Here is a 68886-nt window from a genome sequence, read left to right on the forward strand (position 1 = left end):
CCCTTGGAGGATGGGCTCGGCGCTGGGGTGGGGGTGGGACAGGTGACTGAGTGCCACAGCTGTGGAGGTGGAGAGTGGCAGGGCCATATGGGAACAAAGGAGGGCCTAGATGGGGGACAGACAGGCCGCGTTCTTGGCAATTCTGTGTGACACTCCCTTCAGCTCTTATTTAGGGCCTGTGTGCTGGTGTGCGGAGGCTTACAATATATCCACCACAGGATGTCTGGGGCTACGACCGGTCTCTGCGTTAATGTTTGGGTCTGTTTACATGTGGTCAAGTGTGTGGTCTGCACACGTCCATCTGTAGTCTACGGGAGTCTTGTCAGCTCGGCCTGCATGCTTGTGTGTGTGTCTCTGTCTCAGTGTCCTGAGTCATTCATCTGCCCTGGTGTTTGTGTGTACACGTGTGTGTGTCCCTGAGCTGGGTCATCATACAACCTCCAGGGGGCCTCTGAAAGGGCAGGGTTGGAAGGAAACTTGCTAGGAGCCTGGTGGGGATGGGGCAGGCAACGCTGGGGTGGGGTGGGGGGTGGGGGCAGGAGCGCACTAAGGGCCTACCACTGACGTTTTCCTGGGAGGGCAAGTCCCAACAGCAGGCGGACAGGTGAGCTGACCCAACAGGTTCCAGAAGCCAGGGGCAATGGGGCGGAGCGTAGCTCTCTGACATAGAGCGGCAACGGATTGGGGGCCTGCCACACACACACAGGGCAGGCAGGCAGGCAGGAGCCGGGTTTGCTCGTCTCTTCTTCCTGGTGCAGCCAGCCTGGGGTGCAGGCCATGGAGCCTGCCGGAAGGTGACAGCAGCCCGGTGGGCAAGCATGTTTGGGGGCCTGGGAGCCCAGGGCATGGCAGGACCTCTGCGGGGCAGGGTGGAGGAGCTGAAGCAGCCCTGGTGGCGGGAGAGCTCACCGCTGGTGCTGCAGCACAGCGAGGCAGCCCGACTGGCGACTGACGCGCTCCTGGAGCGGGGCGAGGCCGCCTACCTGCAGGTGATCTCAGAGGAGCGGGAACTGCCCTTCCTGAGTGCCCTGGATGTGGACTACATAACCAGCCATGTGCGCGGGGGCCCTGAGCTTGGCGAGGCCCAGGGCCTAGAGGCCGCAGGGCCTGACCACTTCAGCCTGCTCTCTGAAGTCACCTCGGGCACTTACTTTCCCATGGCCTCTGATGTAGACCCCCCGGACCTGGACTTGGGGTGGCCCGAGATCCCACAGGCCACGGGCTTCAGCCCCACCCAGGCTGTGGTCCACTTTCAGAGGGACAAGACCAAGAACATCAAAGACCTCCTGCGGTTCCTCTTCAGCCAGGCCCGCAAGGTAAGTACATCATCTCTTCAGACATTCATTTCACAGGTATGATAACTGAGGTCCCGGCAGGGAAGGGACGAGCCCAAGGACACACCGCAGCTTAGCTGCAGCATTGGGACTAGAACGTGTGCCTTCTGTCAGACCACGAGCTCTTCCTACAGGGCGAGCTGTGTTTTATTTATCTCGGTAACCCCTTGGCACTCCGACATTACGGATAAGCATAGACCAGGGGATGGCCCTCAGGGACTCCACAGACACCCTAAAAATGCATGCAAAGTAGTGCCTATTGCAGAGAGGGATCCTCCTTGCATCTTTCCTGGGAGAGGATGTATGGCCTTCATCAGATTCTCAGAAAGGTTTCTGATCCCCAAACTAAGAACACCGACCTGGCTGAACATCTGAGCCACCCTTGGACTTACAGAGGAGGGAACTGAGGCCAGAGAGGGACTGGGACGCGCTCAGGGAGGTCCAGGCAGTTGGTGAAATAGAGCTCAGGGCCCAGGGCTAGAGGAAGGGTCCTGACTCAGCCACAGCCCTGCCTCCTGGTGAATGTCCGCATCCACCCTTTGCCCCTGCCCTGTTTCTCCAGCTGGGCCTAAGGCAGACGCCCCCAGGCAGGATTTGAGGCAGGTTGGCTTCAGTGTGCTTGTCTGGGGGAGCAGCCCCGAGGGAGGGTGTCTGTTGCATACAGCAGGAGCCAGGATGCTCGGATCCCATTGGTACCTTCAGTCTCCCTGGCAGGCCAGCCTTTGCCCCGGGCATGGGTGGGCCAGGCCTAATTGGCACTGGGAGTAGGGTAATTAGTGAAGTGGTTGCTGTGGTCACCTCTGTGCCTTTGATCTTTCCAGCTTGTCCTTGTTCCTCCTACCCCTGGCCAGGCCTGTGCCATGAACCAGGGCATCCCCCAGCGTTTTGCCTCCTCACTCCCCCATCTAGACCCTCCACCTCTGGGCCAGAAGCCAGGCTTCCGCTCCGGGCTGCCACTGACTTTGAGTGACCTAGGAAAGGCTTCCTTTTCCTGCTGCCCAGTGTCCACTGTCCTCATTTGTTAAGGAGGCAGTAGGAAACAAGCATTTATTGAGCTACTCTGAGATGTACAATAGCTATCATTACCTCCATTTAGTAGATGGAGAAGTAGGGGCTTCCAGAGGTGAAGCAACTTGCCCAAGGCCATACCCCTAGGGAGTAGCAGAGTGCAGGTTTGAACCCAGATCTGCGTGGCTCTACGGAAGGCTTTGATCTGCGCCTCCGGTCCCTCAGTGTGGATTGGGGGAAGAGGTTCTCACAGCAGATATATGAAGTGGGAAGGGTAGGAAAGGACAGTTGAGGGCTTGGTGTGGCCATGAGTTTTTTAGGGCTTCTCTGAGGCAGCCAATTATATGAGGGAGGCCACAAGCCCCGGAGGAGAAAACCTGATCCCAACTGGCGTGGGTGGAAGTGGGGGAGTCCATAGGTGTAAGGGGTCAGGCAGATCTCTGTAGCTTCACAGGGAAACTGAGGCAGGCCTAGCAAAGGACACTGAAGACCCCAGTGCCTGGCGTGCAGCTCTGACCCTTGAGAAGGAAACCTCAGACAGACAGTCCCTGGCCAGAGCCAGGGCTGGAGCTGGTGAGGGGATTGTGAGGACCAGACTGGGAACTCGGGTCTGGATTCTGCCTCTGACTCCTTCCCCAGTCTGGGCCATAGTTTCCTCATATGTAGAGTGAAGCACTAGGCCGGCGCAGTTGATCCACAGACATCTTTGAGACTCTGTTGACAGATACACATTCTGTCCTCAGAAAAAAAATGCACACAGAAACTTTCACGCAACTTCTGGGGGTTTAAGACAGTGAAACCTCCCTGTGTCTAAGGTAAGAGCTGCTGGGCTAGGTCGTGGCTAAAAGCACTCTCGGTTCAGGTTTTCTCGCAGGGTCTGGCCTCCTGCTTTTCGCTCCAGCGCTCTTTTCCTGGGATCCCAGGCATTGCTTCCGACAAGGCTGAGCTTTCTCTCCCTCCCCCAGGTGGTGGCTGTGGTAATGGACTTATTCACCGACATGGAGCTCCTGTGTGACCTCATGGAGGCCTCTAGCCGGCGCGGTGTCCCCGTCTACCTGCTCCTGGCTCAGGAGCACTTGAGGCACTTTCTGGAGATGTGCTACAAGATGGACCTCAATGGGGGGCACCTGCCGGTCAGTGAGGGAGTGGGGCAGTAACCAGGGGGCGGGGTGGGGAGTTAGGGAGGGCAGAAGAGGCCATGGGGTGGTCAGTGAGCAGTGGGGTCAATGGGAGTAGAGGACCGGCTTCCCTTAGCTGATTAAGGTCAGGGACCCCGTGGGATTCAGACATGGCTTAAGTCCCTTTCTCTTAAGGTCACCCCTCTAACCTTTGTCCCTCCTTGGCTCAGAACATGCGTGTACGGAGCACGTGCGGGGACACATACTGCAGCAAGGCAGGCCGCCGCTTCACAGGGCAGGCCCTGGAGAAGTTTGTCATCGTCGACTGTGAACAGGTGGTGGCGGGCAGCTACAGGTGAGCACGTGGGACAGGGCGGGGGGCCTGTGGCTGGGCCCCTCACTGGCTGTCGAGAGCGCCTGGGGCATGGCAGCTTTGGACTTCCTTTACCGCTCATCCACCTCTGCCAACATGGGCTGAACAGCTGCGCGCGCCAGGCTCTGTGCAGGGCCCAGGGGTTAGTGTGGGGAGTGAGACTGCCCCCTGAGGGGTCCTGGAGGTGCTTGCTCTGTGGAAGGATTACTTTTATGCCATTGGCAGAGAAAATAACTATTTTACCTTGCAACTGGAGGGACTTCAGGGAACCTTGCCTCTGGTGCATTTTACAGATGGGGAAGTTGAGGCCCTGAGATGGGAAACCGTGTGCCCAAGTCCACTAAGCGGGGCTAGGACTCGTACAGACTCTGGAGTCAGAGCTCTGCCGCCTCACTTGGGCGCTCGTGGTGATGGAGTTGTCTTGGGATGCTCTTCTGGCTGTGACTCCTGCCTAGGCCCAGGGCCATGCACTTCGCCTCCTGACCCTGACGCTCTGCCCGCAGCTTCACCTGGCTCTGCAGCCAGGCCCACACTAGCATGGTGCTGCAGCTGCGGGGCCGCATCGTGGAAGACTTTGACCGGGAGTTTCGCTGTCTGTATGCTGAGTCACGGCCTGTGGAGGGCTTCTGTGGCGGTGAGGACCCCAGGGTGCCGTGCCCTCCTCCAGTGGCCCTGGCCTTCATGCCCAGCATCCCAAGCCCCATATCCTCACCACCCTCCAGCACCAGCCTCAGCAGCATCAAGCGCTCCCCTCTCATGGGCCGCTCCTCCTACCTTGCTCTACCAGGAGGTGGTGGCTGCAGTGACACGGGTATGGGGTCCACGTCCCCAGGCTCTGCTTGTCGCAAGGCCAGTGGCCAGCCCTCCCTACAGCGCCAGCTGTCAGATCCCAACCGCGGCTCCCCTCCAGGGCCCTCCAGGGCCAATCTGGGTAAGCTGGGGGCTTCCCCCTGGTCCCAGTCCTCCCCTGCCCTCAACCACAATAGCAGCAGCCACTTGACTCCAGCAGTGGGGTCACCTCTGCCTACTCGCCAGCGCTCCTTCCTCCCCTTGTCCCGGGGTGTCCTCGCCCTGGCCCGGCTCCCAGAGAATGGGCTCCCAGGAAGCCAGGAGCCTAGCCCCCCACGAGGTCGCTGGGTACCTGGCACAGGCCTGGAGACAGTGGAGGAGAAGAAGGCGTCTCTGAGTCAGAGCCATGGCCAGCTGGATCTCCTCATCCCCTTCCCCAGAGCCCGAGAAGCAGGAGGCCCTGATCCTGGTGTTACCTCCAACTCAGACCCCCTTTGGCCTGGGGAGCATGCCCGGGAGGACAGGAGGTTATCCTCGACCCAGAAACACAACCAGCTGGATCTCCTGCCCCGGGCTCAGGGTGCTGGGTGTGCCCCTGAGTCAGGTACCCCGAAACCTGGCAATGGGATCCCTGAGGATAAGAGGCTGCCTCCAAACCACAGCCATGGCCAGTTGGACCTCCTGGTACAGTACCCCAAGGCTAGGGGCTCCAGAGTGCTCCCTGAAGCCAACTCCGCAGCCAGGGCTGGCAAGCAGGGTCCAGATGAGCGACGGCAGACCTTGGGCCACAGCCAGCTGGACCTCATCACAAAGTTTGGCCCATTCCGGGGCGAGGGGCCTGGACCCAATAGTGTCCCAGGACCAAGCCATGCTCGCAAGCCTGGAGTGGGCTCTGGGGATGAGAAGCGGCTGACTCTGGGCCACAGCAAGCTGGACCTCATCACCAAGTATCATCAATTGCAGGGTACCAGGCAGGGACCTGAGCATGATCTCCCCGGGGGCCTCACAGGTGGCCACCACAGTGGCAGTAGCAATGGCCCATTTGAGGATGAGAAACGGATGACCCTGGGCCATAGCAAATTGGACCTCATCACTAAGTACAACAAGTCCAAGTTCAAGGTGCTCCGAAGCCGCTTTGAGTCCTAGTCTTGCTCCCAGCAGAGATATGTCCCTCCTCCATCTGCTGAGACCCTAGATTTGCTCAGATCCTAGACTCTGGGGTGGAAGCTCGGGCAGAGGCTGCGCAGGGAAGAGAGGGTGGCTAGAAGCCCAGATTAAATACACCCTGGGCTCAGGAGTCTTGCTTATTATACACACACACGCACAGACAGACACATGGGGAAACGGAAGCCACAGTTAATGTCATTTGCCACTGTGCCGGGCACTTCACATGGGCTACTTCTCATCCTTTATCTTCACATCCTACACGACAGACCTCCAGTAGGTAAAACATCCTATGATCATACATGTAATCTTCCCTATTTTATAAACATGGAAGCTGAGGCCCAGACAGTTGATGACTCGCTTGGAATCAGGTCTAAGGAAGTGCCAGAGTAGGCACCCACACCTGTGTCTCTGACTGTTATGACTGTTTTTTGCAGACACAACACACAATATCAACAATTCATATGTCCCCATGCACACGAAATACATCACACGGATGCCTCAAATGCCTGCACACTATACACAGCACACTAACAGGGTTCACGTCCACAAGCTGCACACCCATCAACACCATCACATTGTTTGGCTAAATGAATGGCTACACAAAAATATGCATTCATTCACACTGTAGACGCCTCAGGATCCACGGACCATAAATATGCACATAAACACACATACACAGAGCACGTACCAACCAGTATTTTCTTGTACCTAAGCTGTGTACCCAGCCCTGCTGGGAATGCTGTAGGACTGGCAAATGAATCAGATACAGACCCCACATTAAGTGCCTAAACCACTGGCCAGCAAGACAAGGCAAATGTCTCATTAAAAGCAAACCGATGACAAAGGATGGTAGAGAATGAAGGGCAGAGAGTCTTGGGGATGGTGGAGTGGTGAGGAAAATATTTTAGAGAAGGCAACCTGTGAGACAGGCTTTGAAGGATGGGGAGGGTTTGGACAGACGGAGGAGAGGGTTAGAGGCATTCCTGGCAAAGGGATGCTAGGGATGGGCTGAGGGAAGGGGTCTGAGATGAGTTGGGAAGGACGTAGAGGATGCGCGGTGTGCCCACACACACACACACACACACACACATTTTGCTGAGTGTTCCTAGAAGCACAGGCTCTGACAAGTGTGTCCTTTTCCTGAGTTCGCCACCTGCCTGAGACAGTGTTGTACATGATACAAATCAATAAAATCAGACATGTTATGACCCAGCAGCAGCTTGGTGTATCCTGAGGAAGGCGGAGTTATGGAACTGCGCCGTGGGGGCTGGGGAAGTGCACCATTTAGGGCAGTCATGGAGGGCTCCCTGGAGGACTGTGGATGGCTACAGGAGGGTGGAGGGGAGGAAAGGGTCTCCAAGCACCCGCTGCCTTCACTGAGACATCCTGAGAGCTCTTGTGGCTTTTGTAGATCCTGCAAAATGTTGGTCAAGTATATCCCATCCAGGACTGCATGTCTCTTGACCAGCACCATCAATTCCGGGTCAGAAAGTCCCTGCTGAGTGTGATCGACCATATGCAAGGGGCGCGTAGTGCAAGACAGTCAGCTCCCACACCCTTGCCCACTCTGGACCCTCCCTAAGATCTTGCTTTCTCCATCCTCTCCCGTCTCCAAAACCTTCTTAAGCCTGGTTTCCTCTACTACTATGGCTGCACCTCCTTCTCCAGCTTCTGTCCTGGTCTCCCTTCTCACCTGGTTTTACCTCCATGGGTGACCTCATCCACCCCAGGCTTCAGCCCCAAATCTCAGCACTTCACTCCTCCCTGGGCTCCAGATCTGGCCCGGACGTCTGTCTCACACCTCACACTCAATCTGTCACCTTCCCCACACCCGCTCTTCCTCTTCAGGCTTTACTTCAGTAAATTCCTCTATCATCACCTCATCTGTGAACATCCCTGGCTCCTCCTGTTGTGTGCCTCATATCCAACCTGCCACATGTCTCGGTCGATTGTACCTCCTAAAAAGTTCCCGAATGAATGAATGAATGAATGACGAATGAATGAATGAATGTGAGCATGCTGGGGGCGGGGCCAGGAGGCATCACCACCTGACCGATCGCTACCGTAAAGTCCTCCCAGAGGGTGGAGCTAGAGTGCCCGCCTGCGTGGCTGGGAGCGCTGGGCCCTTCCGGAAGTCTTCACGGCGGAGGCGGAAACCGAATCTTACTTGGGACAGAGAAGGTCCAGTTGCGTGGTGCAGAGTTTGCGGTTACCAGGTGAGTCCGTGTAGACGGCGATCACGAAGGTCAGCTCGGGCGCCCCGCGTCAGGAGGGGTGGCGGCCGAAGCGTTCGGGGCCGGAGAGTTTGAAAGGGCCTAGTGGGCGGGACCGGAGGTCTGAGGGCCGGAGAGGGATGGGGTCGCGGTGGGACTTGAGGGGGTAGGGTCGCGGCAAGCCGTGGGGACCGGGACCGCTGCCGGGAGAGGATCCGCTGGCCTTGAACTCCCGGCCCCACCGCCCCCAGGCCTCATGGCGGTCCGAGCATCGTTCGAGAACAACTGTGAGATCGGCTGTTTTGCCAAACTTACCAACACCTACTGCCTGGTGGCCGTCGGAGGGTCAGAGAACTTCTACAGGTGCGGCGGGAGCGCCGGAGCGCGTGGGCTGTGTGTGGGTGGGTGGCGGGAAGGGGTGCTGGGAGTCGGGGACGCGGGCAGAGTGAGGGCTCAGGCCCCGCCCCACTGAGAGCATGTTCCTACAGTGTGTTCGAGGGCGAGCTCGCCGAAACCATCCCAGTGGTGCACGCGTCCATCGCCGGCTGCCGCATCATCGGGCGAATGTGTGTGGGTAAGCAGTGGAAGACGCCGAGGGAGGGAGTGGAGCCTCCCAGCACCTTTAATCACCCCCCTGGCGGGGACCCCGGGTGAGCCAGGGATTTCCAGGCTTTCGTCCATTATTATAGAATCTCGGAGGCCTGGGCCTAACGCAGTCTGTGTGAGCAGGTTAGGGACAATCTCTGGCGAAGGCCGCTGGGTTGTTGTAACAACAAAACATTAAGCGCTCTCTCTCTTATACTTGTTTCCAGTCCTTCACGAAGACCCTGGCAGTTAGGAATTACTGGCCAAGTTTGACTGATGAGAAAGCTGAAGTGACTCACCAGGTGCCACACCTCGTGTGACGCAAGCCTAGAATGCCCTCTGTCCCCTGTTACTAACACTGGGCAGGTTGCTTTTGATTTCTGAGCGTTCATTTCTGCCTTTAAAAAAGGGCAGGCTTAGATTCTGGATCAGCCTGTTCTGTTCATTTCAGTCTTAAATTCCTCCCTCTCAGCACTGTTGACTCTGGCCATTGGTTCTGTTTTGAGCTGGATCCGCCTCCCTGTACTGCCACCCCTTCCTTCTGGTTCTGCTCATTAGGGCCATGTAGGGGTTTGTTCCTTTATTTTTTACCATAATTCTGATGATGCTGAGTATAATTCTGAGTATTTTATTAAGGCAGAACACTCATTCCTAACCGTGGTCTTAGGACCTGAAGCAAGTTCTGATGTAACTGGGGGGATTTTTTTTTCTATGATGGGAGTAACTGAGAGTTCAAAAGCCCACAGAACTGTGCCCATGTCGAGGGGGGCAGAGGTTCAGTCATTGTCACAGCGTCACTGTTGTGTGCCCAGGCTCGTTTCTGTCGGTACAGTGCGTCTTCTGTGAGTGTGCCAGGCGGGTGTATGTGCCTGTCTGTTGACCCGGGGCATTTGGGTAGTTTTCAGTTTGGTCTCTTCTAAATAGTGATGCTGTTAGTTTTAGTAAATACATGTATGTATATCTGTTGGATACACAATACCTAGGAGAAAATGGGTGGGTCACAGGGTATTTGAATATTCAGTATAGTAGATGATGCCAGGTAATTATCTGAAGTGGTTAATCAATTTACACTCCTATTGGTTACTTCATACATTTTTGCTAACACTTGGTATTGATGTTCTTTTAAAAATTTTAAGCATTCTGGTAGATGTACAGTGTTGTTTTTTAAGTAGCAAAATATACACCTGATGCCCAGGGCCCTTCCTGCTAACCCTGATCCCCTGGTTGGTGGTGGCAAAGTGGGTAGGGTGGATTGGGACAGACTCCTGGGCCTTCTCCGGCCTGCCCAGCGGGACTCCCAGTCTTGGTGTCGGAGTCCCCCTTGGTGTTGAATAGATTGATGGGTTACAGGGCTGGAGTCTGGGCCCAAAGCTTTCCCGGGAAAGCTAATTGGGCTGGGTTGTGTCCTTGAGCCCTCAGGGCTCAGCAGGCATCTTGTGTATTCACGGACTTTCCTTGCTCCACCCCCCAATTTGGGTCTCTCCAGGGAACAGACATGGTCTGCTTGTACCCAGCAACACCACCGACCAGGAGCTGCAACATATTCGAAACTCCCTCCCAGACTCAGTGCAGATCCGGCGGGTAGATGAGAGGCTCTCAGCCCTGGGCAATGTCACCACCTGCAATGACTACGTGGCCTTGGTCCACCCAGACCTAGACAGGGTAAGGCGGCCTAGCTTGGCCCAAGAGTCACAAGACTAGTCTAGTAAATGGTTAGCCACTGTTCTTGTTTATCAGGCAGGAATTAGGGGTATCTCTTATGGTTTCTCTTTATATCTGGGGTCTCGCATTCCAGGCCCTCATTGAACTAGCAGTAATAGAGGCCTTTCATGGTGGGGTCAGTGTCACAGAGGAACTGGGGAGAGTATTAATCCTTCAGAATCAGGTAGATTGACCCATCAGGTCCTACCAACAGGGCCAGGAGAGATGATGGATAGTTGAACTCTTGCGTGTGGTTTAGAGGGTGGTGTGGGGAGACCAGCTCCTCCTTTTTCTAGGTGAGGGGCTTAGGGTGTCAAGCCCTAGGTGCTTCATTCTGCGCATGAAGGGCCCTGGGTTCTTTGACCTGCAAACCCTGCCCCCTGAGCACAGTACCTTGGACTGACAGGAGACAGAAGAAATCCTGGCTGATGCGCTCAAGGTGGAAGTCTTCAGACAGACAGTGGCTGAGCAGGTGTTAGTAGGAAGCTACTGTGTCTTCAGCAATCAGGGAGGCCTGGTACATCCCAAGACTTCAATTGAAGACCAGGACGAGTTGTCCTCTCTCCTTCAGGTCCCCCTTGTGGTAAGCATTCTTGTTTTCTGACCTCTAGCTCTTGCGGAAGCAGATCCCTTTGTCCTGGGTTCTTACGGTTATTACCTGTCTCAGTTTGGGATTGGGCCCGCAGGTCAGGGAGCGGGGTTTGGGGAGAGTCCTCACCAGGGATGGGAGAGACTCGGGTTGTCAACGCCATGATCCATATTGACCTATCACTTGGCAGGCGGGCACTGTGAACCGAGGCAGCGAGGTAATTGCTGCTGGGATGGTGGTGAACGACTGGTGTGCCTTCTGTGGCCAGGACACAACGAGCACAGAGCTGTCGGTGGTGGAGAGTGTCTTCAAGCTGAATGAATCCCAGCCTAGCACCATTGCTACCAGCATGCGGGATTCCCTCATTGACAGGTATCTGGGCCTCTCTTTCGCCTTTGGAGAGTAGGGGAAGGAGACGCCACCTATACCCGTAGGTTCTCCTTGGGTATGAGGGCACACCTGTGCAATGCCGGCCATCACCGGGGACAGCTAGCAAGCACTGCCCGAGTATCTGCTCATCCCAGTTTTGAAGACTTGGTTTAGTGTATTGCCACTTTGGGCAAAGCTTCCCTCTGGGTCTTTCTTCATTCATCACTTACCACATGCTTTTGTAGTTTGCATCTGCCTGTGTGTCTGTGTCCCCAGCCAGCAGACTGAGACAGAAAGAGATGTTTACTGAGGGAAGGAAGGGAGGCTGCTCTGAGGAACTAAGAAGACTTCGGGTGCCTAACAGACTTGGGGGGTGTGGGTTGCATCAAAATCATGGTCATCTGGATTTGGGGTGGGGGTTAAAAATATGTGTTTATTGATTTTAGAGAGAGAGAGAAAGGAGGGGAGAAGGAGAGGAAGGGGGAGAGGGAGAGAAACATTGACTGCCTTCCCTTATGCCCCAACCAGGGATTGAACCCTCAACCCAGGCATGTGCCCTTACTGGGAATTGAACCGGCAACCCTTTGGGGTAGGGGACAGTGCTCCAACCAACTGAGCCACACTGGCCAGGGCTTCTAGGCTTTTTAAAAAGTGGGTTCTTGGGCCTTAACCCTGGAGATTTGGGTGTGTAAGGCTCTAGAACAGGGGTGTCAAACTCACTTTCACCAGGGGCCACGTCAGCCTCACGGTTGCCTTCAAAGGGCCGAATGCAATTTTAGGACCGTATAAATGTAACTACTCCTTAACTAGGGGCAAGGAGCTCAGTGCTGCCGCTGGGTAGAAACAAGGTGCTGGGCTGGATAAAACAAGGTGGAGGGCCGGATTTGGCCCACGGGCCTTGTGTTTGCCACCTGTGCTCTAGAATCTTCTTCCTTTGGAAGAGTAGCAGGTGCTGGATATTTGGCCTCCTCTGTCATTCCCCATTGAGGATCCTTCCTAAGGCATGCCACAACCAGCTGGCACAGGCATCTTTATGAGGTTAAGAACTGCAAAGTAGATCAAGTGCCCAGTAATGGACTTCCTACTGACGGTGGGCAGTATTTCCCTTCATTCTCCCTTCTTCATTTATTCATTCATTCGCCTGATGTTCCACGAGCTCCATATGGGACAGTCAGGCAACTTACTGCTCCTTCTGCCTCCGAGGGGCTCCCAGCATAGCAGGCAAGAAAAGTTGTAGTGGCCGCACATAACTCTTCGCTACCTCAGAGGAGAAATAAAAGGTGCCTTAAGTGTCTTGGGAAGCTCTGGTGAGACCCTTTCTGGGATCCAGGAAGATTTGGTGGAGCACAGTTCTTTCAGTCTGGGCTTCAGAGAATGAGTAGGTAATTGACTGTGCATAGACAGAGCGGAAGCACTTCAGACAGACAGACAGACAGGCTGGACAGAGATGGAGAGGTGTGGAGTGCGCGAAGGGGAAGAGTAGTATTCCCAGAGTGCTGAGGACTCTGAATGCCGACGTCAAGAATTGTTCTGTTTTTTTTCCAACTGCAGTTGACGTTCAATATTGTATTAGTTTCAGGTGTACCGCATAGTGGTTAGACGTTTACGTAATTAAAAAGTGATCCTCCCTAAGCGTAGTACCCACCCGACACCATAGAGAGTTATTACAATGTTATTAACTGTTTTCCCTATGCTGTACTATTTTGTAACTGCCAATCTGTACCTTTAATCCCTTCACCTTTTCATCCAGCTCCCTAACCCCTGCCCCCATATCAAGAAGTTTTGACCAAAGACCTGTACAGTTTTTGGTCTTTGGTCTGCATTGGATGCTTGTTGACAAAGATTCCTCAGCTACTGATTCCCTCAGTCTGGAGTGGGGCCCAGCCATGTGCGATCATTTTAATAAGCTTCCCTGTGTGGTTCTGAAGGGAAGTTCGGAGACCACACTGACAAATCCCCTGTCAGTGCTGGAGGGCGGTGGAAATGGTCTGTCTGCGCAGGAAAGTGGGACCAGTGGTTTGTCACTGCCCAGCCACTTTCGTTTGAGTACCTGTTATGTGCCATACAGTAGTGATGTGGTGATGAGTAAAACGCACCCCCCTGCCCTCTGGGAACATGGGCTCTCCTAAAAACAGAGAAAGTATTAACACCATTAATCATTTAAAGAAAAAACACACACAAAAAAAAACCTCTTAGCAACCTAAGAACAGAGATATCTGTAACCTGATCATCAGTACTTACTAAAAAACTAGAGCAAATGTTTCATTTGATGGTGAGACTTCAGAAATTCTCGTTGAAGTCATGTGGTCAGCACTGCAGTTTGAGAAAATAAAGAAATGGGTTTTGGGAAGAAGAGACAAAATTCATTTGCCTCCATTGGTTTTGAACCCGTTGAGTTGGAGGTGCCTGTGAGACCTAGCGATGAAGGGGTCAGGTAGGCCCTTGGAGATACGTGCTTCATTTTTCTGGTCGTGCACACGACTCACTTGCAGGAAGAAAGTTCTGGTCTGAGCCCTGCTGCTGGGGGATTTGTGGTCTAGGCACATCCCTTTGCCTGTCTGAGCCCTTTTGTTCTTATCGCTCCTGTCTGTTGGACTTGACCTCTGAGGATCCGATTTAAGAGCAATAGCAGTTTGCATAAATTAATAAGTTGACCCACCTGAGTAGGAAAGGAGTTACTTTTAGTTTTTAAGCATTGAGAGTTCTAGGCTGGATTGTAAGTCACGGCATCAGTGGAACCTGGAAGGAGCTTTGAGTGTGGCTCTTCAGGGCTGAGCTGGAACAAAGGGCCTCGGGTACGGGTAGAGGCAAGCACCTTGGGAGTGGAGGGTGAGGCGCCCTCAGTGACAAACACTCCTTCCTCTCTTTCTAGCCTAACCTGAATCACCGTCCATGCTGTTTTGCTGGCTCCTGGCTCTGAACTTTGGCTCCCTGTCAACGTCCCACCCAGTCTGTCCTGGATGCTGGCAGAAGGGTGGCAGAGAGCTCACGGGTATCCAGTGGCTGGATGGCCAGCTGTTCTTCACCTGTGCGCATCTCCTGAATCTACAGTTACTGCAGAAATCTGCCATGAGCTGGCTTGACAGGCCCCACGATTCCTGGCCGAGAGCTGTGCTGTCCTGTGCCACCCAATTAAAGGCAGCTTCTGTGCATTATGAATGGTTGTTTGTTTGGCGGCTTCAGCCTGCACCCAGCGCTCACCATTGTTCCAGGGGGAAACTGGGGTAGGATGCATACACTCCAGTTCCGCAGTCTCACACCCCACTGCATAATTCTCCCATTTTCCACATGGGCTTCAAAGGATGAGAATCTGTTTTAATTCTCCCCTGGGTTGGTGTGAGAACCCTGGGGCAGACCTGTGTGTAAGGACCCTGGGGCACCTGGCCATTGGGCAATCTTGTGGTTGACCCAACGGGGCTGGATGGCCTGGCTGCCTGGTGCCATGGATGCCATGAAAAACCTCATCAACCCCAGCAGTACCTTAAGGAGCTCTGGTGGGTGTTCTGTTGGTCTCCTGGTTTCTCTCGGGGCGGGGCCCTGGGATGTTGGGGCCGGATTGGCCGGTTGCAGGTGGGTGGGGTTGTTTTCTGGGCCCTGCCCCTGGGGCTAGGAAGTTTCCGGCAGGCAGCCGGCCTGTGACGTCACAGCGCCAGTCACGCCCCTCCCAGCTGCGCAGGCCCATGAAGCCTGGAGGTCGGTGCTGGGATTCTCCGGAACTGGCTGCTCTCCTATCGCAAGGTGAGGGCCAGAGTGGGGCTGGGGCCGGAGGTGGCGCGTACGGCTGGCCCAGCACCTGACGGGCTTCTACTCCTGCAGACCATGGGCGCCCAGCTGAGCGGCGGCGAGGGCGCCGCGGAGCCGGCGCAGCCCCAGCCCCAGCCCGCCGCCCCCGCGGCCCCCGCAGCCCCCGCGGCCCTTGAGCGACCCCGGCCCGAGCCCAGCCCCTGGGGGCCGCTGGACGACGTGCGCTTCCTCATCGCCTGCACCCCTTGGTACTGACTCTCCGCCCTCTGAGTAGCCTCTCACCGCCTGTCGTCCCCTTCGCCTGTCGTCCCCTTCGCCTCGCCTGGTACGGCCATTGTCTGCCCCCATGGCCCGGTGTCTCTCCTAACCTATCCGCCCATTCTCGCCCCCCAGCCCAGCTGGTGCCTCGGACACGACGACGAGTCGAGTCGAGGAGGTGCAGGGGTGGAGGCCATGGAGCACCATCTGGTCTCTGGCCCCTACTAACACCCTGAATTTGTTTGCTTCCCACCTGGTACCCAAGCCACCTCAGACCTTCGGGCTCGCCCCCACCCCACAGCTCCAGCCATCTGGGTCCTGGGTCAGCCTTTCCAGTCACTGACCCGGCCAGGGCTCTTGGTAAGACCCTAAGGCTACTCACCTCACGTCATCTGTCCCTTATTGCTGAGAACTGGGCTCTTTGCTTTTGTTCCTGGTCATTGCACCATGTACCTTGACTTCAGAGAAGACCTTGCCGCAGTGACCCTTCCTGATCTCCCAGGGGAGGTTGCTCCTCCAGCACGGATCCCAGTGAGGCATTATCAGGCTGTATTCCTTGGGACTCCGGTAACTCTGGGCCTCTCCAGGCAGCCTTTTGGAGGGAGGGGCGTCTGATTGCTGGGCTGGCAGATGAGATGAATGGGACAGTTCCTGGACACCTCAGAGTATCCCGTTTCTCTCCTCCCAGAAGTTTCTTAGGCCACCCTCAGAACCTCATCCTCTTTCCCACATCCAAGGGAGATGACACACTCTGTATTTTTGTTTTATTTAGAAATGATTTAAAAAACATTATACAAAGGCTGATCAGTTTAAAATGTGACTGACATTGAAATGCTGTGATGTTCCCCAGGCCGAGGGGAAGCTAGGCTCTGGGTCCCCAGTACTTTCCCCCTCAGTCTGCTCTGCCCTGGGATGATGGACAAACAGATGACCGCAAAACAATGCAGGAGAATCCGAGATTGGAAGCCTCCAGGCTGAGCCCTGTCTGGGCCTGGCCTTACATCCTCACATCTGCAGCCTGGGCTGCCTGCCTCCATCTCCTGCTCTTTCTCACCTGACCTTGGTAGTACCAGGAGCCAACGGGGAACCTGGGGGGCCTAGGGCGTTCAAGAAGTGAGAGCACCAACCTGAGGAGTGGAAAGGACCAGGAAGAAGGAAAGGGAGGCCAGGAAGAGATGGATAAAAGAGACACTTCTGATCTCATCTTGGACCCAAGGCCCAGCCAGCCCACTGGGTAGCCTGGGCATGTAACAACCTCTCTGTGCTTCATTTGAGGGCAGGGTGAGAATTACCCTCGGCCTCCCAGGGCCTACACTAGTTTCATGTGAGTGGACAGGTATGAGCTAATAAAGTGCTTTGCAAAGTATAAAACACTGTACAAACCTATGAATCACTAATATCTCCGCAGTTGTTCCCCACCCGCCCCAGGGAGCCCGCCCTTGGCCAAAATGAGAGAAAGAAGGATAATGACAGGGAACACAGTGGACCCAAATAGGTGCCTCTGGGACAAGACATTTTGTTTGGGACAGTTCCCGGGCAGCAGAAGTCCCTGTCTCCTACAGGTTAAGCCAACCCCCAGACCAGAAGCCACAGGTGGCGGCAAGGCCCATGTAGGCTTAGAGGACCAGGGTGGTGTCCGAGGCCCTGCCAGCACCCTAAAGACTGACGCCGCCTCCTGGATTTGGCAGAGAGCCAGCGGGCATCACTGAACCTATTGGTCTTGCCTGGGGCTCCTCAGTGACAAGCAAGGCTGCCTCCACTGGGTTGGAGTGAGGCAAGCCGAGCCCTAGGAATTCCTGCCAGACAGTGTAGGATGGGCCCCCAGGATTGGGGCCACGACCCATTGGGGGTGCCCTTTTCTAAAGAGCAATGCAGGAAAGTGGGCCTACTGAGCTGGACTAGCAAGGGCCAAGCTTGCGATGTGAACACTGGTCCTGGGCTGAGAGGTTCAGTAGGCCTCGGCGTAGCTGGGGGGTGTGGGCTCAGCGCTTCAGAGGCTGCCCTGAGTCCCTTACCCCAAGGCCGTGAGGACGTTGGTCTGGAGCCATTTCTGCCTCACCTAACTAGTCAGGCTGAGCCCCCAGGCCACAAGCTACAGGCTGGAGTGGGGCTGGAGACTGTGGGCCGGGGCCAGGGTCAGGAGAGTGAAGGGTGGTCATACACTCAGATCAGCCTCCGGAAAAGGGGTCAGCTCCTGTCCCAGCACTTTGGCCTCATGAGCAGGGCCCAGTTCCTGGAGTGTACAGGCGGTGGAGGGGCCTTAGCAGCACCTTGGTCCTTATCACACGGGGGAGGGCCTGCCACGCTGGCCTCATAACCAAAACAGTCACCTCTCATTCACCTAAAGCCTCAAGCAGCCTTTGCAGAATGGGACTTTAAAGAGTAGAGACAGGACGTTTAAATATTCAAGATGTGACAGGTAGGTCCTTGTGAGACCCAGATGGGCCACAGCCCTGCCTGCAGCATGTGACCCTAAGTCCTGGGTCTCAGAGGAGACCCTGATGTATGGAGCAGGTTTCCTGAGGGATCTGCTTGCCAGCAGGGGAAACCCATCTTGTTACCCACTGTGTTGGCAGCAGGGGTCCTGTAGCCTTGGAGAACAGTGGGGTGCGGGTGGGGGGACATCTGACCAGCAGGTGTTGGCAGAGGGAGCAGGACTGGTGGCTTCTCCCAGATGGGACTGAGAACGCTAGTGCTGGCTTCCCACGGAAGGTGCTGGGTCCAGCCAGGAACCAAGCTGTGGTGTCTCACGGACGCCACTGGATGCAATGACCCTAGGTCCGCCTCCTGGCATGGTGCCTGGCCTATTGCCTTGAGTAGGGAGCAGTTTACCCAGGACAGAAGGCTGGCGTCTGGGTGCCAGACACCCACTCTAGGGCACAGCTGCCATCACTCCCTGCCCCACATTCAGCCTAGGCCAATGCACCCACCACTTCAACTACGTGACCCCTGGCCTAGGGCCCTGCTGGCTCCGGTGGGCAGTGGCCAGAGCTGCCCCTCAGGCCCTGGTGAGGAAGGGCCTGGCTGGCCAGACCGAGTGGACAGAGAGGGCTCTGGGCTGCTCACACCCACTCCTGGACTGGCCGCTTATAGTAGGTGACAGGCTGAGGGCCCGCCTTGCTCTTGAACTGGAAGATGGTGTAGACCAGCACCAGGATGCAGAGGGACAGGATGCAGGGGATGACCACGGCCACCGCGTTCACGGAGCCTGGCACGTCGTTGATGGTCACCATGATGTCCACGTCATCCTGGGGCAGCCGCCGCTCCTTGCGCCGCTCAACCTCCTTCTGATTGCAGCCCATCCAGTCACGCAGGATGTTGCGCGGGTAGCCAGGCTCCACGCTCAGTTTCTGGTTGTCAAACTTCCAGTAGTCCCGGCCCTTGTAGAAGTAGGTGTAGTCTGTAGAAACACAGCCCAGCATCACCACCACTCCCAGACTCTTGCCCCGCACCTGCTCTGGGCCAGTGTGAGGGTGTAGGGGGCTGTGCCGGCGTGGAGGAGGGGCACCTCTCCCGCCCTGGGGGAGCCCCAGAGGAGCTCTGAAGGAGGGGTGGGCTTCTGAGGTGGTGGGGGCATGTATTGGCACACTTGGAGGTGGGGGAGCGCAGAGCTTGGTACATCCTGCAAATAGTGTGGCTGCAGAGAGGGGCACCCAGGGCCTGGAGCGGCCATTGAGGGGCTTTCAGTAGAATTGGTAAGTTCACTTTGTGCCTGCCAGACGGGATCCTTCTCAGTTCTGTCACACTGTGCCACAGGCACCCTCGCGTGGGCCAGAGCAAGCCCCCAGTTTAGGGCTTGGACAGCACTGTCTCCACGGCTTTGGGGCCTCAGTCCAGCTCCTGCCTGAGCCAAAGGAGGCAGGGAGCAGGGTTTTTCCTCTTCACAGCAGACACTACCTCTTTGTGTTTATCAGGGATTTTTTTGGCTTGGCACACACTGCTTTGCAACACTGATTGCAGGGTCTCTGGGATCCTTCTAGGGGAGGGACTGGAAGGAAAGAAGGGAGCAAGGCTGGGGGCTGCCCCAAGGTGCCCAGCAACAGCCTTAGTCACCAGCCAGTGCAGAGACAGAAAGCAATGCTCTCAGAAGACTCTCATTGGCCGGCTCCCCACCCTGGCTGGAACTTTCATTGGCCAAAGTCCTTGATGTCATCTGTCTCTGAGGCTCCCCAGAAAGCAAGACCATGTGTATAAAGCATTAGATACACAGGAGTGCCACCAAATAGCTGCCGCTCCTGTCCCTGTGGCTGTTGGCTTTCTTACCGGTGACATCTCCTCAGAGAGTCCTTCCCAGCGACCTTCTCTAGCGTGGCCCCCTCTGCCTCATCACTGTCTCACAGCATTTCTACCCCTTACAGCATTTGTTGCTGCCTAATTTTTTTTGCCTCTAGCCTGGGAGCCAGGATGCAATACAAGCCTTGTTCTCTGCTCCGTCCTCAGCGCTCCCACACAACCTGGTTCTAAGTAATCACCATGGAGTGAATGAATCTGTCATTCCATATAAACTAAAACACACCAACAAGATGATGATGATGATGGTGATGATGATTATGATGACAGTAGCTAAAACACAGGGCATTGGCCATGTGCTAGGCATTGGTCTAAGGGCTTTACATAACTTAATCTTGTTTAATCCTTACAAAACCCTATGAGCCAGGTACCATCGTTATCCCCATTTTATAGACGAGGAACCGAGAAAACGAGTGATTCGCCCAAACTCACAGTAAGAGGTGGAGATAGGGTGTGAAACCAGCCAGGCCGTGCTTTTGATCATGTCAGTGGAGATGTGTTCAACAAACATTTGCGGATGCCTACTCTTCCCCTGGCAAGACCCAGCCCCTCCTCTTGAAAAGCTCCTAGTCTGGCCTCCAGGAGGAGCTTGGAAAATGTCTCATAAATCAAAAAAGTCTTCTCTCTCTACTTTCTTGCCCTCAAGCTCTGTGAAAAATCACCTTTGAGCCACCGTATCCCTCTCTGCTTTTCAGATGTGATAACTCGAGGAACTCCGAGAGTACACCTGAGGAACGCTGTCTGAAGGAATGCAGTCAGTCTGTGAAAACATCTCTCAATTGCGACTTGTCCCTGAAGATGACAAACTGTGGCTCGGTAGCTGGTAAGAGAATTTACTGTGTGAATGTGGGTGGATACGAGGCAGTTGTCTTTGCCCCCAGGTGGTGTTTCTCGAACCTGAATACCCTGAGAGTGTGCCCGTCGGCCTTGCTGGGACCCCTCCCACCCGGCCCAGCCCTTACGTACATCCTTCCTTGCTGATGAAGGCCCCTTGGGGAGCCTGTGGGATGCCCTTCCACACGGTGATGGGCTTGGGGTAGCCGGGGTCCGTGGCCCGCCGCTCTTCACTGTAGCGCCAGTACTGTTCGCCTTTGAAGAAGTAGGTCTTGCCCACTGGTTCCCAGCGCAAAGCCGTGTCAATGCCTTCTCGGGGCAGACAGCTGCCCAGCTCCCCCAGGCTGTGGGGGTACCCAGGCTCCACCGTCACCTCCTTAAACACCCAGTATTTGTCACCTGTGGCCAAGAGGAGCCCAGAGTCAGCTTTGCCCAGTCACTCAATGCCAGAGGTTGTGGCTAGCGCCACTTGCCCATCTTCTGCTGGGACTGAAGTCTTTCATAGAGCCAGAGTGTCGGGGGGAAACAGCCCTAGGCCTGCAGGATCCCCTCAGTTGGAGATGCAGGCCTCTTGGACCAGGCCAAGCTTAGGGGGCAAGAAGCCAGAAGCTAGTCACAGATCCCCAGCAACTCACCCCATGCCGCCCGGGCTCTATATTTTACCCTCTTTCCTTTCATGGGACTCGCTCCTTTCTCCTCTCTGGGTGACCTCAGCCACTCACACACACTCATGCTCCCCGTTTCCTGCCCCCCCCCACCTTCCACCAATGACACCCAACTCTGGGACCGTAGCCCACAGTCACTCTCCCAGTGGATCTGAGCACCAGACGCGGGTACCCTGATGGCCCACCAGCCAGCCTCTGGGCATTTCCAAGTCGGCTCCCTGGAGTTCACTTCCTCATCTCCACCACAGGGGGCTGCCTCCCTCCTCACCTTTCAGCCTCCCAGAGTCCCCAACATGTGCCAGCGTCACCTTTGACCCTGTTTCCTCCTCCTCTTCGCGCTCTCCCTCTCTTGAGGCCTAGTTTTGATCTTCTAGGTATCTCTAGCCTCACTGCTGCCCCCTGCCATGGGCCTTACAGACAGCGCTCTCCTCAGCTCCCAGCGACTGTCTCAGAAATGGCCTCCCTGCCTCTGCACCTGCCCTCTGGCTCTCTGCTGCTCAGAAACAGTGAATTTCCAGCGTTGCCCTAATGGATCAATATTAAATTCTGGCCTGGCAAACAAGGCTCCTCAGGCCTCGCCCCCAAACTACCTTTCAGGCCACTTCTTACAGCTTTCCAATGTGGGGCGCCACACACACGTGCATGTTCCCACTCTCTCCTTTGCCCATGCTGTTCCTTCCCCCTTGGAATGCTTTCCTTGCTTCTCACTAACTGTATCTTAGCCTCCTGGGGTCTGGCCAAGGTCAAGATAATTGAAGTGAAACCACCTAGCCGAGGGTGGGCACAGGGGGGGCATAGGGTGGGCACTGCAGCACACATTAGCCAGCCCCGCCCCCTTCCCTGACCTCTCCAGCCTCTGGGCTGTGTGACCCCCTCCCTCCAGACTCTTACAGAACTGACACGGTGGCCTTCCAGGGAACACTGATGGCCTTCAATGGCCTGTGCGGCCCTCTACTGCATGTGGCTGAGGCTCGTCGCCCCACCGACTTGGGCTCATGTGACGCTCAACAAGCACCCCGACTTGACTTCCCCAGGCTGTGTACTGCCTGCAGTCAGGGGCCTGTCCTGTCAGAGGCCAGCGTCTCTGTTAGGGCTGGAAGGACCCTGGGATGCACCTGCCTCCCACCCACCTCTCCCAGTTTACAGATGGCAAAAGGGAGTCCCGAGGGCAGAGAGCCATCCCAGGTCCCTCAGCACAGGCCACATTACCTTTGAAGAAGACAAATCTTCCATCAGCCCTTTCATAGGCTGCATCTATGCGGGCAGGCAGGCCCTTCCAGAACTGCTCGATCTGCATGGGGTAACCCTCCTGCACCCGGTTATTGCGCAAGCGCCAGAACCAGCGATCCTGGGGGTTAAGGAAGAGAGGAAGAGGCATAGCCTCTGAACCCAGTGCTCAGCCCAACAGCCCAATGCCTTCCCCTGGGCCCAGCCTCGAAACCCTTGGTGACGCCTTTCCATTTACTGCTTCTAACTTTCAAAGCCCTGCGAGGAAGATAGGATGCTCATTAACTCCCTTCAAGTAAGCCTCCAGATGGCTCTTGCTGTGGGACGGCCACAAAACGGAGCAGACTGGTCTGATGGTGGGGACGAGGTGTGGAGGAGCCAGAAGGGATGATGCCGGGGCCCAGAGTAGCCACATGAGGGCAGCAGAGAGTCACTGAGTTCTGCAGGGCCACTCCCCAGGCTGGTGGGAAGCTCCGACGGTCACTGATCCTGGGCAGAATGCCCTCCTCATACACGGCTGGCTGCATCCACCAGGGCAAGGACCATGGGAAGCAAACCGTAGGAATTCTTCCAAGACTTGGGTGTGAATTCAGGTTTCCCCACTTTCAGCTGCGTGACCTTGGGCACAATACTTAAAGAGCCCTACCTGCAAGTGCAGGTAATAACGGGGGTCAGATGAGAGATTATAGGCAAAGTGCCTAGAACGGTATGGGGCATATAGTCAATGTTGATTAAGTGGCAGATAAGTAGGCCAAGAGTGTGAATAAAAGCCCTCCCCTTCAGACTGGTGCCTTGTCCCACTGCAGCCCCTGGCTGTGGGCACGCTGGGCAAGGCCCGTACCTCCTAGGACCTCAGTTTTCTTACATGTAAATGAGGATGATAAAAGCTAGACTTGCCTAGGAGCCATTCAGTGGGAGGGTGCACGGATGCAGAAGAATGAATGTGACTCCTAAAGATGGTGCAAAAGCTAGAAAAGAGTGTTTAAAGGTGTTTTACAAAGCACTTTTGCATCCAGTTTTTTAAACCTTATTTTGACTTTCACAACTCTTGTAAGTATATCTGAGACAGAGCCTTAAGTGATTTTCCTAGAGCCACTCGGTGAGAGGCGGCACGAGGCTGACCCAGGGCGCCTGATTCTTGCTCAGTGCTCAAAACCTGCTGGGGAGAACTGCGGGAGGGGAGTGGGGCGGTCCTCCACAGCCTCCCAGAGTGATGGAGAGGTGCTGTCCAGATCCCCTTCCCTGGAGGGCTTACTGCCTCTGAGGCTGGGAGTGTGGTCAGCCTCTTGGGGTGGCCCCAGCTTCAGAGAGTTCCCCCAAGGTCATATCCTTCCTTATCCGCTGGTTGAATGAGGCAGGGGTATCAAGTTCCGGCCATTGGGGCCCTAACAAGGGATAATTCTGACCTGCCGATGTAGCTCCAGAGACCCCTGGGGGTGGATGGGTCTGCAGTGGGCCTAGTGGCTGCCTGTCTGCGCCTCCTGCCTGATCCCACTTCCCTTATCAAACCCCTGCCTTCCAAACACCGTCTCGGAGTCTGTTTCCCTGAGAACCCAACTGCCACACACCAAACAGGCCACCCCCCAGTCGGCCCAGGGCTAGCAGGACAGGACCAGATGGGTGACAAGATGTAGCCTGGCTTGCTTTCTGTCAGGTACACCTCAGTACTGGCCTCTCTGCCCTGGTAGGATCTGGAGACAGACGCAGCCGCCACCGTGCCAGCCCCTACTCCAGGCCGCCATCTTCATGGCCCTGCGCCATTTGATCTTTGTACACCCATCGTTAGGGGAATGACTCCCTAGTTTTCAGTTGGAGACATTGAGGTCCAGAGCAGGGAGGCAACTTGCTTAGTGTCACGGACCAGAAGCCGGTCTCCAGCACCTTTCCCCAGCGTTAACCCAGGGAAGGTGCAGGGTCACCGATCTTTCCCACTGCCCCCGGCACCCCTTGATTCACTCAGCAGCAGCAGGAACAGACCCGTGTCCTAGCCATTGGGCCGGTTTTCTTCCAGGCCCCATAGCAGGCCAAATCCCGGAACAGCAGCCTTCTTTGGCTCCGTGGTGGGAAAGAAATGGGAGGGGACCCCTGGAACGTGCCAGTCGACTGGCCCTACCTTAAACACAAACATCTCTCCCCGGAAGAGGGCCACTGTGTTGAAATTGCCATCACAGATGTTGGGTTTGGCTCCGGGTGTGGACGGCCGGTCCCCGAGGGGTGGCCGAGGGGGCCTGGGCTGGCGCTCATGCTTCCTTTCAGACGGTGAATGGATCCTGCGGACGGGGAGCGTGGGGAGAGGCCTTGTGGGCTCCAGGGGCTCAGCTGGGGGTCCTGGAGAGAGGGGCTGCATCTTAGAAAGGTGCCAGCCATCCCCTGCCTCCCACTGCCCTGTCTCATCATCACCCGGGCAGCTCCGAGACAAACAAGTCGGCCACACTCCAGCCTCCTGTCCTTTCTCCCCAGTTTTTACTCCCCCAATCTTTGAGAAACTAGGTGAAATATAACCATTAAATGGGACTCTCATCTCTCTGCCCTCAAAGCTGGTATCTTCTTTTTCTTCTCTCCTGCTGTGACGGGACATGTCCCTTCTTAGGCTCAGTGTCCCAACTCTCTGCTCCCCTCCACACACACCGGCCCCACCTCCTCACTCCCCCTCCATTCTTTATCCTGCTCCAGCATGGCTAGTGGCTACTGCCTAGTGACTTAGATTCCCAAGTCAGTATCCCAGCCCAGACACCTGAGCTGCAGACTGGTCAGTCCTATTCCCCACAGTTACAAAAGCCAGAAACCTTGTCATCACTTCCCCCCACCTCATGTCTGATCTGTCAGCAGATCCTGTCCATTCTGTTTTCAAAACACTTTCCAGTTACCGTCACCCCTGTCCAGTCCTCTGCAGCTTCAACTTCGGACAGCCTGCCTATGCTCCAGGGCTCTGGGTGGGGCCACCCACTCTGTGAGGCCCTTAGGACCTCCAGAGGGAGCCCTTCTATGCTCCGTAGCCTGGGGGTAGTGGGGGGCGGGGCTGAACTATGTGGACAGGCATTTGCTCAAGAAAACTGTCTTCCATCTCCACCTACTTGCCAAGAGCAAGAACCTCACATACCAGCCTGACCAGAGAGCTGGGAGGGAGGCGTGGTAGCAAGCTCCTCATATTTCATCAAGGTATCAGCCTAGCTTCTTATTTTTTCTTATTTAAGAAAAAAAGCTCCGTTTATAATACTCATCATGTTGTATCACTATTACTTGGACAGAGGTGTGAATCTCTTGGCTAGCAGTGGGACCCCTTGAGACATGAACCACAGGAGGCTCGAGGGAGGTGTATGGAGGGGAAAGAGGGGAGAGAAGAGGAGGGAGGGAGTGGGCCTCTACTCCCGACTCCTGGTTGTCCTTCCCGGTAGCTACACAGACCCTCCCCTCGGTTTCCCAAGATGAGGGCAAGGCGGGGTGGTAGGGGGTGGGGAGGTAGCCTTGCCCACTCTGGTTAAGCAATGACATCAAAAGTATCTAAAGGTTAGACATCTGTTGGAGACACAGCAGCTATGTGGACAGCTGCTCCCTCCATCCCTGCTCGCCGCCCGCCCCTCCACGGCAGGTAGGCAGTCACAGCCCACACCCGCGGTAGAAGCGGTGGCCCCTTCTCCCCGGCCACACACCGTAGATCTTCTGGATGCCCTGGAGATCATCCTGAGGCAGCTTGAAGTTGTGCGTCTCCATGTACTGGTAGAAGGGCGCCATGATGGCACTGGGGTCGTTGGAGTGCTCCAGCCCCAGTGCATGGCCCAGCTCGTGCACCGCCACCAGGAAGAGGTCGTTCCCTGCAGGGAGGGAGAGGGGGGTGGGGAGGTGCCCAGGGCACCCGCTTAGGCATCAGTCAGTCGATCCGTTATGTCAGCAAACACCCACAGGCTTTGTACTAGGCCCTGTGCCGGACACTGGGCCATGCGGAGAACTCAGACACGCCCCTGCCTTCCAGAACTCTCAGTATGGTGGAGGATAGGGAGAGAGAAACAAAATACGTGAAACTGGTGTTCCAGGTGCCTTAATAGAGGACTATAAGGGTCGGGTGAGGATACCAAGAAGGGAGGAGTTCTTTAAACTTAAAGGAAGATGTTCCATGAAATCTTTGTAAAGGTGAAGCTTAAGGTGAGCCTTGAAAGAGAAGTTAGTCAGGAGAATGATTCAGGGATGGGAAAGAGAGATGGGTGGGGATGGCACCCCTGGCAGGAGGAAAGCTGTAAACACGATCCAGGGACACACAGTTTCATTCCATTTGGCTCTGGAACAAAGCGCGAGGGGAGGGCTGGAGGGGATGAGGTCAGCCAGGCTGGCAAGCAGGGCCCTGTGATGCCATGCAGAGGAATTTGGACTGGCTTCTTGGCCGGTGGGGGTTTAAGCAGGAGTGGGGGTGGTGGCATGACGACATCACTCTGGCTGTGGCTGGAGGAAGGTTTAGAGGACGGTGAGACCAGAGGCAGGGGGGTCACAGGGGTGGGTTTGGAAGCCGGTACAAGGGCCCAGGTGCGAGGTGGAAAGGGCCCGAGCCAAGGCAGAGGTAGTGGGGCGAGCAGAGGGGCATCCTGGGGCGGCAGGCTGGAGGTCCGCTTCAGGAGAGCCAGGGGCAGGCAGGGCTCTGGTTGTGTGGCAGCTCTCAGTCTGGCGAGACCTCCATTCTAAAAGAACTGAGCTATGGTCAAGATCAAGGCAGGGATTCAAATTCAAGTGGAAAACGACAAGGTCTGGGCGCCGAAAGTGGGGCACGGGATCCCAAGCACGAAGCTGAGGCGGCAGCGTAGCCTAGTGGGCATGAGCGCATGCCCCTGAGCGGGCCAGACCTCATTCACTTCCAGCTGTACCCCTGCCAGCTTTGGGAACTTGGCCAGAGGGTCTACCCGCTGAGCCTCATTCCTACTTTGTAAATGGCAAGGCCATCCTACCTTATAGGGGTGTGTGAGGGTTGGATGAGATGATGTGCACAGAGGGCGTGGCACCACAGGGTAGCTCTGGGAACCAAACCCAAGACGGAGAAGGTTGGTGCCTGGAGTAAGTCTATTGATCAGAAGGGAGGCACAAGGCCACTGGGATCCTAGCAACCAGATCCAACTTAAAGCCAACTCTCTGGGGTTCTCCCCTGAACTCAGGCCTGGGACAGGGCAAGGCCCACTTTGAGGGGGAATTAAGTAACCCTGGCTTTGTGGAAAAAAAAATGCAACGGGCGGGGTGTTGGGTAGGCTGTTGGATCAATAGTCCCGACCCCTGTCAGTCTGATGACAGACCCCTGCTTGCCTTGACCTTTGGTATTTGAATGCCCTTGAGCCCTGCCTCTTACTGCCCAGCTTTAAGGCAAGTCCAAGCCCGTTCCTGCCACCGTGAGGTTAGGGGAGGCTGCCAGGAGCCCAGGAGCTTGGTTGTCAGGAGTCACAGTGTCCACTCTGGCCCCAGTGTCACCAGCCAAGTTGCTTTACCCCAACCCAGCCAAGGGCCCTGTGAGGGTCAAACGGGGTTGAGGATTGTCTCTGGCCTTTCTGGCTAAAGTCTTGGGAAAAGAGAAGACCCCATGGGGCGGACCCAGACGCGTGCATGGCTGCCGCTCTGCTGACACCTCCAGTGTTTTCAATGAAGGAGGATGGGCTAGATCAGGGCAAGGTTGGCCAAGAGCCTGGGGCTGCCTTCTGCTGGGGAAGGGCAAGCTGGCATGAGGAGGCCAGGCCGCCCCCAGTTCCTTCCTCAGGTCCTGGTCCCTCTGGCAGCAGGGAAGGGTGAGCTCATCTCTGAGCTCCATCCCAAACAAAGACGGCTGCTAGAGCCAGCGGAAGGCAGCTCTGCTTCCTGGGGTCCAGTATTGGCTCTGCTCCTGGCCTCTTCCACCTGGGACAAGCTGTTCGGGCCACTATCTCCTGACCAGGCTCCTTCTCAGGGGCATCCACAAGGACCTCAGCTGGAAACCAGGGAGCAGGGCTGCAAGTGCCTGGCCAGACTAAACCTTAGTCCTCAGCCTGGGTCTGTTACTCTGTGAGCCTCTGTGCCTGGGTCTCTGTAGAGAACAGGAGCAAGTCCTTGAAGGAAAGGGGCCGTGGGTTTGTTCCAGGAACCAAAAGGCAGAGAAGAACTGGGGAGCTGGCATCTTACTGCACAGAAACCCAAGAGACCTGTGATGTGTTGGCCGCTCTGAGGAGGTGGAAGGAGAGGGGCCGGGGCCAGGGAACTCCCTGGAGCTTGTGCGTGGAAAGCCGAGGGATGGAGAAGATCCCAGTGGTGAGAAGTACAGTCCCTGGGAGCCAGGAGTCCCAGCGCTGCCATGTCCTAGTGTGATAGTTTAAGTCCCTTCTTCTGTAAAATGGAGGGAATAAGGGTGCTTTCATAAGAATTGAGGTGAAGGTTAATGAGGTCAGGTATGTAAAGCACTCACGCCGGCTCCTGGCACATAATTGTCACGTTAAATAGCCAGGTCACATTGAGCTGTGTGTGAGGACCAACATCTTGTCAGCTGGGAGCTCAAAGCCTTGGGCCTCTTAGCAAGTACCAAACGCGCTACTTGGCTACTCAAGTATACCTTATCTCTGCCTCATTTCCTTCTCTTAGGGCCTCCATATCTGGTGAGGCCCATCTGATTGACTCCTCCAACCCCGCAAAAGGTTGTAGCATCTCCCTTTGCCTCTTTTCTGTTGGCAATGCTGTCCCCTCCACCTCAAATAGCCTTATTCCTTTAGAGTTCAGCTCAGGGCCATGTCTTCCAGGAAGCCCCCCTTGATTTCTCCCACTGGCAGTGAGTGCTTCCTCCTCTGTACTCTCCCAGCAGTTTATCTGAATTATCTCTACAGCACTGACTGCTTTCCACCCTACATTATAGCCTCTAGCACACACTCTCAGAGCCCTAGGACTGTGAGCTCTTTGAGGGCAAGCTTTGTGTGTGAGAGGGCTAGGTGACAGCAGCCAGAACAGGACAGAGCCAAAATTTCAGTATTTTTCCAGGTGGGGTCCTTGGACCACCTGCAGCAGAATCACTGGGGGGGGTGATGGTTAAAAATTCAGAGTCCTGGGTTCACACCCGGCTCTGCCACTTACTGTGTGAATTTCTTACCCACTTGGAACTTTACTTGCCTCACCTGCAAAACGGAGATTATGATCCCCGCTGAGTCTGGCTCCCCAGGTTGGGGAGAGTCACTGAAGTAACTGCAGAAGGGCTCCACCCTGGGACGGCTGGTCTGGAGACTCCTCCTGTCTTATCACCTTCCCTGGGGCTGGGCTCCCTCCCCAGCAGAGCTTAGCGAAGTCTGCTGACCTCACTGCTTGACTCACTGGAAAGAACTGAGGACAGAAAGTACCTGGAAGCAGTCCCCCAAGCCAGCTTACAGGTGTGGTGGGCCAGACTGCCTTTCACCCGGACTCCAACGAGCTGGAGAATCAGAATCGCCTTTGCCACCCAGTGGTTCTGCAGAGAGCCTTTGAAACGCACAGGTAGAGGAGATTCTGATCCGGGAGTTTCCAATTCAGGACTTTTGGATTAGGGTTTAGGCAATTTTTTTTTCCTTTATAAAGTTCCCCAGGAGGGAGAAAAATAAAAAAACAAACAAACAAAAGTTCCCCATGTAAATTCTGTAATGGTTGGGCCAGGCTGGCACACCTGAGCTGAGCTGTCGACCTCGACATCACTAAAAGTAGGACAAGCTGCACCACGCGTGCCTCCCAGTGTGATGGGTTAGGGAGGACCAGCGCCGCCTAGGTGCCAAACACGTGAACCCGAATCTGGTCAGGCCTGTTGGTCTAATCACCAATATTCAGGAAATATGGAGAAGAGAGACAAGTTCAAAGTCAGCCTGACATGTCCATTGCTCTAGTCAATGGACAAATGACTATGCTCAGGACAAGCGACCCAGTTTCTTCAATAAATACGGGCAGCACAGGACAGAGAAGCCAGGTGGCTGTTTTACACGGGAAGGGCCTTGAGAGACACGCCAGCCATGTGCGATGCATGGCTGTTGTTTGGATCCCGATGCAAGCACACAACCAGAAAAGACATTTCTGAGGTCATTTGGGAAAACACAAACTGGGTATTTGATTTTTAGAAATTATTGTTAATTTTGTTGAGTTGGATATTGATTTTGTGGTTGTGTTAAAAATAATCCATTAGAAGTGTATACCAAAGTATTTATAGGTAAAATGATTATGCCAGGGATTTTCTTTAAAAATACCTCAGCCAAAAAAATAAAATGTGGGGGAGAGGGTAGATGACATGAGAATGACATAATGCTGATAATTATGCCTGGGGGTTCATAATGTCATTCTCTCTACTTTTGTGAGTTTGAAATTTTCCATAATGGGAATGTAGGGTAGATAAGAAAGCCAATGGACAAAAAGTTCCCAGGAGTCTCTGCCCACTCCCTCGCTGAGTTTATGTGGAAATTAAGATAATATACAGGTACTCAATAAATCTTGGTTCCTTTCCTTCCCTTCCAAATGCCGTCCTAGGGCAATCGGTGCATTCCAGTCGGCCAGCCAAGGCTCTGTTGCTGCGCTTATGAACGAGACCTGGATGGTTCATGCTTGGTTTCCCAGAGCACAGGGAAGTCCTGAGTCTTGTCCAAAGAGGACATTGTCCATTTTGGAATTTCTGTCAGAATGGCAGCCATTCATCAGGATGGGATGGGACAGTCAGGGGGTTGCTGGGGTAGTCCCAACTCCTTCCCACCCACAGCAAGGAGTGGGTGTGGGAAATGCAAACCCCGGGAGCTGGAAAGGGGAGGACAGAGGAAGAGGAGTGTCTCTCCAGTGCTTCCCTGGAAAACAACCATTTAGATTTCATTTATGTTCATCAGGGCTATAACTAAAATTTCATCAGTGGACAAGTGCCTGGCCTCTAACTGGGGTTCAAAAATGTTAGTTCTCTCCTCCTCACACCTTATCAGTTAGCACAGACAGCTCTTCCTTGACACTAATCCAAGAATAGAATGAGATAAAGAATAGGAGTTCTGAAAGCCAGGAAACAGATAGAGGACAGAAGGCGAGGGCCCGGGGGCAGAGGAAATGGAGCTGGATAGGGAAAAGGACACAAATCTGAAGAGGGCAGGGAGCAAAGAGAAGCTGAACAGTTTTATAACTTTGCCTGGGCTGAGCCTTGGCCAAACCGCCTCCTGGACCACCCTTTCAAGGATAAGGCAAGAGGCAATGACCCCTGATCCATGCAAATAGGAAGTTTTCTCAAGGAGGCTGCCCTGTCTACAGACACCAGGCTCAGCCTCTGAGGAAATGGGCCTTAAAGTCTGCTCTCAGCCTGAGCTTCTTCGAGGAAAAAGAATGTCCAGTGTTTCCCAAAAGTGCCAAGGATGAAGAATGAGAATCTCCAAGGGAATCACACTGGGAATCCATGTGTCTTACAGGAAGCCTAGTTGATTCTTATGATCAGACAAGTCAGGGAAACTGGGGATGAAGACAGTGCTTCTTGAGCTGATGGAGCCCCTGCATGAGAAGCACCTGGGCATTCGTAAGCTCCGTGCAGATTCCTAGGTCCAGCCCCAGAACCAGTAGGTTAGGGGCCTGGAGCCTGGAATCTGTATTCTTTGAAAAGGTTTCCAGGTGATTCTGGTGTGCTCTGCAGCTTAAGAGCCATGGAAGCTTAGTTTGGTGGCTACGAGTACAGGCTCTGGAGTCATAACACTCAGGTTTAAAGCCTTATTTCATCATTCACCAACTGTGGGACCTCGGCTAAGTTACTTAATGTTTCTCTATACAGTTTACCTATTTGTAAGATGGGAGTAATAATACATACCATGTGGAAATCACTTGACATGGGCCTTAGAATACTAACATACTAGTTGTCTATTATAATCTAGAATGGAGTAGAATGGAGTGGAATGGAGTCCTCTGTCCCTTTCTCCTCTAGACTCCTACTGCATTTTCTTGGTATTTCTGCTATATCCTTCAGTACAGACTGCCTGTGACAGGGTGACTTACACACCCGTCTGTCTCCTGGCCTTGACTCTGGACTTCCAGAAGGCAGACACCATGTCTTTTTTGTACAATGCGTGGATTCCCTGGGTTGTGCTGCGTGTTTCGTTAAAGTTGGAAAGGACCTCAGAGATCACCTAATCCAGTCCCTCATTCTACAGATGAGGAGACTGGGGGTGAATTTTTTGCCCCCAGTGACGCAGCCATGCAGCTGGACTATGGTCTGAGCCGTGGCATTGCCACCTATCAGCTGTGCCACTCAAGCCCCAAACTCTTCATCTTAAATACGACAGGCACTTGCCTACTTACTAGGCAAAACCTGTGCCTTGTGAGTAAATATGGATGAGGAACTCTTGCAACCTGAAGAATGGTGTTACTGTCACTGTGCACGGTATTGACTCTGTGGATATTCATTAAACCATAGTGGTGAAGAGCAAGCTCTCCAAGGGTGCTAGAGTGATTCACCTGTGAGGCTGACGTAATGGGGAGAGTCAGTCACGTCATCCCATGAGATGGCCTTTGCAGCTGTCATCTGTCAGGCCAGAGCCTACCACGTTCAGCTTCAATGCTTTTTTTTAACCTTTTCCCCCAGGCTCTGATTCATTACTTCATCTTCTTCTTCATGACCTAATCCCTCCCTCCTGACTCAGCTCAGTCAGACCATTTACTAAGTGATCTGACCCACCTCCATGTCCTTGGCTCTGGTGGGTCACGTGTTGAGTATCATCAGGGGCCACAGTTCCCACCCCTTAGGTTTTAGTACCTGGATGAGAAGCTCTAGAAACCAGGAACGCATCTATGGTACCCCCCAGCTTCTTCCTCGGGGCTTCTGAGAAACCCAGGACTGAGCCCTGTCCCCTCATTGTCTTACCATCATGGTTGGCATTTCCTAGTGTCCACGGCTCGTCTGAGTCAAAGTGAGTGTCTCCTCCAATTCCAGGGCCAGGGAAGTAGGCATGGGCCAGGAATCCTCCTTCCCCATCAAATGGGGAGCTGTCACCATGGAAGCCAGAGGCAAAGAAGATCATGATGTCTGCCTCTTTCCGGTCACTTTTGATCTCATGGTATGGCACCTCTTCAAAGGTCAGTGGGGTCACCTTCTGCCACACATCGAAGGCCTGGCGTATAGCTTTCCGTGTGTCTAGCTCACCCACCTTTGGGGTGTAGTTGTGAATGCTGGTGAGAGAGGGGAAGGAATTAGGTTAGGGAGGAACAGAGAGTCAGACACTAGCAGAGCTAAACGGAACATCAGGAACCAGATGGCCCAATGACCTTCAAATTTTGATGCCTAGAATTCTGCTGCAGGGCCCTAGGGGTTGAGCGAGAGGCCAAGTAGGCAAGGTTTGGGTCCCAACCGCTGCCTCAATCAGAGTGTCTTAGCTTTAATCAGTGTTTCGTATTTTGTCTTTGACAAAGTTTGTGTTAAATATAGGATTTCACTCCAATTTGTAGGAAAAAAAATAAGTTGGTGACTAGTATTTTCTAAAATTTATGTTCTCCCAATATATACAATATGTATATTTATAAAAGTTATAAAATATTTTGCCCTGGCTCATGTGGCTCAGTGGATTGAGCATCGGCCTGTCAACTAAAAGTTCACTGGTTTGATTCCTGGTCAGGGTGTGTACCTGGATTGCGGGCCAGGTCCCCAGGTGGGGGCATGAGAGAGGCAACCAGTCGATGTTTCTCTCACACACTGATGTTTCTCTCCCTCTCTTTCTCCCTCCCTCCCCTGTCTCTAAAAATAAATAAATAAAATATTCTTTAAAAAGTTATAAAATATTTAAACAGTGGAGAGCTTAAGTGATACATCTCTTAAAAAATCATTTGGCACCAACTACTACTTGTCTACCTAAAAGCTGGTATAGGGCAGCATCTGATTTAATCAGTTATAGATTTAGCTATTTAAGGTTACTATGTCCATATTTCATGGTTCTCCACGTGGAGCATCACTGCCTCTGGATGCTCTGCCCCATGAACACCTGGAAAAAGTACCTATTTTATAGGTAAGGAAACGGAGGCTCAGAGAGGTTGGGTGATAGAAGGTAAGGTCAGAGTTGGGTTAGAATCCAGTTGGGGTTGTTTTTTATCCACTCTAGCTCTTCCCAGGACCCTAAGAGTCTGTTCAGTTTCTAACCCAGATTCTTCTACAGTTTCCTTCTCTTGTCAGGTTTCTGAAAAAATCCTGTTCTGATCTCTACAACTTGTCAGCAGGAGAGCGCTTGGTTCCCCTCTAAGATCTCTATCTGAGATCCTTGGGACCCAGAATATCTACCTGAGATGGAATCAGAGCCTTGAGGGGGTCCCACCAGAGCCCACCTGAGTCTACCCCATGCCTGCCTCTCGTCCCAGCCCCACTCCGAATTCCGACGTCTGAGTCTGCTGTGATGGGCTCCAGCGTCCCTGCTCTTTGTTGCTGGCCTGACTTGGAGACTGACCCTGCTCTGCCCTTGGTTTCCCTAGACAATCAATGAATGGCACTGTTGTGATTTGGGGCCTTTATACTCTTTAAGAAACAAACTGGAAATCTGTGCTGGGAATCTTGCGTGAAGTCTATCAGACTAAGTGGGAAGGGGATACAGATCACAGACGGTGGGGTTTGTCAAGCGGTGATAGGAGAATGCGCTCAGCTATGGATCTTTATCACAGCTGAAAGTCACTGAACAAATCCATACTCCACTTTCTGCAACTAAAAATGATTGGAATCTAAACAGAACACAACTAAGAAGCCCCCAAAGGACCAAAGAAACCTGAAGTTGGAGACAGAGCATCCTCTAGAAGCCACTAGGAGGGCAAAGTCACAGGCTGGCAGTACCTGGCCCTCACCCTGATAACAGAGCCACCTCCAGGGTGAGCCTCTGAGACTCAGGCCAGGAAAAAAAAAGACGGTGAGGGTAGAGCCCAAACCAGGGAGGACAAGAGGAAGTCGAAGCACCTGTAGGTGATGTGCTTCTGCCTCCACTTCTGCCCAGTCAGGGCGTAGCGCTTGTTTCTCCGCCTACGGCTCGAGTGGGGGTGATCAGGAACACCGCATCGGGGTTTCTTCATCCATCTGGGCAGAGAGAAGACACACATACGCTGTGGTCACTGAACACGCTAGGAAGACCCTGCAGAGTCTCCAGTCCCAGTCTGAATGGCAATGCACATCACCGAAACCCTGGCTCTCGTGGGTTCCCCAACAGGAACAGGGCTGACTCATTCACTCCTTCACTCACTCACTCACAGCTGAACATGAGGAAACGTTGCTGCATAAGAGACTGGGAGTCAGAAGACATGGGCTTGATAGTTCCAGCTCGACCACTAGTCAGAAGGGTCCAGGCAAGTGACTGAATAGTCACGAGCCTGAGTTTCCTCACCTGCACCATGAGAATTAAAGTTGTTGCTGTTCTTAGGTTGTAATGAACCTCAAAGGAGGGCACATACGGGAAAATGCTCTGTAAATGTTATTATATCACGTCGCTCCCTGGTTAAAAACCCTCCAATGATTCCCCCAGACGCCTAGAATAAAGTCAAAACTCCCCACCTTGGCCCATGTGGTCTAGCCTCTGCCTACCTGTCTAACAACACCTTCACCTTCCTTCCCCTCGTACACTCTGCTCCAGCCCCAGGGGCCTTCTTGCTGTGCCGTGAACATGCTAAGATTTTTCCCACTGCAGAGTCTTTGCATTTGCTGTTCCCTCTGCTGGCAACACTCTTCTTCTTCACATGGTTTGTTCGTTAAAGTGTCTGCTCAAAAGTCACCCCTTCGGAGAGGACTTCCCCACCCGCCCTGTCTAATATACTGTAGCCTCCTGTGCCCATCCTACCTCTGTTTATTCTGCTTTTCTTCATTGCATGTATCATTCACAGAAATTATGTATTTGATTCTTTGTCTCTCGCACCAGACTCTAAGCCCCATGAGGACAGGAACCTTGCCTGTATTCCCAGGACTGGCACAGGCCTGACACAGATGTTCAATAATGATTGTTGAATAAATGACGGAATGCATGAATGGGAACTATCCAACAGTAAAATGGCAGAGCTTGGAAGACAGTAAATTCCCTCTCACTATAAGTGTTCGAAAAGTGGCTTGCCCTGGCTGGTATGGCTCAGCTGGTTGGAGCATCATCCCGTAAACCAAAATGTCGTGGGTGTGATTCCCAGACAGGACACATGCCTGGGTTATGGTTTTGGTCCGGGATTGGGGCGTGATTAAGAGGCAATTGATAGATGTTTCTCTCTCACATTGATGTTTTTCTCCCTCTTCTTCTCCCTCCCTTCCTCTGTCTAAAACTCAATAAGCATGTCCTTGGGTGAGGATAAGAAAAAAAAAAAAAGTGGCTAGCCCTGGCTGGTGTGGCTCTGTGGATTGAGCATCGGCCTGTGAACCAAAAGGTCATTGGTTGGATTCCCAGTCAGGGCACATGCCTGGGTTGCAGGCCAGGTCCCCAGTTGGTCCATGTTTCTCTCACACATTGATGTTTTTCTCCCTCCCTCCCTCCCCTCTCCCTAAAAATAAATAAATAGAATCTTTAAACAACAAAGTGGCTAAATACCTGTAGGACACGGAACATAACTTACTATGGTGTATTGTCTTTTTAAATTTATTAGTCTGTTGCCTCTAATAAGTGGGAAATTCTCTGAGGACAGGAACTGTATCGTATTCATCACTGTGTCCCAGAAGCTCACCCAGTGCCTGGGACTAAAGTAAATCCTGGTAACTGTTTGTTATATCAGGGAACAGTGGGCCCGGGACATCGTTGGACATATAAAAACGGGACCAGGGCAGGAGATTTAAAAGATCATGACTGGGGCCCAGGCCTCCCTTGAATTTAAGTCCCTGCTGGCCTAACTCACTAAACTATAGCTTGGGATTGCTGGAAGGGAAAACAGTCTGACCTCATTTGCAGTTGTTGAAAGCAGTTGCCACTGGCAATATAGAGAAGAGACAGAGAATATTTTAACCAAATATTAAAAGCGGCTGGAGGGACTTAACCAGGCCTTACTCATTTCTGTGTGCCCCTCATCACCTACAGTGTCCTCAACTCAGAAGTCAGTAATAACAAACAATAATAACAATACCATTACCATGCATTCGAATAAATATTGATAATTTTCAGTGTTCACATTAAAACAATTTTTTTTCTGGTTCTCAAAACAGAGAACCAGACACCTTGGGGTTTTGCTTCCTGGGATGACAGTGCAGAGTAAAATGTAGAAAGATAGGATGGGCATGATGTGCTCATTAAACTCTGTGAGATAACCAGAAATTATTTGTTCTTCACTTTATAGACAAGAGCAAAGAGACACAGCTAAACTGAGTAACTTGCAAAATATAGCAAACAGTGAGGAGGGGCTGGAACTCAGTTGAATGAATAAATGAACTGTTATTTCCCATGCTTAGCCCAAGGGTGGGGCTAGAGGAACTGTTTGTTGAATGAACGAATGAATGAATGAGTGACATTTCCCAAGGTAGGCACTCAAAAGTAGTACTTTGAATTGCTAATCTAGCTTCCTTTCACTGACAGTTCCTAGGAGGAGAAGGAGGCGCCATCTCTGCAACAGCTAGGCTAAACAAGGCCTGGAAGCGCCCCCCAGGGGGAAACAGGCCCAGAGAAGGTAGTGAACTGCCCAAGGTCACAAAGCTGGAGCCCAAACTAAGGTCTCTAAATTCTACCCCAACACCCTCCGCAACTCAGATCTTGTTTGAAATGTTTCCTTTCCCTGCCTCCACATCCACGTTCCCAGCCTTCCTGCAAAGAGGCGGGGGCAGAACTGCAAGTGGGAAACGCCTTCCTCCTCCCTCAGATCATCACTCCCTCTGCCTCCTCCTCTAGTGTCCACCTGCCACACTCTGAACCCTGTCCAGCAGGCCTGGGGCTTTCTGGAACGGAGTAAAACCCAAGGCCAGGTGGTGCCTCCGCAGCAGCCACACCAGTGCTTCTGCCCCAGGATGTAGTGCCACGAGGTCTGCACAAAACCCTCAGAATAACCTCTGCTTTGAAAGGCGGTCGGGCCCTCTCTACCCAGCTTACTCATGAGGCCACAGGGCCAAGGAAGCCGCTGTCCTCCCAGCATCATAGGAGTGACCTAACGCGTTGTGTCAGAGAATCCCAGGAATAGGAAATGTTGGGGCAGAATTTTCAGATCAAAAAACGCCACGCTCACCAAATTTTGAATGCTTAGACTCTCAGAATAATGGAACCTAGATTTGAGAGGCATAATTCAACACTCCCCTTTGTAAATGAACAAGCTGAAGGCCCCAGCGATTGATTGACTCTTCCAAGGAGTGACTCACACACGGAGGGTGGGGGGCGGGGGGGGGGGCACTGATCCCAGCTCCACCCCTGGGTGAATTTCCTGTTCCCCACCCACCAGCTTCCCCCGCATCCTCACCCGGCCCTGCTTTCTCCTCCACCAGAGCTCAGGACCCCACCCCTCACCACCTCCTAGGAAACTCACTCCAGGTCTTTCTCAGGGCTTCATGAAACAGCTTTAGTAACTTTCATGGCCATTTCTTAACAAACTTAAGCATGCTCAATCTCTCCAAACTTAAGCGAGCAAAATTCATTCCTCTCTAACTACCACCTCTTCCTCCTTCCTTTCACTGTTAAGCTTCTTGAAAGTTTCTCCCACACTTGCCACCTCTACTCCTCACCTCCCCTTCTCCCCATTGCTATCTAGTATCTTCATCTCCACCATTCCTCGGGTTTACAATGGCCTCTTTGTTTCTAAACTCAGCAGACACTTTTCAGTCCCCTGTTTGATGCCCTGCAGCAGCTGAGCCCGGTGGCCATTCCCACCCACCTCACTGCCACGACACCACAGCCCCAGGCTTCTCAGATCTCTCTGCCTGATGCTACTCAGCTCCTCTGAGGGGCTCCCTCCCAGCACTCTCCTCCTCCTCTTCCTCATACTCCCACTGAGTGCTCGCAGCCATCCTCGGGGCTGATTTGTTATGACTTCCTAGGTGTTGCCCTGAAACTCAGTGTTTCCTCCGGAGTCCTAGATCGATGTAGCCAGATGACTGTATTCGTCACTAAATGGCGAGCCTCTGGAGGGCAGGGATCAGAGGCTCAGGCACAGTGCGTGGTCCACACAGGCACTCAGCAGATGCTTGGTAAATGGAACAAGTGAAATGAGACTTGTCACCCCATCATCCAAGGGTTCTCTGTATCAAGAGCACATCTCAGAGAATGCCCGAGGGGGGACTCACAGAACTGCAAGCTTTAGAAGCGCAAGTCAGAGGAAATTTAAGATCACCTATAACCAAATCCCTCACTGTGCTGATTAGGAAACTGAGGCCCCAAAGGGTGAAGTGACTTGTCCAAGGTCACACAGCGAGTCTATGGTAGAGCACATCAGCAGCTCACACAGGAAAGGACACCTTGGGGTTTTGCTTCCTGGGATGACAGTGCAGAGTAAAAGGTAGAAAAACAGGATGGGCATGATGTATACATGAGGCCATGACGAATGTGAGCCCAAACGTTAAGTCTGCAGAGTTCAAAGGTACAATGCCCCATGCAAATCTTACTCGATTGTCGTCTGATCCAACACACCGGTGACTGGGATCCCGTAAAACTGCTGCATGGTGGAGACTGCTGACTGTAAGGCCTTCCCTGAATGCAACGCAGAGGCCCGTGAATCGTAGGGAAGCAGATAGCCATATGACTTCAACCAGTTCTGAAAGACACGGGAAAGAAAATGGGGCATTATGCTGGAGAAGGCTCTGTTCTACCTGGCCAGAGATCTGCCCTTGAATACCAGGGATCATTTTACCCAAGGGACTTAGGGACTCATGCTCTGGGTCTTCCTCTGTCACTCCCTCCTGCAGACATGTCACGTTTGTCTCCTGAAAACACAGCTCTTGTTGGCTTCCTGTCCTGCTCTAAAGCTTTCGCTGGGTCTCTTCTGACTACAGAATCGAGCTGGAATTTGCATTCAGGGCTTCCTACTACCCTGACTCTTGGCTCATTCATTCAGTGGTTTCCACTGACATATGACTAGACGTGCAAGAGCATAAGAACAGTTCATTCACAGAATAAAACGGCCTGTTAAAATGTGCTTTCCAGAGCCCTGTGTCTATCATCAGAGTCTGACGAAGACTCATGCTGTAGAATATTTATCGGCATGAGATTATATATGACCTTTAATGCTAATCCCTCCAGAAAAGCAAGCCATTACAAAAAAATAAATAAAACAGTGCATTGTTTAATTTAAATATCAATACATAAATATATGTATAGAAAATCCTATAAGGGCACACATTAAAAATAATAGTATGATTATATAAGAGAGTTTCTTGTTTTTAAGAAGTACACACTGAAGCAGTTAGCTTTAAGTAAGGGTGTATGATGTCTGCAACTTTTTTTAAAGAAATAGACTCATGGACAAAAATAGAGACAGAAGAAACATGTAGTAAAGTGTTAATAGTTGGGGAATCAGGTGAATTCTTTGTCCTATTCTTGAAAACTTTTCCGAAAGTCTGAAATGATGTCAAAAAAATGTTTACATAAAAAATAATTAATAAATATCCTTTGTTATAGTATCATGGGGGATCTATTTTTTTGTTGTTCTTTTCTTTTCTCTAAGTTTTATGCATGGAGTCATTAAAAAATAAAAAGGAGAAAAACTTTAAAAGGGCAAGGAAATCTGAAAGTAGCGTGGGTGATGGAGCTCAAACAAACTTTGAATCTGAAGGGTAGTAAAGTAAAGGCAATTATTTCCACCAAAGAGCATGGGGGGGGGCGGGAAACCTGAAGAAACCAGATCACCAGAAAATATCTGTGGCATTCCTTGGCAAGTGAGAAAAACGGCCGTGTATTCACTGAATCCATAAGCATTTACAGGAGCTTCGGACAGCAGAACCTGTGCCCGTCCACAGAGGATTGTCCTGATACTGTGGGAGCTCAGAAAGGAAAAAGAATGAAGGAAACCATCTCATTCCCTTCCTATCTGTTGTTCCTATATGAACAATCTAACTGTGGATGTATCTGCTATTACAAGTCAGATCAAACCATTTTTGGAAGGAGGCAAACCAGAAACTGTAAATAAGTTATTTATTTCACCAAATGTGATATAATGTCTTTATTGCCTTGTGATAAAATCCATCAATTAAAAACAAAATATTCAGAATAATAAAGTCTTAAAATATCCACAACAGAGCAACAACCTTATCTCCTTCATATTTTATGTTTAAAACATGTTTTTCATTACAAATCGTGGCACAGGATATCAATACTTCTTGCAGGTCCCCAAACACTGAATCTCTTTCATGCCTTCGTACATCTCCCCTCCAGCTTGATAGTATGATAGTACTTTATAGTTTGGCAAAAGCCATTCATTATTTTAAGGTTCAGCCCATAAATTACACTTCTGGAAGATTTCCCTCACTCCCCAGACTAAATTATTTTCTCCCTCTTCCGTGCTCCCTAAATCCCCTAGTATAGATCATATAGATCTTATAATATTGGGCTCTAATCATTATGTATCAGACTCAGAGCTGCTCAGGGGAAGAGTCTGAGATTTACTCATCTCTATATGAGGTCTGCCCAGAAGGTATCCAGCCATGTAATATAAAAAATAGAGACATTTATTGAAGAAGATACAAGATATAAGAAACATTGTACATAAGACAATGACCTGGTCCCCTTCAAAGTAGGCACCTCGGGACCTCACAGAGTTCTCCCAATTGCCATCAGCTGCCCCGTTATATTTTCCTGAATCTCATCGACAGTCTGAAGTCTCTTCCCTTTCAAAGGTGATTTTAGTTTTGGGAAAAGCCAGAAGTTGATGAGCGCCAAATCTGGGCTGTAGAGGGGCTGAGTCACCTGGGTAATTTGATGTTTCACCAAAAAACTCTGCATGACATGTGATGGATGAGCGGGCATGTTGTTGTGATGAAGCTGCCAATCACCAGTTGCCTATAGCTACAGCCTTCTGAATCATCCGAATAGTTTCCGTGGAGGAATGTTCAACCTTAATGCAAAATTTAATGCAGATTCATTGCTTTACTCCATCATTTGGAATGTGACAGCCACACAGTACACATCCTCACTCAACAGCGTCTACCTCCCCCACTGACTAGTACAGTGAAGTCATCATTGTTCATGCATGTGCATTCCAGTCCACTCTCCTTGGCTGCCAGGTTACATCGATGTTGTGCAAACCATTCTCGTTATATTAACAATGGCTGAACTTTTTCTGGACAGACCTCATATATCCAGAGCTCAGGAAGTGCCTGACAAATGGTAGCTGTTCATTATGTCTATTCAACAAACATTATGGGCACTTACTACATGCCAGGCACTGTGCAAGGCATTGGGGTTCCAAAGAGGAATAAGGAGCTCAGAGCCAGCAAACAAACCCACCGTGAAAATGTAGCACTGAAAATCTGGTGTGTGCAGGGTTCTATAGGAGAACAAAAAGGGAGTGTCTTAGCCACATAGGAGACGGAGAGAAAGGAGACCTGGGGGGAGGCCTCCAGGTGGAGATGGGATCTGAGCTAAGTCATGTTGGATATAAATGTGTAATTGTCTGGAGCTGTGGGGGAGCATGGCACATTCTGAGCAGTATTTAAAATGGCTAGAACTTCGGGGCAGGGCTGTGTGGTGAAGAGTGGAGAGGGTTGGAAAGGAAGGAAGTGGAGAGAGATGAAATGCAGGGTGTGACAAAAGTAGCTTTACAGTTGTTCATAAGGAAAATAACACGAGAATGAAGTCTGTGTTTTGCATAGTCACAACTGTAAACCTACATTTGCCCCACCCTATCTGTGTAATTATCTGTTCACAAAGTGGACAAGTTACAGAGAATCATTTGTGACTTGACGGTGGCCTCGGACCAGCCAAAACACTCTGGTAAGACGTCGGGTCATGGACACGACAGGGCGGCCGACGAGCTCCCCGTCCATTCACCTAGGTGCTCCAGCTTCTCAGTCCAGGCTATGTTATGTCACCAAACATCAAGGCTCTTTACCCCTCACAGCCAGCATGTCACATCATGTTCTCTTTCTTTACGGAAATTTAATGACGAATTGTTGGGTGGTGCCCTTACCCGTGTAGCTCAGTGGGTTGGGCCTTGTCCTGCAAAGTGAAAGGTTGCTGGTTTGATTCCAGGTCAGGGCATGTGCCCAGGTTGCAGGCCAGTCCCCAGTGGGGCCTATTGATATTTCTCTCACACATCTCTCCCTCTCTTTCTCCCTTCCTTTCCCTCTCTCTAAAAATAAATAAATAAAAATATATTTTTTAAAAAGAACCATTGGATTGAGTAAACAGGGCAGTAGAATGGTAAAGAGTCGTGCAGCCCTGAGATCGAATCCTGACTTCATCACTGGCCAGCTGTGTGATCCTGGGCAAATTGAGTTTCTGTTTCCTTATTTGTAAAATGTAAACAATAGTCCCTCCTGTACAGGATGGTTATTAAGATGAAATGAACAAATGCACCTGACATAATCACTCAAAAAGTGTTTGTTATCTCTTTGGATTACATGCGTTTTGAAATCTAGTCATCTTGCCCTCCCACATTCTCCCTGGACCAAGAGCCAGTCGCCGTGGATCCTGTGGATGGTAGCACATTGTCACGGTCAAGGCTACTTGCTATAATGACCTATGGACATGACCTCTCACACAGCACTGGGGGCACTGCACAACAGCTGACTTGAGCTGTGTACCCTTCACCCTGTCACTCATCTTCCTTACGACCAGGCACAATCACTTTCCGTCAAACTTTAGCTTGAGGGAATTTTTTCCCTGCAGGAGATTCTGTATGGTTTTTGGTTTCAGAAAATGACCATTGGGCAACCCAATGGTTTCCCCTTTTGGCCTTTCTGCCAGGAATCTTTCAGCCAAATTTATAGCTTAAGGGTTAAGCATGGCGATGCTTGGAAGAAGCTATTACTTTTCTTTTCTTTTTTTTTTGACCACCAAGTTATGTTTCATCCTTAAAAGTCTTACTTAAGAACATTGCTTCAATCTGTAAACTGCTGCAAGCCTTCCAAAAATTGGTGAGGTGCAAATCTAAAACAAATCCGATTCCTCTCTAAAAACTCCAACTAAGATGAATTATGGCATTTGGGAAATGGCTGGGGCTCCTTGGACAGATACCACTGGCAAACCAGGCAGCCAACTGAGTATTTTTTGAGTGCCTACCTCTCAACTAGCATGGAATTGAAGAATCTTCTCTCCTGCCCCCTTACTGCTGATGGTAGGAGATAGGGAACAGGGCAATGTTAGCATAAACCCACTCCCGCCTTCTAAGGCTTTGGGAAATTAGAGTAGCTCCTCCTCAGTAAAGGGCAGCCTGACTTACCCAGCTCCTTTTCTGGGATGCTCCAGCAAGGAGCATCTCAGAGCCAATCAGGAACCATTTTGAAGGTCACAGAGTCCTTCTCAGCAGCGACAGGGTTTAGGATCTAAGCCCTCAGGTGCTGGGTAAATGTCTGGGTTGGGACCAAACATTGGAATGGATCAGCCTTCTCTGCTTCCTTCCCAGTTTCACTGGGGGCAATCCTCAGAGCTCAGGGGCAGACGCCTAAGAAGGGACTTGGGAGTAGGAGGGGCCGGTCAAATAAATGACAGCTCTAAACCAGGGAGCGGGGTGTTGAGGTAGGACCTGGTGCATGTGCATGTGCGTACATGTGTGCACACGTGCACATGTATGTGTGTCCGTGTGTGTGTGTGAGAGAGAGAGAGAGAGGGTGGGAGGCCAAGGACTGTGGATTAGCCACCAGGCAATTCCAACTTCTGCTGCCGGACTCTGCCCCTGCCACTCACTTGCTCTGTGAGCCAGGCCATTCTCTGACTGCTCTGGGCAGAAACCCCTGATGGTGAAGCAAGTCTTCTACGCTCCCCCTTCATACCAATTTCAAAACATTCCCCGCCCTTTCACACTTCCAGGCTCTTCCTGCTGCCTACAGAGCCCATTCTCTTTATGTGTACTAGCAAACTCCTTCAGGTCTTGCTGAAATGTCATCTCCTCTGGTGAACCTTCCGTAACTCTCCCCGGCAGAGCTGGTGGGTACTGCTGAGTCCTGCAGTGCCTTACTTCTCCACCACCCTAAACACAGCTGCCAAAGTCTGTCACATCTGTTGGCTGATGTGTTTTCCTCAGTAGATTGAGTTCCCGAGGAGCAGGGACTTCATATTTATTTTTGCATTTGCTATAGTACGTAGCACAGTGCCTGGCACAATAAATAATCACTGAACGAACGAACGAACGAATGAACAGTTCATCTGGGAGGCTCTGTCTGGGTAATGGGGAAGGGATTTCATCTGGGAAGGTTTAATGAGCAATACACAGGAAAGCACCAAGCACAGGTCTTGTTGTCTATTAGAGGCTGAAAACACCGTTTGTGGAAATTCAATCTATTGTGGTTTGACTTCTTTGCTTAATGAGGCGATAGGCTCCATTGTCCCATCTGAAAAAAAAAGATAAAATCCACTAAAGGAAAAATCTCCACTAAAGGAAAAATGAACTCTCTTTCATCTTTTTACACCTGGACCCATTAATCAATCACCAGCCACGTAGAAGTCTGACCTTTACAGCTCAGTGAACCGACTCTGAGATGTCTGTCACCCTTTAAGTGCTGGAAGAGGTGTAAACCCAGAGGGAAGTGAGAAAAATCTCAGAGTGCAGAGCAGGGACCAAAATAGCTGGGCTGCACCAAAGATGTAGAGCTCTCACACAGCACAGTGTGATTGGTCTGCTGGCCAGAAGGCGGGATTTTGGTTCCTGAGAAGCCAAAGCTGAGACATCCAGGATTAGTGGTAGGCAAAGGAGAGAGCAGAGAACAACAAGGAGGAAAAAATGTGGCCCGAAGAGGGAAGAGAGTGGCAGACAGCGGAGGTGGTGGCAAGATTAGAAGTAGCAATGGAGGCAGCAAGCAGATCAACTGGTGGTGCTGCTGTTCGCTCTTGGAAAACAGACTTGGCCACGGCATGGGGGGAGGGGACAGACAGATCGGTTAAAATTGTGTGAGCCCCTGGAGCCACGCAGGAGCATCATACCGGGTTGGCGGGTTGGGTGTGAGCCCAAAGCAGGCTGTAAGGTCTGGAGAAGGAGTGGGACAACGGTCAGGATCCTGTGTTGGACCAGAAATGCAATGGAGGAGGTGTTACCAGAAAGGCCAGAGGTGCAGTCCCTTCAGAAGGACCAGGCAGGAAAGTGTCAAATTTCAGAGCATGGGCTAGAATGAGGGAGAAAGAATGAAGGAACTTGATCAAATAGTTTGGGCAACCAAGGTCATATCCAGGGTGATGACGTCACAGGAACAAGGCATTAGTCTCAACCATGCATAGGCGGTCTGAGTCCAGGCCTAGAGGCTGCACACGTAAAGGGACAGTGACGGGCCAGAGCATGGCTAAGAGAGGGCGGCCAGGAACATGAGAAACCACCACGTCCTGTGAGGGAAGACGAGGGGTTTGTAGGCTGGAGAGGAGAGGGCTGCAGGTAGCATGCCAGTCTTTGAAAAGCCAAATGGCTGTGGATGACGGAGGTACTTCTGTTCTGGTTGGCACAGGATGCAAAACCAGATCAGCAAGGGAGATGACAGGGTACAGATCTTGACTCACTATAAGAAATGACTTTTTAACAGAACTGTTCTGATTATAATCACAATGATAATAGCTACTATTCTTAGAACACCCACTGTATACCCGGCATTGTGCTAGGCGCCCTAGCATGCAACGGCCCCACGAGGCAGGAATTCTGATCTCCAAACTGTAGATGACGAAACTGAAGTTCAGAGAGGCTCGTGAGTGGCAGGATTCAAACCCAGCCAGATCTGAAACCCGGCATTCCTTCCTCCTTATCACACAGTGTTGTAATCACGTGTTGAACTTCAAGTCTCTTCTTCTGGACTACACAATGCCTGAGGGCAGGGCCCACAGTCTGTCTTCTTCCCCATCGTATCCCGTACCTAGCCCAGGGCTTGTCACAGGTACATATTATTGAATGAAAATGAACTGAGTATTCAGGGCGAGTGATCGCTGGGCAGAACTTGCTATAGAACAGGGTTTCTCAGCCTTGGCACTATTGGCATTTTGGGTCAGATAATTCTGTTACAGTGGGGAGCTGTCGGGGGCACTGTAGGATTTTAGCAGCATCCTTCGCCTCTACCCACTAGATGCCAGATGTCTCCAGACATGGCTGCAAGTTGCCCTGAGGTGGGCAAAATTGAGAACCGCTACAATAAAGGGATCCCATATAGGGCTGCCTTGAATAGCCTCTAAGGCTCTTTCAACCCTAATTCTGTTTTAGAGAAAGCACTAGGCTTTCAGTCGATAGCATCCCAGCATGAGGCGCAGAGTGAGAGCTGGTTTTCCTGTTTGGGCAGGTGGCCGTGAGCAGGCTTGGTACGGGTGCGGGGTGTGGATAGCAGTGAGGAGCTAGACGGCTTGAGACGTTTAGGGTCATGGTTAAGAGCGTACACTTTGGAGACAAACCGTGCTGGGTTTAAATCCTAATTCTTCCATTTACTTGTCCCACAACCTCAGCAAATTATTCAGCCTCTCTACCACTCACGTCCCTTACTTGCATCATGTCATTAGCATGTGCCTCATGGAGTGGTTGTGAAGATTAAGTGACATAATATGGGGTATTAAGTACTCAGCGAAAGATGGCAGTAATAATGGCTGTTATTTTCCTGATAGATGACGAACAACTCCAACACCTCGCTGTACTGTGGCCCCAACACTGAGAATACGTTCCTCTGTGTGTAGTTCTGTGTGTCGTGGGTTGTCAGCATTGCATCATCTGGGGAGCTTGTTCAAAGTGCACATTCCCAAACCTGAACTTAGGTTTACTGTCAGACTCTCAGGTTGGGAATTGGGACTCTGTACCTAAGGTGAGTAGGTTGCCTACTAAAGTTTGAGAACCACTGCAGTAAGGACTTTTGGGAGTGATGGTCCTGTACCGTGAAGAAATGTATCACCTTACCCTGGCCGGTGTGGCTCAGTTGCTTGAGTGTCGTCCTGTAAACCAAAAAGTCGTGGGTTTGATTCCAGGTCGCGGGGCACATGCCTAAGTGGCAGGTTTGGTCCCTGAATGGGGCATGTGCAAGAGGCAACCAACTGGTGTTTCTCTCTCACATCGATGTTTCTCTCCCACTCTTTCTCCATCCCTTCCCCTCTCTCTAAAAATCAATAAGCATGTCCTCAGGTGAGGATAAAAAAAAGAGATATATCACCTCTAATTTACTAAGGCAAAAAGTATGTTACCCACTTAGAAAAGCCTTCTATTAAAAATATCCAGCTCCTGCCCTCAGTGCCTCGGCTCTGCTCCCATCCTTGGTCCTTCGCCTGCCCATCTCCTTGGCCAGTCCTAACTTCAGCAAATGGTCCATCAGTTCCCCAACACTGGGACTCCATTGAGTCGCTGCATACTAGCATCAAGAGTGGGCCAAGATCATCCCACCCCACCCACTGCCACATTAGCTCAGTCCTTCCAACTGGGCTTTTGCCTCAGTTTCCTGGTCTGGTACTCAGGTCCTAAGGTGAGATGGCTCTGATCCTAATCTGTTTTCAGCATCTCAGATTCCTTGCCTGATTCTCAGTCTCTAGTCCCAAACTCCGATTGCCTAACTTTGCTCTTTCCAGCTGAATGTCCTTGGCGATGACCTAACTTCTTTTTCTTTGCCTGTTCAATTGAGGACAATACAAGAAGGCTTGTAAGGAGGATTAAATGTGATGATGCACTGTGTAAACTAATGGTCCTTCAAGGAAGTCTATATCCTAATACCCCCAGCTTGTGAACCTGTTGCCTTACACGGCAAAGGGGACTATACAGATATGATTAACTTAAGGACTTCCGTGGAGAGAGATAATCTTAGGTTATCCAGGTGGGCTCAGTGGAATCACCAGGACTCTTACAATGGGGAAGCAGGAGGCTCAGAATTGGAGATGTGAAAGTAGGAGAAGATGTCAGAGTAATGCCATTGCTGGAAGGGGCCGCAAAGCCAGGGATGTGGGCGGCTTATGGAAGCTGGGAAAGAGACAGTGTGCGTTCTCTCTAGAGCCTCCGGAAGGAATGCTGCCCTGCCGACACCTTAAGTCTCGTAAGTCCCACTTGACCTTCTGACCTCCAGAACAGTAAGATAAATACGTTTGTGTTTTTGTAAAGCCACTAAATTTGTGATCATTCATTTCAGCAGCAATAGGAAACTAAGGGATGCATGTAAGGTGCTGAGCAGATCTTGGCGAATAGGAAGCAGGCTCCCAGTGTTAGAGTCTGTATTCTTCCTCCAGCACTCACCAGTGACAGATTGGCTACCTTCGGTGACGCCTCAGAGATCAGCCCTATCGCTGTGCCGTTTGCTCCATCCAGCCTCTGTCCCACCAAAACCCTGCTGCCTCCTTTACTCACACAACTGAGGGCCCAGCCTTGCCGCTGAGCCAATTTTTGAACACTTCAAACTTGAAGGCTTAACCATTCAGGTATCTAGAAAATATACCGGTCAGCAATACTTAAAGGGCATCTAATTTAACATGCTTGTTTGGCAGAAGAGAAAAATAAAACTCAGAGAGGGAGAAATGACTTATCCAAAATCACAGAGCAAGTTGGTAGAGGAACTGAAAATGGAGCCTAGCACCCTGCCTCCTTAGGGAGGGTTCTGTCTGTCACGCTACACCCTCCCCACTAGCTCTGGTTTGCCTCCAAAACTGTGTCTTTCTTTCTTTCTTTTTCTCTTACAGCCAATCTAAAAAGGGCCCTCAGGATCGCCCACAATTCCCAACTTAGTTTCTTGACAAACACCTTAATGGCACAGTGTTGCCTCTTGGCTGCCACCGGCTCTTGAGTGGGCGGTAAGTGCACTGGCGGGAATCCCCTGGCATCCTGCACAGTGTCCTTGGCCCACTCCCAGGAGGCCACCACAAGCCAGACAACCACCATGCCCAGGGCGGTGGCACATGTGGGGTTTTGGGTCAGCCCTGGGATGTCCAAGGCTTCCAGTCTTGGAGAGGCCTACTCCCAAGGCCAGGGGCGTGGTGATGCCCTCGTTCACTCTCTGAGAAGTGAGGATCCATCTCCCTCGCCCTTCCCAGGGCCTTCCAGCAGACGTGCCAGTGTTCTGTCCCCTGGGGCTGGACTTCAGGATGAATTAGAAAAGGGAAGAGGGAAGACAAAGATCACAGTCAGGCCTTAGTTTCTCAACTGTAACAGGCAGATGGCTGAACCAGATAACCTCTAAGTAATCATATAAAGTTCTATTATTTTAGCTTAATTGGATTCAGTGTGGAGCCGGCCTTCTGGTTCCTCACCACCAGTCTTAAAGTCCAAGCTCCTTAGCGTGGCACTCAACACGCTTCACAATCTGAGGCATTTGCACCTCTCCAGCCTTATCTGCTGTGTTTATGTCCTACCCTGTTATTGCCCACCCCGAGGACCTGCGACTCTAGCTACAGGCCTTCGTGTGTTGCCAGAACACATCCTGCAGGTTCCTCCCTCTGTGTCTTTTTTCATTCCCTCCTCTAGAATGTTCTTCCCAAATGCATTCTGGCCTCTCCTGGATAAACTATTAAATATCCTACAAAACGCAACTTGATTGCCACTTCACCTGGGAGGGCTCCCCAGGGTCACCTGGACTTTCTCCGTGCTCCCAGTGACATTCTATGCAGCCCGCACTAACAGCATGTCGTGTTACATTACAGATAGTGGTTTACGTGTCTATCACCCCCACTGACTCTTCCTCATGCAGCTTACAGCCTGGTGGGGCAGTCAGACGTGGAAAGACGGACGGTTTCCTTGTGAGAAGTGGCATGAGGGAAAAGGAGAAGCAGCTGTGACAGTGTATGACAGGGGCTGTGGCCGTGATGTCAGGGATGGCCTCCCTGAGGATGTGACATCTCAGCGGAGACCTGTGTGTGGAAGAGGTAAAGGTGGAATGATGAGCATCCCGGAAAAAAGACTCTCCTATTGAATTCCTGAGGTGGGAAGGAGCCTGAGTATTAGGCCAGGGTGGCTGGTAAAAAGGCAGCCGGGGAGGTGGGCAGGACCCAGTGACGCAGGGCCTCGGCCTGGCGGGTGCTGGCTACACGGGGGTTCATAATACTATTCATTCTACTCTCGTGTGCCTTTGGAATGTTTCCATAAGAAGAGCTAAGAGGAAGAAGTAGCAGCATAGGGGTCGTAGTTCAGCCTTTATCCTAAAAGTTATGTTAAGCAAGGGGAGGGTGGGAGGAACATGATCAGATTTTTTGTTTGTTTTTAATTTTTTAAATTAAATATTTCAAGCATCCAAAAGCATACGAAATAATAAAACAAACACTGGATAACCAGCAACCAGCTTCGTTAAATCTCAGCTTCTGCCATATTTGCTTCAGATATGACTGATTCCTTATAGATTTATTTTTAAAAGGTCACTCTGGCTGTTGTTTGAAGAAGGATTAGGGACAGGAGAGAGAGGCTGATCAGGTGGGAAGCTTCCGAAGTCCCGATGAGATGAGCTGGAAGCTGAGACTAAGGTGGAGGCAGCGGAGGCGAAGACAGTAGACAGAGGGAAAAATCCACTCAGGAGGTGGGGTTCCTGGGGCTTGGCGATTAATTCTGTTGAGGCAGGTAAGGAGAGGAAGAGGTGGAGGGTGACTCCCATCTTTCTGACCCTGTGTTTTTGGAGCACAGAGAACTGTGCACATGAGTGTTTATGGAATAGAGGTGCGTTTTTAAAGGATCACTGCAACAAAAGTTGTCCATGACAATGTCTTCTTTCTCTCTACCTACTTAGTTATAGCAACATGGCATGATCTTGGAGAAAATATTATCTTTTATATAGATGGTTTTGCTGTTATCCTATATATCATTAAAGCCTAGTTCAAAGTCTGCTTTTAAAATGAATGCATGGAGCATTGATGAAGAAAAACTGGTAAAGGACTTGAATGGAATCAGTGCTGAAGTCCAGAGAACGCAGATGATTTGCTCTCAAGTCTTTCAGCTGGAGAGGGCCAGAGTTGGCGTTCGCGGCGTTCAGCCACTCACTAGCTCCTGAAACAGGTGCACAGACCTAAGCTGAACTAAGAAAGCTGAAGGCATCCTGGGCAGGGGCCCGCGCCCAGAGCAGCTTCAGAAAAGGCCCCAGTGCTGTCACATCCACATGGCTCTGACCAGGTCACTTCTGTGCTCAGAAACCTTTAATGACTCCCCTCAGCCTCTGGAAAAAAGCCAGCGTCACAATCTGCTCTCAGCCTCCCTTTTCAGCATCTTCTTCTCATACTCTTATTGGAAATAGCAAGAAACTTGACGCCCCAGACACAGCGCATTATTTACTGTCAACTACACATGCCACACACTTCTGTGGAGCCTTGGTTCGTGGTTTTCCTTCTCTTCGGACTGCCCCTCTCACCATTCTCTATCCTTTTCTTCCCTCAAAGGCTTATCTTCAATATCTACCTTCTTCCTAAAATATTCCCTGACTTCCCCAGCCTCAGCAGGGAACCTCATCCCCTCCCCCTTCAGTGTTGCTCCAGACCTTGTTTATGCCTCCAGCATGCGTTCATTTATTCTTCCAAAAGGGTACTGATTTTTTAATGTATCAAGCACTACTCAAAGAAGTCAGTGGTGGACACAGGCAATGACATTAATTTCAAAATGTTCATCAAGTGTCTAGAATGTGCCAGGCACATGTAGGTACTCAGGAGACGCTGGCTGCAGTCTCCTAAGAATTCAGTTCCTCTCGTTTTGAGTTCAAATTATACCATGCCATGAGGCAAAGCACTTCTTAGATTAATATCTTTGGTACGATTATCATTTACTTTTACTTGCTCTAGAACGACCTCGTCAAGGACTGGAGTGGGACATGCCTGAACGTGGAAAGAATTGGCTAAAAGGCTGTCACAGTTACTCAGGACAGGACAGATTAGTGTAGTGGGGAAAGCGCTCAGACCAAGGACAGAAAGTCTAGTTCTGACCTTCTCTTTACTGTTTATTAGTTACACATGGGTCCTGGGCAAGTATAGACTAGTCACATCACCTCTCTGAGTCTCCGTTTGCTCTTTTCTTTTTTAAAAGATTTATTTATTTATTTATTATTATTATTATTATTATTATTATTATTATTATTTTAGAGAGAGGGGAAGGGAGGGAGAAAAGGAGGAAGAGAAATTTCAATTGGTTGCCTCTTGCATACCCTCAATCAGGGCCCTGGCCTGTGACCCAGGCATGTGCTCTGACTGGGAATCAAACCCATGACCTTTTGGTGCATAGGCTGATGCTCAGTCCACTGAGCCACACCAGCCAGGGCTCTATTTGCTCTTCTATAGAATGAGGACAATGTGTTTCCTATCTACCTCGTGGCATTGCTGCCAGGATCACGAATGTGTAAAGCACCCTATAAGAATAAGAAAAACCACAGTAATAGTGAAGTAAAATGAATTAAAAATATAGCCCTGGCTGGTGTGGCTCAGTGGATTGAGTGCCGGCCTGTGAACCAAGGGGTTGCCGGTTTGATTCCCAGTCAGGGCACATGCCTGAGTTGTGGACCAGGTCCCCAGTAGGCGGCATGCAAGAGGCAATCACACATTGATGTTTCTCTCCTTCTCTTTCTCCCTCCCTTCCCCTCTGTCTAAAAATAAATAAATAAAATCTTTAAAAAAATACATGGCACCTATATTCAAGTTAAGCAAAAGGAAGAGCTGTCTAAGAGTGAGAATTATTTTTTTGGACAACAATAAAGTTATGCTGGAGGCCATGATCACAGTGAAATAATTTTGGCTTGGGAATCTGATAGTGGTTCTTAATAGGCCTACCCTTCCCCTAGGCTCATTCAGGGCTCTAGCTTTCCTTGACTACAGATACAAACCAAAGAACATTCTCCATCTGCCCAGAGCAGGCCCCTCAGACTGGTCTAGAAGGCAGGAATTCATTATGCCCTTGGACCAGGCGTCACACTGTCACTTATGTGGCCTGTTTTGATTGGCTTGTCTCTTTCTGCCTGTACTGATCTTGCCCTGAATCAAATTGGAAACTAGGAGGTCAAAACAAAAACAACAACAACAAAAAGACTATCTGTGGGGCATTCTACTTGGCTAATAAGAGAAAGGGATGCTTTAAATAAACCAAACACAGGAAGCCAATTAGAGAATAGGTAGGAACCCTCCTCCCCAATGTGCAAAATGCAAAAGAAAGACTCAAGAAAGCAAAGGAAAAAACAGACTGAATGAAAAAAAAAATTGGGGGCTTTGTCTTTTGGTAATGAAAGATCAGAGATAGGGAGCCCAAGGCCAAAGATAGTGAAAACGCTTTCAACTAAGAAGCCAGGAAACCAGGGAAAAGTTCTAGTTCTGAAGCACCTACTTACTGTCAGGCTTGGTGCACTTGGGCAATTCACTAATGGCAATTCAAGAAGCATCTGTTAAGTACGACTACGTGCTTACTTGGTGGTCTCTAAGGTCATGGTCATCTCTCTCTCAATTCCTCTTTACTGTACGTCACTGTCACTAGATGACAGCCTAACTAATGGTTATGAAAGAACTCAAGGGTGAAATTGTGGAACCACCGCTAAAAGGAATAACCTCTCTTTCCACTGAAGGAGGGACAGATAGACATTAAGTCCTGTCCTTAAGAAGGGTTTTAGACAGGACCTGGCGATCACATGCCCATGAGAGTCTATTTCAGACCCATGCAACTCTTTGGGATCAAGGATAGAGTAGAATCAATGAATGCTTGAGTACTTAACAACGAGTAGTGAGAGTTGGGGATTGTGTTAGATCTAAAAACATAAAGCATTTTGGTTAGGGAAGGTCCTGCCTGAGAACCATAACTCCCCCCACCAAATAATTTGTTTTCTTTTTTTTAAAGATTTTATTTATTTACTTTTAGAGAAAGGAGAAGGGAGGAAGAAAGGGAAGGAGAGAAACATCAATATGTGGTTGCCTCTCATGCACCCTCTACTGGGGACCTGGACTGCAACCCAGGCATGTGCCCTGACGGGGAATTGAACTGGTGACCCTTTGATTCGCAGGCTAACTCTCAATCCACTGAGCCACACCAGCTAGGGCTAAATTTTTTTTTTTTTTTTTTTTTTATCCTTGAGGAGATGCTTATGGAGGGGAAGAGAGAGAGCGGGGGGAGAGAAACAGCAATGTGAGAAACATTGATTGGTTGCCTCTTGCACTCACCCCTACTGGGCACCTCTCCTATGTGCACCAGCTAGGGATGAACATGCAACCTAGGCATGTGCCCTGACCGGGAACTGAACCTGTGACCTTTCAGTTTGTGGGGCAATGCTCCAACCAAATGAGTCACACTGGCCAGGTAATGTTTAAGTATTTAAAAAACTTAAATGGCAAACTGTCTGGAGCTGCCTCAAGTGTTCCCCTGAGAAGACAGAAATAAGTGACTAGAAAAGTCAAGGAAAGTTTCCTGGAGAAGCAGAGCTTGTGCTGGAACTTTGAGGAGAGGCTGCAGATGGATTGGTGGAGGGACAGACATGAACATCATGTGTAGATGTCCAGAGAAACCTGGGTAACTGTCTTAAGATAAAGGAGAGACAAGCCTCTCTGGACTAAGCGTGTGTATTGATGAGCAGTGGGAAAGGTGGTCCTCGAGTGAAGAGGGAGGGTGGAGTCAAACTCCAGAAGCTTCAAAAGACAAAGAGGAGTAAGCAACATATCTGCTAGCTAAAAAAACCCCACTATTTCTATAAGGTGTCAATCATGTGATCTACTAGTACTCAATAAAGGGATAATTAGGTGCAAATACGTTGAGAGAAGCAGTGGATATAATTCATCTATCAGAAAGTTTTGGACAATATATTAGGTACTGAAAATGGAGTCATTACGGAATTCAAGGTGGTGTTTTTCTCATAGCCTGAGAACTCACTTAGAGATAGGGAACAATGGATGGAAATAAAGGGTCACTTCTCTAAATGAAAGGAGATTAAGAGTGGAGGGGCCCCCTGGAGACTAGGCTGGGACTTGTTTGATTTAAATTTTTTATAAGTGATCCAGAAGAAGTGGAGCGAAGTGAAAATTTCAGGGCTGCGGATCATGTGGAGCCTTTCAGTTAGGGAAATGCTTGGTTAAGAGAGAGGGTGAGAGCTGAAGGGAAGGTACTGAAGGAGATGCAAAGTGGCAGATAAACGTCAGTGTGGGGAAATGAGAGGTAATGCACTCCGATAAAGTCCTCCACGTGGAGGGTGTTGTGTTCCAGGCTATCAGTTCTGACCCAGGAAAGGGATCCGGGAGCTAGGTTGTTTCCTAAAGGCAGCGGCCTAACGTGTCGCGGTCAGGAGACTGACAGAGGGACTGGCAGAAGCGGGAGGGGACCTGAAAACCAAAGAGGAAATCAGCCTTCCTTTGTGCAAGACCACAGGGTCCCACATCTGGGGACAACGGTCGGGTTTATATCCGTTGAAAGTTAGGGCCCAAGGATAACTAGAAAAGGGCAACGAAAATGACCCAGAGGGTGACTACGGCTATTCTAGGGAACGCCTGTGTCATACGAGGGAGACTTAAGAGAGCAAAGACAAAGGCTAAGAGGTGGAACAGTCAAAGCCTGTAAAGCTAACAAGGATAAGGAATGGGCACACATAACCTTCTCTCCAAATCCTGACGCATTCACGTAAATAGCCTCTTAATGCTTGAAATATCAGAGGAATAAAAGGGTTTCAGAGCAGAGATCATCTGGCCCTCTCCCTTCCTATTCAAGATGGTAAAATCCATGCCTATAAAAAGCAAGGAAATGGCCCAAGGTCATAGAAACCACCGTGGGCCAAGGTTAGATTAGGACCCAGGCCTCCTAAATCCCAAGTCAGGGTCTTTCCACTTCACCCCGTGCACTCAGGAAGACTAGAGGAATCTGCTTTTTATAGGGTATAAACCTATAAAATGTGTTATGTTGAGATATAATAAAGATGAAAACAAAAACGGGCTAGGTAAAGTTTTAACTAAAAGTCTGCCAGCTATTGTGAGATCTTTAGACGACAACCACCAAATGCAGCTAAAGAGACTTTCTACCTGCCCTCATGTTTTTGGATCGTGTACTTCTTTGAGAGTCTGAAGAACGCTATGGATTCTCTTCTAGGAAAACACATTTGCACACACAAACACAATTTTGCACAACATTTCAGAGTTTATGACCCCCTGAGCTCCGTGCTCAGTCCCTACTCTGGCAGATTCTTGTGAACAAACAGACTGCCTACTTCAACAAGCACACTCAATCTCAGGAGTTACGAAGGCACTGACTCTGGCTGTCTTCAGCAAAAAAACAACTATCTCGACCAATGGCCCTCACTAGAATTGCAGACCTCTAGGTTGGAATACGCCAAAGAAATTACCCAGTCCACTGCCCTCACGCCCATGCGATACAGAATAATGTCATGCCTAGGTGAGAATCCCAGCTCCATCACTCACTAGCTTTGGGACACTGGGCAAGTTACTTAGGTTCTCTATTCCCACTGAAGGAAGGACAGGTGGGCATGTAAAAAGGGGATAATAATTACAACTATCCCCTAGGTAGCTATGAAGATTGAGTAAGATACTACTAATTCACATACAACACGGCACCAGGCCTGGCACACAGTGAGTGCGCAGTAAAGGGTAGCTGGCATCATTGTTACTATGCATGTACCTTCGCAGGTAGTGTGCATGTATCCACCCAATCCCCTCTTGGAGCTTTTGCTTGCACATGCCAGTGATGAGCAGCTCACCGCCTCCTGAGCTGGTTGAGCAGCTCTGATTGTTACAAACTTCTTCCTATATTGAGCCGAAATTTGCCTTTTTGCGACGCCTACCCCCAACCCTGTTGGCTCTAGTTCTGCCCTGTGGGACCATGCACAGCAAGTCTGTCCTTCTTCCACGTGACAGCCTTCAGATGTGAAGACAGTGATCCAGTCCTTCCCGGTCCCCTCGCCCCCCACCCCTATCCCATCCTTTTCTCCAGCTTGAGTATCCTCGGGCTCTCCTCCCAACCCGCAGCAGACTGGCTGAGCTTACTATTTACTCCGAGGCGTTGTACGGTTTCCCTCACACACACAGTCCTGCAGGCCACACACCCCACCGCCAGCCCCACACTCCCGACCCTCCCGCGGCGCCCTCGCCCGCCGCCCCTGTCCGCGGTGCTGAAACGGCCCCGGGGCCCCGCGGCCTCGGCGCAGCCCTCCAGCCCCGGCCCGGGGACCGGGAGCGGACCCCGAGCGCGAATCCTCGAGTGCCACCTCCACTCCCCAGCGGCGGGCGCGGCCCGGCCGGCGCCGCCCCCCGCCCTGCCCGGAGGCCCCGAGCCCGCGCCCCGGACCCGCGCTCCAGCCCCACCTGCCCGGCGAAGGGCGCCTCCGCCTCGGCCGCCCGCGCCGCCGCCGCCGCCCGTTCCTCGGCCCCCGCCGCCGCCGCCGCCGCCGCCGCCCGCGCGGCGCCCGGGAGGCAGCAGAGCGCGGGCAGCAGCAGCAGCAGCAGCAGCAGCCGCCTCCCGGGGGCCCGCCGGCGGCTCCAGCGCGGGGCCCGGCCCGGCGGCGGCGGCCCCGGCGCGGCGCGGGCGCCCCGGCTCCTCGGCATCCCGGTGGCGGGGCCCGGCCGCCCGGCGGCGATGGCGGCAGCGGCGGCGCCTCCGGCCGGGTCCTCCCGCTGCAGCCGCTGCGGAGCCGCCGAGTCACGGCGCCGCGGACACGCGCCCGGCCCGCCTGTCTTCGCCGCCGCCGCCTCGGCCGCCCGCGCGCCCCCGCCTCCGCGCGCCCCGCCCCGGCGGGGGGCGGACAGGGGCGCGGGGGCAGCACCTGGCCGGACCGCGGGGCGGCGGCTCCCGACCGGCCCCGGGCGCTGGTCGCGGAGCGGGGCTGCGGAGGAGGTCTCGGGGGCCGAAAGAGCAGCTCCGGAGGCAGGGTCCGGAGGGTGGGACTGGAGGCAGGGGACCTGCGGGGCAGCCCCGAGGGAGGGGCAAGAGGCTAAACAAATACTCCTGGAGACAGAACCACGTGATGGCTCCGGGGTGCAGGGTCTGAAGCCAGAGGACTGGCCCCCCAGGAAAGTCCGAGGGGTGGCGGGCTGGGCGTGGGGACTCGGGAGCTGCCCTGGGTTGGAGGAGAATGAGCTACAGGAACAGCCAGCCCTGGAGAGGGTCTGAGGGTCTGCCCTGGGCAGGAGGGTGAGAAACTGCAGAACAGAGCTGAGGAGTGCTTGGGCGGGGGGGCGGACCTGGGAGACATTAGGTGAAATTAAGGTGAAGCTCCTTCCCTCATCCGAAGGGGGGAGCGGGGGGAGCGAGATCGCCCAGCTGGGAAGATCATCTGTCATCTGAAACAACCCATATCATTGGGCGCTTTCTAGATATATGTAGGACTCTGGACTACTTGGATACAGAAGAAAAGGAGGCTGGTTTCCTGAAGTGTAGAGATGTGCAGCTTGGGGAGGAAAACATCCGTGCGAGAATACGCAGGGTAGCAAACACCGAGTGTCAAAAAGGATACAGGCGGGAGCTTCAGGGTCAGGGGAGGCCTGAAGGGGAGTGGGGAAGTCAGGGAAGGTGTTGAGGAGCAGGTGGGCCTCTCGCTAGGCCTCGAAGGAAGCGCAGATTTAAACAAGGGAAGGGGAAGGGGGAGATCTTGTCAGGTGGGAAGGTGACGGCGGACAGGATGTGATTGGGGCAGATCAATTTCTCTGGAGCACGGGCTTCCTACAGGAAAGTGCTGGGAAGTGAGGGAAATCGTACAAGACCTTAATTCCTAGGATAATGAATTTGGGTTATGTTCTGAAGGGAAATGGGAGTGGTGGTGATCAAAGGTTTTTTATTTGTTTGTTTTGAGCAGGATGATGTGTGGAAAATGGTGTTTTATAGTTGCCTGGTAATTTGGAAGAGTGGAAAGGGAACGCACTTTTGAATCAGACCTATGTTAAACTCTTGGCTCTATTCCATTTTTACAAAATGATGCTGATATTACTGCATAAGGCTGCTGCAAGGATGAAGTGCTTAGCACTTAATAGATGTTCCACGTTAGTTCCCCTCCCAGTGTACGGAACAATGAGCACCGGAGGCAGACAGATTAGTTGGGAGGCTATTGCAATAGTCTAGGTATAAAGAACTAGTGATGACAAAAATAAGTAACATTTGTTAAGTGCCTACTATGTATACAGCACTAGGCTAAGCCTTTTACTGTTATATCTCATTTAATCCTCATAGATAAACCCTGTGAAATAGGTACTATTATTATTACCCTTAATTTAAGATGAAGAAGTAGAAGCTCTGAATACGTTTGCCAAATTCACAGGATTCATAAGTGGCAGAGCAGGAGCAACCTGACCTCAGAACCCCATTTTTCCCCCTAGAATAGGGGAGGAGACGGATTTAGGAGACACTGAGCAAAGAGGAAGAGAATAAAGAGTTTGGAGTAATTAATGGCAATTCCAGAAACATGGATGGTAGTGTCTTCACAGAAATGAAGCAGTTTCCCTTTTTGAGTCAGTTGCCTGGATTCAGATATGGGCTGTTACGACTTTGTAGTGTGCCTTTGGGCAAGTCATTTCATCTCTCTGAGCCTTGGTTTTCTCGTCTGTAAAATAAAACTCATAACACTTGTTCTCTCCACTCCATGAAAGGGACCATATGAAGGGTTGGGATTCACTTTGTAAATTACAGGGTTAATTGAGTGAATGTCAGGAAAAACTTCGATATTGATAATATTATCAGGAAGCATTATATCTATGCCAGAACTCACAGGAGGGAAACAGGAGACCTCCCTTCCCTTCACCTCCTCTCTTCTTTCTTTTTTTTAAAAGATTTTATTTATTTATTTTTAGAGAGAGGGGAAAGGAAGGAGAAAGAGAGGGAGTGAAATATCAATGTGTGGTTGCCTCTTGTGTGCTCCCCTACTGGAGCCCAGGCATGTGCCCTGCCTGGGAATGGAACCGGCGACACTTTGGTTCGCAGGCCGGCACTCAATCCACTGAGCCACACCAGTCAGGGTCCTCTCTTATTTCTTCATTCAACAAATATTTATTCAATATATTTTGGGTGCTGGCTGGATTGGAGACTTAAAGAAGATTAAGTTGTAGTTGTTGCCTGTAGTCTATTAGAGAGATTTACAATTACATAGAAATACTTTCACTGAAGACCTGAGGGACTAAGGGAGTGGACCAGGCAGGTATCTTGGAGAGATGAATTCAGGCAAAGAGAACAGGAAGTGGAAAACGTCCTGAGGCAAGGACATGCCTGGTAAGTTTGAGGAACAACATGGAGACCGGTGTGGTTGGAGAGGAAGAGGCGTGAGGGTATTAGTAGATGGGGGTTATGAAAGAGAAGGGTTTTTAACTACCTGACATAAAAAGCCAAGGGAAAGTTCTGAAAACAGAAGAGACATCTTCTGACTTATCTTTAACAAAAGCACTTTGTTTGCTGCGCTGAGAACAGGTAGAGGGGCCATAAGCAGAAAGTCCAGGTAGGAACTATTGCAATGATCAAGGTATAGGCTGATGGTGGCTTGAGCCAGGGTCCACGTGAGGATAGTGAAGTATAGTTGGATTTTCAATAAATTTTGAAAGTAGAGCTGACAAAACTTGGCAATGGATTGGATACGAGGTATGAGAACAAAAGAGTCAGATTACACCAAACTTTTTGACCCAAGTCACATTAGAAGAATGAAGTTGCTATTATCAGACACAAAGAATGCTGCAGGAGGGACAGGTTTGAAAAGAAATATTAAGAGTTTGGGTTTGAACACAAATGGGTGATGTTCAGTGGGTTAAGTACCCAAGTAGAAGTGGCAAGTAGGCTGTTTCACAGGTGGGGTCTTAGTTCAGGAAAGAGGTCTAGACTGAAATATGAATTTAGAGGTTTTCAGAATATAGGTAATATTTAAAAACCAAAGGACCAGAAGAAATTACTTAAGAAATGAGTGTAGAGACAGAAAAAAAAAGTTCTGATGACTCGATCCTGGGGCAACTCTAATATCTAGAGGTTGGAAAAATAAAGAGGAATCTGCAAAAGACGCTGAGAAGGAACAGGCAGAAACAAGAAAACTAGGAGAGGGCGAAATCCCAGAGGCCAAGTGAAGAAAGTGTTTTAAGGGACAGAAAGTAACCATTTGGGCTAAATGCTGCTTAGAGATCAAATAATATGATGATTAAGAGACGATAATTTGGGTAACCAATGTGGAGGGATCGGCGATCTTGAGAAGAGCAGTTTTGGTGGCGTGCAGGGGACAAAAATCTGATTGAAGTAAGTTCAAGAGAGAATAGGAGAGGAATCGAAAATGTTGAGTATACACACTTTTTCAAGGAGTTTTGCTACAAAGGGAAGGAGAAAATGGGGTGGCCAGAGGAGGAAGTAGAGTCAAAAAAGGGTTGTTTTTGTTTGTTTTCAAGATGGGCAAAAATACTGTCTAAATGTTGACTGAGGAGGCTCCAGTGGAGAGGGGAAACTTGAGGCTGCCGGAGAGAGGGGAGAATTTCGGCAGTGATGTCCTTGAGGACGCAAGTACGCAAGTGGAGAGGTTGGCTGCGAGCTGGGGCAACTCATCCCAGTCAGAGGGAAGAAGAGGACTTCTGGGCGTGTAAATCTGGTGCCAGCGTGGAGGAGGTTAGAGGGGGTTATTGGTTACTTTGTTCAGCCCTGTGCTAGATGCTTTCCTCACAACGGCCCTTGATGTTAGCAGGAGATGGGTTAAGAGGCTGTTGCAACGAGGCAAGAAAAGTTGAGAACGGAACTAAAAAGCTCTGAAGTTCGGAGACACTGTGCTCTTTATGCTGTGGAACATCCTCCTCCCCCTCCCCCCGGATCACATGGGCATCTTCACTGCAGACATCAGAATGGCTTCCATTGGGTGCCAAGATTCTTTGCTTGACCCAACTTCAGTCAGGCTCTTGCATCTGCTAGGCCCATCTGTGTGCACTTCCTTGTAAATGGAGTTTTGAACCCTGCGAAGAAGTCAGTTCAATCAGAAAGCCCCACCCTCGAAATCTGATGATCACCTGGATATCTGCTTGGGGTCCTCATCCTCCACCAATCCCCCAGTGATGTCTGATCATCCTGGCCTTTCTTCAACAAGAGTCCTGTTAGGTTCGTTCAGCCGGAATCCTGGACTCCTGATGATTCTTAGTAATTTTCCATCCACTGACTCTTGACCTGCTTCCTGACTATAAACTCCCACTTGGACCATGGTGGATTCATCGTTGAGACTATTTGCTCTTGCCCGCTGCAGAATTCCAGTGCAGTGGACCCCGTGCCTACGGCGGTAGTCCCCCTGCGGTGAGCCAAGTCTTCCTCACCGTGCTTTAGCAAGTATCATTGAATTTTTTTTCCTTTAACATTTGGTAGGAAGAAACTAACTTATGAGCTCAGTCACAGGGCAGAGATAGCTGTATAAAGGGAGGAAATAATCGGTGGTCACAAAAATCTACAGCACTGGGCAGCTTGTGCCGCTTGCTGGGGGGGCCCTAGGACTGAAGCCGGCCAAATTTACCCCCTAAAATAAAGACAAAACATAATAATAAAACAAAACCCCCAAACCACCTAAAACAGGAATAGGAAAGAATAAAGTTCTTATTTGAAATCTGAAAGGAAATATAGTTGGGAGACATAGAAGCCTCTGACTCTCTGCTTCTTCTGAACCCTTATTGCAGCAGCCAACATTTAATGAGCACTTGGTATCTGCCAAGCAATTTGTCAATGTTATCTCGCTTAATCCTCACAACTGTCCTAGGAAGTGGATTCCAAGGAAAAGTTGAGAGGGGAGATGATTTTTCCAATGACACACCTAGAAGATAGCAAAACCAGGAATAAAATCCACGTGCCTGGCACTAAAGTGTATGTGCTTAACTCCTTGCACCTTTGTTCATTAATTACCTTAAAAATTCCATAAACATTACTAAGCAGCCACTCTTGAAGGTAGTGTGGCAAGTGAGACAGTTTTCAGGTAAAAAAAGAGGATGAGACTTGAGCATGTATTCAATGTGACAAATAACCTCAACGCATTACAGTGTCCTGTAGGATTGTGAGGGAGTGCGGTCACTCTGGTGGGGGAAATCGGGGAGATCAAGGAAAGCTTCAGAAAGGAAGTGGTATTTGAGATGAGCCTGTGTCAACAGGTAATTGTTTTATGTGCAATACACGCCACACATGCTCAAAAGTTATAAGCAATGGAAGATTGTGTGAAGTTTTAATTGGCCAAATATGGGGGGTAAAGCATGGAGGGAGGAAAGGGTCCAGTGGTTAAGGATGTAAAGAAGTCCCAGCTCAATCCCCTGCCTCAGTCTCAAGATCCAGCCTCAAATGATTCGGGGGTATTTTCCACTTAGATTTTTCCCTTAAGAGCATATTCAAAGTGAGGTTCACACAATGGAACACTATTGAGGCCATTACAAATAATGAGGAAGTACTTTATGAACTGTTAGAAAATTATTTCCAAAATACAATGTTAAATGAAAAAAAAAGACAAGAAGCAGAATACTGGGTATAGTATGCTGCTATTTATGTAATGATATTATGGGAGAAAAGGAGAGAGAGAGAGAAAGAGAGAGGAGGGAACGAACTTTCTTGTTTGCCGGTAAAAAGGAGAAATGTGGACAGTGGGTGCCTTACTGGAGGGCAACGGTGTGGTTATGCGGGATGAGGACAGGGCGAGAGGGAGATTTTTTTACTGTATACATCTTTGTGTCCTTTGACCTTTTTTAAAACCACGTGGATATAACTAGCTATTAAATAAATAAATACAAGTTGAATTTTTTTAAAAAAGTTAATTAACAGTCTCTAAAGGCCATTCCCTAAAAACAGGGTATATACTGAAATATAAGGAAAAGCTATTCACTTTAGGTGGGTAGTTTCAAAAATTCAGGCCTTCATCAACATGGCAAACACACACACACCCAGAGATAAAGTAAATTTTACGATAAACTGGGTAAAATATTTATTATTAGTTTTCTTAACATTAGACAGCTCTTCAAAACCAGTAAGAAAAGGACACATCACTCAGTTCAGAAGTGGTGAAGGACAGATGGGCTTCAGGTAAACAGAAATACGAATGCACTTACATATATTTTTAAGAGACCAACTTCATTTGCATTTAAAGAAAGGCAAATTAAAACAATGAGCTATTGTGTTCTCACTTACAGGACTGCAAATACAAAAAAAAACTTTGGGTATTACAGAGAGTCAAAGCGGGCGTGAGGAAAGTACTGTTGCAAGGGGCGCAAATTGGATACTCTCTTGGAGCACAAATTAGCAAAGCCTCTCCACCTTGAAAATGAGCACACCTTTGACCCAGCTACTCTGATTTTGAGAATTTATCCTAGGTAGATAACCTCTGCATATGTACAAAGACAAACATACAAAATTATTCATTGCAGCTTTCTCTGTAATTACAAAAGATCAAAATCAGCCTAATTATTTTCCAGTTGGGAAAGGTGCTGCATCTAAACAGAGGAACATTAGACAGGTGTTGGAAAGGACAATGTGGATCTGTATTACGGTTATGACAAGATCTTAATTTAGCTCCCTCATTATCTCAAGGGTTTGACCTATGGCTTATGCTTTGTGTGTGTGTGTGTGTGTGTGTGTGTGTGTGTAACCCTAGCACTTCACACACCACCTAAGCACATGGGAGTTGATAGAAAGAGTTGGAATGGATAGTTTGGAGGGGTGCGCTAAGTAATCAACCATATTGCTTCATAGTTAACATCTCTCCTTCATGTTGCTAAGCTGTACTGGACTCTAATGTCACTGAGGCCAACAGGCCGTGATGGCTGGCTCTTGTTCTAAGAGCCGTGATGAAGTTTCAGATGGTCCCCTGGAGTGGTGGGAGATGCCTGAACTGTCAAGCCTTTGGAGGATCCCCCAAACCACCCACACCTATCTCTGAAACTCCTTATACTCTTCAGGTAGTTAAAGTAGGGGTCTGGTTCCATCAGGGCCAGCAGGTCCCATCAGTTAGTTTCAGGTTCCAGGAACCTGGCAATAGTTTCAGATTGACCCTAATCCTTTGCAACACTAGTTTTCAAATGGGGGTATGCAATATCCCTATGATACACGAGGACTTTCTAAAGGGTACTTGTGCACTGATATTTTTAAGGGAATTAATTTCCTGATCCTCAGCTTCCATATGGACTCTACCTGAGAAAGGTCCTGGGGTTAAGGCTCCAAGCTGGCTTTTACTTCATAGTTGTAGTTCTGCTAGTCTTCATAAGAAAGGCATATCCCACCCTGGCTGGTCTGGCTCAGTGGATTGAGCACCAGCCTTCAAACCAAAAGGTCACTGGTTCCCAGCCCAGTGCACATGCCTGGGTTGCAGGCCAGGTCCCCAGTTGGGGGGTGAGTAAGAGGCAACCAAATGATGTTTCTTTCTCTTTTTTCCTCCTTTTCCCTCTCTCTAAAAATAAATAAATAAAATCTTTGAGAGAGAGAAAGAAAGAAAGATCCCTGGATCTTACTGAGGTACATTGCCTCGGGCAATGAAAAATCCTGGAGGTGACAGAGGAGCAATTAAAACGATCAGTTCAGGGAACTACCCTTTAGTGATGGAGTGGCATCATTTATCAAAATTATTCTGGGTGGTATGTGAGAAAAAGCATGAAGACCCCTGCTCCAGGACAACACACTCTGGTGGCCTCTGGAGCGTTTTCGAGGGGGTCCTGGTCTGGTCCTCTCAACCTCTAGGCCTCTGTTTCACAGGCTAGCCAGGCACGCGACTTCTATGTGATTTCTGCAGAACTTCTACCTCGGTTCTCCAGTCTCCCTCTTGAAACCCACTCTTCCCTTGGCTTTGATACTATCACACTCTCCTGATTTTCCTCCCTACCTCGAAGCCCCTCTTTCCAGATTCTCTTTTCTGTTCCTTCTCTTTTAATTGACCTTTTACATTCAGGAGTTTCTCTGGTCAGTCATAAGCCCTCCTCTCTTTCAGATCTTTTCTTACTTAGAGATTTCACCTATTACCACAATCTTAAATACCATCGGCATTCCAACAACTCCCAAACGTCTACCTCTAGCCTAGACCTTGCTCCGGAACTCCTAAGTCCAATTGCTCATTCCACATCTATACCTAAACGTCTCACAGGATTTCCAAACTGAAAAAGGCAAAGCCAAGCTCATGCTCTTTCTATTCAGAATCTCATCCTCCTTTAGGCTTCCCCAATTTAGTAACAGTACTCCGTTTGCCCAGTTTGAACCTGAGAGCTCCTTAGCCTCCTCCTTAGCCAATAAGTAATCCATTCCTATGAATTCCACTTCATGAAAGATTTCCCTAATCTTCCAGACTAGGATACATAGTCCTTAATCTATACCCTCATATAGCACTTTGTACTGCATAGTACTTATCCAAATTGTAATTCCGTGATTGCTTGTGTAATTCAGTCTCCCCTCTGCATCATAAGCTCCATGTGCGCAAGGACCATGCCTGTCTTTGTTTCTGGCACATAGTAGAATCTCAATAATTATTCGTTAAATTAACAAATGTAAGCACTCTTAGATGGTAGCTACTATGCGTTGCCTAATGCTAAGTGCACAGTAGGGGGCAGCAGAGTACAGATAATAGAAAGAGTCCACGCCTCAATAAAAAGGGTGACCTTGGGTAAATCACTTAACATTTCTGAGCCTCTACTTCCGTCTCTGGAAATTAGGGCTAATTCTCCTTCCCTTGGATCAAAAGAGATAAGCAGACTCACAAGGGTTTTAGTGTACGAACAGAAGAGAGTGTTATTAGAGTCAGTTATGATAAATATCTGTTGAAAAAATGGGGACAGAGGAAGAGGACACACTATGGAACAGATGTTGAGTAGAGACTGGACTGATTAAGAAGAGAGGAAAAGCAAGTTCAGGGAAGGGACTGGCTGAAGTCCAGAGCCAGCCGGAGGCAAAGCTGTGAAGTTAGCGCAGTGTGTTCTTGGCGCGCCCCCATCTCTGCTCTCTGATCACTGTCCCGCCCCCCGCCTCTATCTCTAGCCTCTAGAGCCCTATTGCTGTGCCGTGCTGTGGGCCTTTCCCTTTCCTCCCATCAAAGCACATGTGCCCTGTGTCCTGGCCCTCAGAGACCTGCCACTGCCATCCACAATGACAGCTAGTTAACCCAATAACCGGATCCCTGCTAAAGTGCTAATGGCAGATGGCGTGTTATTTTACCACTCCTAATAATAGGAGCTGGACCTTCTTGAGACAGAAGAATAACCCACTCAAAAAGCATACATTCCAAATGACGATGTTTCAGGTTCTGGAATAAGAGGAAATGGAACGTGAACAGGGATTAAAGCTTCCCTAATCTTGGGCGCGAAAAAATTAGTTGTGCAAGTACAGAATCTAGAGATGTGACCTGATGGTAATATGAGGAGGCAAACTTCTCAAAAATGTATACATATGTGTTGTATATGTGTATCTATAACTTAATTGTAACTTACTTCAGTAAAATTCACTTTTTTGGTATATAGTCCTGTGAGTTTTGACAAATGCACAGTCAGGTAACCATTACAAACAAAATACAAAATTTCCATGTTACCCCTTTGTAGTCAAAACCCCGTCTCCCCTTAAGCCCTTAACACTGACGTGCTCTCTATTCCTACAGTCCAACTTATCAGCTTTTCTTTTTATGAATGTGGCTTTGACGTTGCATTTAAAGGACTCCGTCTAACCCCAGGGGACCAAGATTTTTCTCCTTTGCTTTCTTCTCAACATTTCATAGATTTACATTTAGGTATATGATCTATTCCAACTAAAGTTTTAAAATAAAAAATTTAAGATACAGGTCAAGGTTAACATTTTTACACATGAATGTCCAATTATTCTAGCATCACTTATTGACAAGACCA

The 68886-nt window shown here is 50.6% G+C and overlaps 4 protein-coding genes across 6 annotated transcripts; 3 read left to right on the forward strand and 1 right to left on the reverse strand.

Annotated features, from left to right (window-relative positions):
* Positions 1-571: 571 nt before the first annotated feature.
* Positions 572-6864, forward strand: FAM83C (family with sequence similarity 83 member C). Of its 2 annotated transcripts, XM_045194433.3 has the most exons (5): positions 572-1316; positions 3308-3475; positions 3691-3815; positions 4337-4467; positions 4621-6864. In XM_045194433.3, the coding sequence occupies exons 1-5, from the start codon at positions 819-821 to the stop codon at positions 5766-5768; spliced, it is 2070 nt and encodes a 689-aa protein (XP_045050368.2). In that variant the 5' UTR covers positions 572-818; the 3' UTR covers positions 5769-6864. The 2 variants fall into 2 exon arrangements, with proteins under 2 accessions (XP_045050368.2, XP_024415031.2); XM_024559263.4 differs by having other exon boundaries at positions 4337-6864.
* Positions 6865-7858: 994 nt separating this feature from the next.
* EIF6 (eukaryotic translation initiation factor 6) lies at positions 7859-14405 on the forward strand. Its single transcript, XM_024559836.3, has 7 exons — positions 7859-8005; positions 8254-8365; positions 8491-8576; positions 10074-10249; positions 10695-10871; positions 11068-11249; positions 14119-14405. Exons 2-7 carry the CDS (start codon positions 8259-8261, stop codon positions 14126-14128), a joined length of 738 nt encoding a protein of 245 aa, XP_024415604.2. The 5' UTR covers positions 7859-8005; positions 8254-8258; the 3' UTR covers positions 14129-14405.
* Positions 14406-14848: 443 nt separating this feature from the next.
* Positions 14849-16619, forward strand: MMP24OS (MMP24 opposite strand). Of its 2 annotated transcripts, XM_053926593.2 has the most exons (3): positions 14849-14984; positions 15063-15238; positions 15384-16619. In XM_053926593.2, exons 2-3 carry the CDS (start codon positions 15066-15068, stop codon positions 15589-15591), a joined length of 381 nt encoding a protein of 126 aa, XP_053782568.1. In that variant the 5' UTR covers positions 14849-14984; positions 15063-15065; the 3' UTR covers positions 15592-16619. The 2 variants fall into 2 exon arrangements, with proteins under 2 accessions (XP_053782568.1, XP_071077870.1); XM_071221769.1 differs by having other exon boundaries at positions 15063-16619.
* On the reverse strand, positions 16001-58674 carry MMP24 (matrix metallopeptidase 24). Its single transcript, XM_053926591.1, has 9 exons — positions 58423-58674; positions 39717-39865; positions 35139-35255; positions 33075-33379; positions 25915-26076; positions 24378-24592; positions 22247-22385; positions 20505-20771; positions 16001-18648 (listed from the first exon to the last, which is right to left on the reverse strand). The coding sequence occupies exons 1-9, from the start codon at positions 58660-58662 to the stop codon at positions 18311-18313; spliced, it is 1932 nt and encodes a 643-aa protein (XP_053782566.1). The 5' UTR covers positions 58663-58674; the 3' UTR covers positions 16001-18310.
* Between the last annotated feature and the right edge of the window lie 10212 nt (positions 58675-68886).

This window comes from Desmodus rotundus, chromosome 6 (genome assembly GCF_022682495.2).
Source record: "Desmodus rotundus isolate HL8 chromosome 6, HLdesRot8A.1, whole genome shotgun sequence".
In the NCBI taxonomy this organism is placed as follows: Eukaryota; Metazoa; Chordata; class Mammalia; order Chiroptera; family Phyllostomidae; genus Desmodus; species Desmodus rotundus.

What these genes read in the sequence shown, in the direction of transcription:
- FAM83C (XM_024559263.4), top strand. Translation starts at nt 819, where the DNA reads ATGTTTGGGGGCCTGGGAGCCCAGGGCATGGCAGGACCTCTGCGGGGC. An exon ending in TCTTCAGCCAGGCCCGCAAG is followed by an intron (nt 1,317 to 3,307) that starts GTAAGTACATCA and finishes TCCCTCCCCCAG; the next exon opens with GTGGTGGCTGTGGTAATGGA. An exon ending in GTGGTGGCGGGCAGCTACAG is followed by an intron (nt 3,816 to 4,336) that starts GTGAGCACGTGG and finishes CTCTGCCCGCAG; the next exon opens with CTTCACCTGGCTCTGCAGCC.
- EIF6 (XM_024559836.3), top strand. Translation starts at nt 8,259, where the DNA reads ATGGCGGTCCGAGCATCGTTCGAGAACAACTGTGAGATCGGCTGTTTT. An exon ending in TCCACCCAGACCTAGACAGG is followed by an intron (nt 10,250 to 10,694) that starts GTAAGGCGGCCT and finishes TTGGACTGACAG; the next exon opens with GAGACAGAAGAAATCCTGGC. An exon ending in TCCTTCAGGTCCCCCTTGTG is followed by an intron (nt 10,872 to 11,067) that starts GTAAGCATTCTT and finishes ATCACTTGGCAG; the next exon opens with GCGGGCACTGTGAACCGAGG.
- MMP24OS (XM_053926593.2), top strand. Translation starts at nt 15,066, where the DNA reads ATGGGCGCCCAGCTGAGCGGCGGCGAGGGCGCCGCGGAGCCGGCGCAG. An exon ending in CTCATCGCCTGCACCCCTTG is followed by an intron (nt 15,239 to 15,383) that starts GTACTGACTCTC and finishes CTCGCCCCCCAG; the next exon opens with CCCAGCTGGTGCCTCGGACA.
- MMP24 (XM_053926591.1), bottom strand. Translation starts at nt 58,662, where the DNA reads ATGCCGAGGAGCCGGGGCGCCCGCGCCGCGCCGGGGCCGCCGCCGCCG. An exon ending in GAGAGATGTTTGTGTTTAAG is followed by an intron (nt 22,386 to 24,377) that starts GTAGGGCCAGTC and finishes CTTAACCCCCAG; the next exon opens with GATCGCTGGTTCTGGCGCTT. An exon ending in AAGATTTGTCTTCTTCAAAG is followed by an intron (nt 20,772 to 22,246) that starts GTAATGTGGCCT and finishes TCTTGGCCACAG; the next exon opens with GTGACAAATACTGGGTGTTT.